Genomic DNA, 53,985 nt, shown 5'->3' with positions numbered 1-53,985 from the left:
CCCTTAATTTCTACTCCAGTCATACTCACAGTTGGTCATCTCAACACTTCTGAGACTTGTGGTTGGAAGAGCAAAGGCTGTGCAGGCCAATGGCTACTATAATAATGTGAACTGTATCCAAGAGTCAATTTCTTACAGAAATCTCTAATATTAATAATAATTAATAACTAAAAACTATAAGTTAAAATAGCTAGAATATTACAAAAATCCTCCCATCTTTTATAAGAATCAGAAGTACAATGAACCTTTAGAGCATATTTTTTTAATGTAGTTTCTGGTGGAGTCTGAGAGGTAAATCACTCAGATGCGTATCTGTATTCAAGAAAAAAGTTAAACCATATCAAGCTATAGTATAGTCTTGATTTCAATTACAGAACACAATTTCATATACTGATGTAAAAGGTTTCTGTATTATAGAAATCTGATTCCTGCTCCAAACTGAACACCATCACATATCCTGAAAAGAAACAAATAATGAACAATGTAAGTGATATATAAGGTAGTGATAAAATTAGAATTAATTCTCCCTACTCCCAAATTCTCAAGGTTTTCAATCTTTGGAAAGCTAAAAATCAAATTTTAGCTGGCAAAGGCTTTTTAAAATAAATGCTTTGCCCATCTGTCATACATATGGAGTATTTACATTTGCAAAATAAAGCCCATAATTTTCAAATTGCTATTATTCATTCACATGAATGACAAGTAGAAACATAATCCAACTCCTGTATAAAATATAGAGTATCTCACACAGTATTCACCAGCAAGAACAAGCCCCCTGAAGCTTTTTTATTGTGTACTATAATATTTCCTTGATATAGGATAATTGGTTGCTAACAAATTAATTTGTTCTCCTTTTCTCTTTGTCTATAGTTAAACTTGTTTTCATTTTCAAACAAAGGCATTAAACTCATTATTTATCCAACAATTTGGTTTTGGAAGGCTTAAGAAAATCCCATGAGGTGTTTAAGTGATCATTTCACCTAAAGAAATAAAACCTGCTACATAGCTATTCATACATTTCAACAGCTGATCTCAAGTTCAATGAACTTTGAAATTTGAGATACAAAGTCTTAAACCATGAAATAGTGTGAAATCAACATGAATATAGCAAGCTGAAAGAAGAACAACAAGTGCTGGAAAAAAAGCTAAACTGGTATAGAATAAACAAAATTAAAAGGTGGCAATTTTCGCTGCCAAAAGCAGATAGAAATACATTAACCTTTAAAACCAGTCCCCGTTGAAGAAATTGGTATAAAAAACCAACCTGTCACCAGACTGCACTCCCATGGGGAAACAGTAGTTAAGTTCTAATCTAGCAATGTTTCCAAGTCGGAGCACTATTCCGGCACCATAAGACCATCGGATATACTCTGCCAGCCTCTGCAGGTGAGCTCTGGGACCCTCACCTGAAAGCAAAAGAGCAAAAGAACAAGAACTAAAGTCAAGGTGGTCAAAGGTTGTCAAGGCTAACTGGATTTTCAGAGCTAGAAGACAGACTACTTGGAGATTGAACATTTATTTACTACCCACAGCTCCCCTAAACATCAACCAAGTATCTTGTACTCAAACTACAAACTTCTACAATTCTAGTTGGATTGCTGGTTGATGTTCGTTTCCCTCCACAGGGTACCTACTTATATGAACCTGGAAAAGAGTACTAAAGACCTAACAGAAAGTCTTTACTGGGCCTCTGTTAAATTTGATTCATCTGCTTTTCAGTTGTGCACAAAATGTTTCCCTCTCATATGAATGCCATCTCTCTTCCATCAAGAGAGGCAGACATCAAATATCACTACATCCCCAAATTCATTGAACTGGTAATGAAAAATTGTACAGTAATACTCTAAAATCTTGAAAAAAGTTGGGGATGGAACTAAAAAAAACAACCAACCAAACCAACAACAAAAACCAAACCACCAGTTACCACACCCTCATGATAACTTTTTATTTAATTCATCCCAGAATACACTACAATCCCACTAAAACATCATCTTCCAGCCTCCCTTTAGATTGGTGTATAGCAGGTGTAAATCAAATACCTCACTGGTCTGCAAACATCACAAATTCACAGATACTACTGTTACCATCCTAGCTCTCCTTCCTACAAATTGTGCTAGAATTTATGTAGATAGCTAGGCACCAAGATATACACAGTAAACAAACTGCTTCTGAGTAAACAGACACAAAACAGCTCTCTTCTTTTTGCCTTTATATATAGAGAGAAGCAGGTTTTGTTATATACCATAGTCAAGATTGCAGAGGTTTCCAGCGTTAAGGAAGAAATGTGTTCGGAAAAGGTCTCCAAACCCTCCCCGGCCTGGCCGAAAAGGGAGAGGGGTGTAGAGATGCAAGCCTCCAGCCCAGTAGGCTTCTCCTCCCAAGTAATCACCTATTTCGGGAAAATGTTGGAATAAAAGCATTTACTGTGGTATATATTAAAAGAACAAGAACACATCCTTAAATTGTTTTATATTGCACTGCTACCTCTTTTACAGCTCTTGCCACTTGCTCCTACCTCTCTCCAATCTCACCACTATCAAGTAAAAAATTAGCACCTACACAATTCTTTAAACCTTCCAAGTGAATTGCCCTTTTTCTTCATTCCCTCACCCAAACAGCCTGAGGCATGCACCTACTTGTGGTTCAGCAGAGACTACCCCGTGAACACCTCTGAAACACTTGTCTTAGTTTTAAAAATTAAACAATTAGCTTTAAAATATACTGAATACTGAATCCACTGATAACAGCAAGTCAGCAGCAGAGTAAGGAGTAGAACTGAGGAAGGTTCTGGCTCTCCAAATGCCTTTATTGATCAGATTACTTTTCCCCTCAGCTACCCGAACATGTGCTGTACCAAACAGAGATTTAATGTGACTGTTGTTGCTTACTAATTCAAGTGACATGCTGGAAGTATGCAAGTCTGAACACACACTGGGTTTACCAAAATAGCTTATGGCTTAAATATGAACCGCCAGGCTTCATTCCATTGTGAACTAACATACAGTAACAGATCAAAGACATAATGCTTCTCAAAGTGCAGAATGAGTGCAATTATTTTTAAGCTATGCAAAGCTTAACGACAGAATCTGATTCTTTGTTACAGACTGACATTTACAGTATTGTCAGAGGAGTAGGATTTAAAAGTTTCAGACCTTCACTCTGGGGTCCAATGCTGTACATACTGAATCCGCGCACACTTGTTGGTCCACCAAGGTAAAACCTAGTGAATACAGTCAAATTTAATTTAATGCTTCACTTCAAGGATATATTTGAAAATACTTAGCCATACTTCTAACACTGCATTCCAGAGTTACAGGTAACTTTGTAACAGGTTTATACAGCGTATTTAAAGAAATACAAGAAATTATATCTAAATCCTGATGTGTTTGGCAAAAATTCAAAACAAATGGAAGTATTAAAAAAACCCACAAACCACCCCAATCAGTCTTCTATCACTTACAAAGATCAAAATCAAAAGTTCCCAGCAGTTAAGAAGAATCAGAACAGTCTGATTCTGTCTGTTGCAATAATTTTGATAGAAATACTGTGGTTGACACTTGGTATTTATTGTAAATAAATTTAAGCCTAAATGGTTGCTGCTAGTGATCTTTAAACACAGGTCTTAGAGGGCAAAATTGCCTAAAAAGCCTAATAGTTACAATATGACTTCTAAAAATACCTACAGTGTTGCCTATGCCTGATAGAAAATTTTGCAGATGGTAAATACCATTTTGCAACCATAAATATTGGCAGGCAGAGCTACTATATAGCAAATTAAAAGTTTATACTACTCTAATATGAAAATCAAAAACAGGAGGCGTGGCTTGAGTACTAACATTCAATTAAACCTAACTGGAAACTTATTTGATTCTCCTCAGAACCAGAGCTACTACTACTTCTCTCTTCTACTACAGGATGTTCTTTATACATTACCTGGGCTGGCTGAAAAAAATTAAGAAACATTTAAAAAACTTGCCTATCAGCTATACTGGATGGCTTGTCTCCAATAGGTACTAGCATTCCACCCCAAAGTGACGCTGAAAAAACCTTTGGAGACAAAAAGAAGGTGTTTATTAATACATATTACTTAATTTCCCTAAAAACAGTGTTAGTAAGAATTCATCACTCAGTAACAAGCAGAGCTCTCCTTAGTTTGACATAAAGTTACAGGTTCTGACAGTGTATACTTGGATATCACACCATCAGTAATGGTATTTTCAAGAAACTTGATCATTGCTGCCCTCTTCAGTGCTACATCTTGAAAAAGTCAATACAGCACATTTGAACCAAGCGCCACTTTCACAATAGCCAAAGGGAACACTCATCCAGCTCCTATTTTCTTATGAATTTTCACGTTTTGAAATAAAAGAACACTGCTGACAGAAATTACTTCTGGCAATTTTAAACCCATAGGAGGCTAAGTCCAGAAAATAGCTACCAAAAATGCACAATTATTACCTGTCTGTAAATCAGCCTTATAATTGAATGAAACCACATTCTGCTACTCACTATATTGACATCAAATACACTTATATAATTACTGCTTATCTATATAGTAATTCTTGGGAGCCAAACCACTATAATAAATACATTTAATGATTTGCCTGCTGCTTGTGTACCAAGTACTACTGCCAGATGGTGAGATCTATTGCCAATACCAAGACCACAGGTGTTGGGTATTTTCTCTAATTTTACAGCACACTCCTGCTGCCTTCTGCCCTGAGAGTCCCCAGATGCCTCCCCTGCCATGATCAGATGTGAACTCATCACACACATAATATCTCATTACACAACACACAATGTGCAAAAGCCAGTTGTACACAAGCCTACCTACACTCACAAACAATGGATCACATAAAATTATGTGCACCACACAATGAGATATGCTTCACTTAAATTCCCAGTGGAGAAATACCAGCAGTCACAGGAAAGAGCAAAGTCCTCTTTGCAAAGCCATTAAATTACTTCACGCTGTCTTTCTCAGCTGAAGGTCAGTGCATCAATGTGAGATGACTAGAAGTGCACTCCTCAGACAATGCCTTTTCCTCCACCACACGGAAGGTGCAAATATAATGGTATAATAAGAACAGGGTATAGCAGATAGCCTTAAAAAGCCCTTCTGTGTTGGCCTCATTGGTCTAAGCCAAGAACTTCATTGCACCAAGTCACCTAAGAATCAAAGTATGAAACAGCAGAGTGACAGATTCTTACAGAATCAGTTAATTAGTATCTGCACTACAGAAGTAGCTTGGAACTTTTCAGTCGTACTGTTGGCATAATGCTAACAGTATTCCAGCCTCCCAGAATTTCTTCGTTATTCCAATACTTTTTAAAAAGCTTTCAAGTGGCAGAGATCTTCTCAACTCTTGGTTTGGTTTAGTATGTTGGGATACAAATTATTGTAACCTCTGATTTTTAATTCTTCATAATGGGAGTTGCTGTTTAATTCCCCATTGATCTATGATACAAGAACTTACTGCACAATCTCCATGTGGTAAAAGAATTTATTTCTAAATACAGACAGAAATATTTCTAGTATATAGTTAAATTTTTATTTCACTAAGCAGAAAACCACCTATTTCCACCTAATATTAACTCTATGCTGTTAAAAATGCCTGAAACTTAAGACCTCTATGTTCTCTTAAGAAGCTGGAGTACATTAAACATGGAGTTATCCAGTGTCATTTCCTCTGAAGGAAATATGGTGAGGATACACAAGAACTGCTCTGCCAACCAAACCAAGCGATGATGACATAGAAATTGGCTTCGAAACCACACACCCCAAACACCAAAGTACGAATGTAGACATCATGCCATAAAACAATGTGCTCTGCCTACAGGTTGGCCGTACTGGGGTCTCATAAACTTGTCACGCTACCATGTGTCTTTCTTAGTGGAACTTAAATTCTTCATTGTGCACAAATACGAAGAAGTTCAAAATGTTGCAGTGCAAGTTAAGTGTTGTAGTGAAATCAGCCTTCCCATTCTTGCTCAACAATTTTACACAGAAGAAGTAATCATATGCTATGATAACAAAATGAGTAATCATATATTCATCATTTACAATGACAAAAGAAAAATGGACCAAGATTAGGCAGAATGTTCAGAACTAGGTCAAAGAGACAGAACAAAGGCTGTAATAAGTTTTGGGAAAATCATTCTTAAGAAAGATCACAAAGGACAGGCCTAACATTAGTTCTGAAAAGAAAACTGTTTATATAGTTTAACCATCAAACAAGCCCTTCCTTCCAAAATGCCCACTTCTCAATTGATGGTACAAAGCAGGAACATCAGGTTAGAGTATTTACTTTCAAGATCTTACACCAGCCATCTTTCACTTCTGTGACCTGTTTCTAATCCATAGTGAACAACCATCATAAGACACAGATTCAATAACCTCATTTGATTACTCAGATCAATTACTAAAATATCTTTAAAACAATTACCGAATCCCAGATAAGTTGTTTATTCAACTGAAATTCAAAATCCTCTTTTAGAAAGCTCACATCTCCACCTGTATAGCCAGCCAGCTCCTGCAAAGACATAAGTTTATGAAAGTTGTAACAGATATTACATGTTTTATTCTCTCTAAAAGGTCATCATGTCTGCATCAGCAAAGCAGTATTCTCTGCACCAGAAATAAAAATGCACTGATATGGAGAGACAAGTGAATTTGGGATCAATGAAAAACCACACATGACCCTCAGGACAATAAGCTGCATTTTTCTCCTCCAAATATTAAACCAAGCTATCACTTTCAAAGCCATTTTGTAAATGACAGCTGGAAAATTTAGCATCTGAAATCAAAACTCTTACTGTATTTACCTAGACCTGAGAAGATTCCATATGTACTAAAGCAGGGCTGAAGAACCAAACAGCCAGTTGCTTTACACCAATTCTAGTTGAAAATAACAAGTGAAGTGACTGAATCAGTGTTAGAGGCAGCACCTAACAAACGATATGCTAACTAAACCCTGAATTGTATCCACCTTTCTCACTCAAAAACAGAATAGTTCACTGCTGCTAAGAACAGCAGCACTTCTAACTCCAATGGCACTTCAAAGCAACCTGCTTCTGAAGCACTGCAGAATTCAATGCTTCTGAAGCATTAACCCATACAGCAGAAAAGCCAGCTTTTCTAAAAACTCTGAAAGTAACTAAAGCGAAAACCATTTTCTGTGCCAAAATGCCATATGCCAGTCTTTCATTTTTAAGGCTTATAAACTTTGTAAACAGCAACAGGACCACAGTGTGGTAGTTCTGTGTCACAGTGTTAGAAAACAAGGACTAATACCTACTGTAAAGTTTAAATACTGTCAGGGATAATGTATCTCATCTAATAAACAATTTAATGCTAATGGCAAGATAAAATAGCTGTGCTGTTTGAACAATGGTATATAAATGAAAATTTGCCACCATAAAAAAGGTTTCATAGATTTAAAAGGCACACACTGTAAAGATAAAAAGTAAATACCGGTCATTACTGTATCCTAGTCAATTTACCATGAATTTCTAACTGTAGACATTTTTAACATGAACATAAATTAGATAAATTAACACTTAATTCAAACACACTTAAGATATAAAATTCAATAACAGTTTAAGTGATTTAATACTACCTGATTAATTTTCAGCAAAGCACCTCGTCTTGGCAAGATTGAGGAGTTACGGGAATCAATTACCATGGCATGCTGAAAAGAATCGAACAATTATTTTTAGGTTTCGTATCTGTGTAATACCACGGAGTGACACTATTCTTTTCTGTCAAAAATGGTGCAAACTGTGGAAAACAACCACAGTTCCAGCTAAGGCTAGCATAGCTTAGTGGATTTGGGAACATTATATCTACAAGACTAACTTAGTTTTGAAGGTTTAGTTTTAGAGGCCACATGAAATACATAAGTTAATATCTTTTGGCCACGGTATGCACCAGAAATACAGCAGCAATAATGACTCAGTCAGCCAATTTTGTGACAGTAACCAGCAAGGAGTTTATCTCCTACAATTTGTAAGCTACAAGTTAAAGATGACAAGTGATCAAAGACTGCTATAAGAAATAATATTTAGAAATGGCACAGCAACTGTAGGGTGAGGAATTACACTGATCCTGTCATCTACCAAACAAGACAATTCTGCTAAAAGAGATAGCATATGACATGGAGGGAGGCCCAGAAGAAAGAACAAACCAGACTATGCAACAGTCAGCCATGAAAATATGTTTTTTCTTTGGACATGCTGGATGACTCTGCGTGAATGACCAAACATGGCACAAGATGTCTGAAATAAAAGACACTACCTACTAAGACAAAAAGCTCCTTTGGTATCATTCAGAACTATTAGATTGCTCAAAATAATGTTTTAAAAAAAAATCAGGAAAAAGCCTTACAGAGAGAGAAGATTTAAGAGAATGTCCACTTTCTTCTCGAACAGAAAAGGACGCTGTTCTAGCGAGGCAGCCAAGCTCTCTCCACACACCTTCCCACTTCAGTGTGTGATTAGTCTTCCAGACTGGAAACTACAAATAAAGAATTGATTATGACATTAACAATTTTTGATACAAATTAAAGTAAACATTTCCCTGAAAAATCTCTCTCTCTAAAGTTTACTTAATCTAGAGTCTACACTTTTTCTTTCCAAACTTCTTGGACCAGAGAGAAACCCTTTTTCAAATCAGAGTAAGGCTAATTTGGCTCCAGTCAACAGAGTTTCACCAAGTAGGTGCACACTACTTAATCCATCCCAAACAAAAAATATCTGGAATTGGGCTGATACAGTGAGCTAGGCTGTCTCTCTGAAATGGTAATTAAAACATTAACAATCTGGAGAAAAACATATTGTTATTTTTATATAGACAAAATAAGATTGAATTATAAGAAAAAGACTAAGATTTATTACCTCAGTCATTTTAAAATTGTTGATCTCTTTCAAATAATGACAAGTTAGCCCTGTGCACAAGTGTTTCAATCATTAAAAAAGTAAAACAAATATTTGTGAAAGCCAGCTGTGACCTGAATTAAATGTAGATGAAGCACATGTTCCACAAAAGCTTGTGCTACACTTACATTGAGTTCTGTTGATATTCCTCTATCAGTTTCACGAAGAGAGCTCCAAGGGAACTGCCCAGTCACTTTATAGAGGTTAGCTGAAAAACTGAAATACAACATTACTGGTAGGTTTGAAAGTGAAACTATTTAAGTAGGTGGAATTTTGAATTATCACAAAAACTTAAGAAATCAGCTCTGCTACATTATTAACAGACCCTCAAAGGAATAAATATAATCATTACTCAATGAAAGATCTTACTAATTGTTTTATAAGCCTTCATTCAAAAAAACAAAAAAAAAAAGTACTCAAAAAGGCATCCCCTACTTTCTTTCAAAGTTTCCAGGCTGTGGCTTGAAGAATGACAGGCCATATGAAGTTTCCTTTGTTCCATAGGAGAACTGGAAGGTTACCTTTTCTGCACGTCCAAAGAGATTTGGGAACTTGAGCCCAAGTACCTATGGAAAATAATAAAAAACACATTGTCATATAGTTTGCTATCTTGCATCTTAATCATATTTTGAAGACAAGCATACCTTACCCGGAGAATGAGAAATGAAGATATTCAAAAATAGTTGTAATTAAATCTGGTTTTCTTGTAAGTTAAGCTTCTCTTTGCTCTGGCAGCAAAAGCCATCACAATAGCACAAGTTACAGTTTATCACCCAATTTCTAGTGCTGTGCAGTAGCTGCTGACTTAAACCTACTATAATTAGTACTGCTATTATTTCAAGCAAAATCTCCCAGCCAGTCTCAGAGAATTAAGTCTTCGGCATAATAAGCAACTGCTCTGCAAATGCAGATTTTCTAGCCAGGTAGGGTTGATTGGAACCACAGCAATAAGTCAATGGAAAATTATCAATACAGAGCTACTCCCTCGTATTTTTGTTTTGAGAAACAAAATAATTTTGCTATCAGTCCTGATGGCAGTACAACATACCATTACAATTCTCCAGAAAGGACAGTTAAACACTTCTGCCTGTTCTGACAAATACCTTGTGTCCCTTTGGCAGCAAGAAGCAGGCTTCCTCCAAGCGCAGACACTACCAGGACTGTTCTCCTGTTGTGTGTTCTATTTTAACAGAATGTTAAAAAGCTACCAAAACGTGATTGTCTTTGTCTAACAGGCACTGGAAGCAAATCAATCACCTGAACTTTGTGATGACAGCTAATATGCAATTATCCAACAAACCAGAAAGGGCTATTATTATGAAGTATTACATCTGTAGGCTTCAGATAAATTTAACGGATTAGAATAAATGTCAAATCTATTTAACTCTTAAAGAACCATGATCTCTGCTGCCTAGTTCAGTGTATACAAGTCATGCTTTCATATCACTCAAAAGTTTTACTTCTCTGTAAGAAATTAAAATCAAATAAAAGGGGAAGCTGAGTATAAAAAGAGAAACCCAAGTAACTTTCAGTCTGTTTCCAAATGCAGTAGAACAAATAAATAGGATTCTGCGCTGATTTCATTTAGGCCACGACACTCTGGACATTGCTCTCACCAGCAAGGCCACATAAGCAGTTCTGAGTTCCTGTTCTCCCTCAACTCGCAAAACACCATCACCTGAGTCATGCAGTATCTTATCCAGGTTAAAAATACTCCTAAGAAGAAAAAGATGAGTCCCTTGATCTGGCTTATCTACCAGCAGCACGCAGAGCTGTACTGTGCCCATGAGAAGGCAGAATGGGCACAGGAAACAGCACCTGAAAGCATCATCTACGTACACCAGCACTTCTGTTAAAAGTACGTTAACAGAACAGCACAGCTGTTACTTCTTGTGTCAACTGGTAAATATTTTTCACACAAGATTTTCATGTGATGCATTCTTAATTGAAACAAGTTCCCCAGTTTATATGGTTCTGGAAAACCTTGCATTTTGCAGCTCAGGATAACTGTTACAGCATTAAAACAGCGAAAACCAACAATTTCTAAGTCAAACATAAAGCATTTCAGCCAACAAGAAAATGACTTTAAATAGATCTCAGAGAAACTAAATGCCAAACTTACTAACCTCTCCAGTAGATAAAGAGCCTTAAATATTACCACAAAAAAAATTTAAGTAATTTTTAAGAATCTAAAAATGAACATACTTAGTTGGAAACTACACCATTCTTCCCTAGCTCAAAATAGGCTTTTGCTGAATGAAAGCCTGACTAATACAAAGACTCTTTAGAGACAAAGGTCTGGCAAAGCCTTAGTAAAGCTGGATCAAGAAAATACTTTGCCTTGGATCAAGTCCTCACTTACTTAATCACCAAATTCCTTGCTAGGTTTGGAACATGAAAGTAAGAGGAATATCAAAAGGTATTAATAATTATTTGAAATAATCCATACCATACTGCCTTCATTGTTGCCAACCATAGTGTTATAGCTTCCAGTTAGTCTTCTCAATTCTGTTACCTCAAAGATTACATCTAAACCATTTGGAAGGGCATCATCTCCTACATAAAAAAACATATGTTATCCCTAAAGAGCTATTTAAAAGAATGCAGACAGAAGATGACTTGAACTATTTGAAAACTGGTTTAATTAAATGATATGGTAGAAGTCTACATTACAAACTAAAATGGCTTGAAAAAGAGAAGTTGTTTGGATATGCATGCAGAATTTTGTTCAATCAAAGCGTGACTAGCTCTAATCAACAACACATTAGTTTAATTATGAACTAGTAACATTTGTTTGTTACCTACCCACTAAAAACAAAGATGTATGCAAATTCTTATATTAGAATTATTAGAAATTTAAGTGGTCCAGACACGGCAAGAAGAATGCCGTCCCTAGGGCAGAGCTCCCAGCACACTGCGGGCAAGTGTTGAACAACAAAAACCACTCAGTTCCTACAGGGCTCCCTCTGGCTACAGCAGCTGTTCCAAACCACAGCTGCTGCCAAGGGTGCCCAGTCTGCTCAAAGCAAATGGGCCAGCATCTCGGCACCAGCAACCTGTGGGACTGCACTGCGTTTCCTTCTCAATAACACAACTTTCCTCCGCTGAAGAGAACAGCAACAGGTTTGAACAGCAACCACAAGCCTGGGAATGCCGGCTGAGCCTTACTGTGAAACCTGCACACATTCAGCTGCCCCATATACACTATATGCCAATTTTTACTCATAAGCACTGATACAATAACTAGTATTTCCTTAGGTACCAAGGATGTGCTGATATAATGTCGGTTATGTGATGTGTAATACATGAAAGTACAGGACATGTTTTCAAGCTTTTCCTCAAGTGTTCCTCTGAACCTTTGGATTAAGGGATATGCACTGTAATTAACTTAGTGCTGGAAATTCACTCATTTTTGCATGTACACAAGTAATGCTTATATTCACATACACAGATATACGGACACATGCAAATGCATCTTCTTCATAAGGGTAATGAATGTAGACACATATTCATATAGATAACACACCTACACAAGCATCTAAAACATATAAAGGTATATGAGAGAGCAAGTTATATACACAAAAATGTCCAACCTATTACGTAGGGAAATAAACATCATGTTATGTCTATGTGTGTATGAGAAAAAAAGGCAAGGATTAATGAGGCAATACATACCTTGACAAGTATCAATCAGAACCTCTACCTGTCTAAAGATTCCTAGATGAAGCAACTTTTCACGAGCTTCATGCGATTTTCTCATCACCTACATGACAAGATAATTAGCTCAGTCTTTCAGGTTACCAAAAAATAACGAGGATCAAACAGCAGAAATGAAGCTAAGTCATACAACGTTCACAGATTTTTTTGTGCAAAGACACATATATGGGCCTTCAAAACACATCACAACCAATTTAACACTTATATCTGTAAAGAAAAAAATTAAACCAAATCCAGAGCATCCGTCTCAATTCCTGCCTTCTGTTAGTTTGCATGCTAATTGTTATAATACTTAAACCTACTATTCAAATAGGTTTCAGTCCTTAAAACTTATACACCTATTTAGAGAGCCCACGCTTTTGGCAAAAAACCGAAACACCCTAACCTGTTTAGACTGATTTACAAGCCTGTCAGCCCCACTCCAGAAGGAATCACCACCTAAAAGTGCAAGGACATACAGCCTAACTCACACTTTGATCCACACAGTATCTGCCTGTATTTGGCTCCTATAGCACAAGACCAGAATTGTCACAAAACTTTATGAAGTTGTTGCGTGTCTGAAGGGAGCAGCCCAAAGCAGGAAAAAGAGAGAAAGTTGTAACCCGAATTTTTAAACAGTAGGTCTGATATTCGCTGCAGTACTTACATCAATAAGATTTTTAGCCTTGAAAACATCAGCAACTTCATACATGATAATGTCATCTTTGGTCCTTCCGAGTCCATCAAAGTGCACATGCTGAACCACCACCTAAACAGAACAGACAATAAATACTGAATTTGCCTCTAATAATGACTATCAAAATCGCCAATGCAGAAAAAAATATCATTGTCCAAGTGAAAAACCCTGAAGATTCCTAGGGTAATTACTGCTAACCAACGCTACCAGAAATCAGTGTTATCTACAATTCCGGAAAATTGTTCCTTTACCATGAAAATTAAAGAAAAAGAACTCTTAATATGAAAGCTTATATTGATCATAACAGAAGCAGCAGTAATGGATTGTAGCTGCTGGGATTTTAGTTGTGTTGTATTGACAATTAAGTCACTGCAGAAATCACACCGAGATATTACATGTCAGACAAAACGCATAGTTAGTCATAGTTAGCTATTTCTTGTAACAGCTACACATAAGCAAAGTGTTAAAAGGAAAACCAAACCTAAAGCCATAAACATTTAACTATTAAAATTATTACTACCACTGGAGCATTGTAGCTTAAAATGCATATTAACGTCACTACAATTATGAGGCTTTATATTTCCTTAAAATCATTCCTCTTCTTATATAATTATCTGAGATAATTTTACCTTAAAAACCACAACACGCTCTAAGTTAGGTGGTACAAATGGACTACACTGATTGTATTTCCCTTACTTTTCCAACCTTTTCAGTGCATTATAATTTTAGGGGTAAGTGTAAAAAAAGTATATTTTCAGGTATTCGCATATAATAAAACAGCAGAATAAGAGCAACCAAGCATTACTGCAAATTGCTTCAAAAAAAGTATCACAATATATACATAATGAACTAAAAAAAACCCCAAATGTTGTTACCAAGCTTCTAGTTAGGATGACTCTCAATAGCATAAGGGAAAGGAAAACTAACAAAAACAAAGATAATGCACGATATCTCATCCCTCTACCATGCCTTAACATATTATGGGCCAAGACAGACAAGGTCTTGCATGTGAAATATGTATTTTTTAAAAGTTATCATCCTCTGCTGAAGTTAGTATTTCCCTTAGTGACATAAGTCACGTGGTAGCAGTTTACCCTAACCTGTCCAATACTATTCTCTAGCAGATTAAGGACAGTTGCTTGGTTTGCTCCTAAGCAGTGTTGCAGAAGCAGTAATCTCTTATGAGAGAGAAGGGAAAGTAGCATCCGGAAACTGGTCTGTTAACTTAAAGCTGAATTTTAATAACAGCTCCTGTGGTAGGAAAAAAAAAAACTAAAACTAGACAACATCAGATTGAATTCACTGTACTAAAATTAATTATTTCACATCTCAAGCCACAGTTTAGAAAGTTCCCTTAGGAAAAACAACCAAACAAGAGTGCCAACACATTTCTCTTAAGAAAAAAATCAGTACTATTGTTCAGGTACTTACATCTTTATTTTCGAGAATTTCCTGCTTGGCCTCAGGTTCAACTTCAACCAGTTCAGCTTCCTCTCCTAGGGCACCAAAATCTGGCCCACCCATTGGAAGAGGCTCCAAACTCTGAAAGCATACAAGAAAACAGCATTTAATATGGTACGCAGATTTGTGATTTATGCCTTTTGCAAAGGAAAAAAACCATGGTTCTTGACACTGTGCTTATCAGATCATAAGGAAGAAAAAACGAAAGAGAAGAACTAAAATTAGGTGAATTATCACCACACTTCTTACCTGCCCATTTGCTGAAATTTTTAATGAACCTGAATAGCTTCCATGTTGAATGATTTCTCAAAAATACTCTGCACTCTTTCCAAAAATAACCTTATTTTTAAGGCATGCTTCCTGTGTTAAAGAGAAATTCTACCTTCTTAAAAAAAAAAATCAGGGTGTCACTACTTTTTTTGGGGGGATGGAGAGGCGTGTGAATGCTGAACAACGAAAAAAATTGTGTTTTCAGTATGTTACTTTGCTTTGCATATATTTATATGCTTATATATATATTAGTATTTCTTTTAAAAGTATCCTTCTAGGTAATGCTCAAGAACCTCAGGCCCCACCCATTAGAGAAGAATATTTTAATCGAAACAGTTTCCAGCACAGCATGGCTTTATTTACTACACCTGAAAGAGTCCTAAAATAAGACTTATCAGAAGATAATGGATTCAAGGAGCAAATGGAGGGTTGCCTGCAAAAGCAGAGGTCAGGATTGGATAATTCAGTAAATCTACTTTTAGTCTTAAGTCACTAATACACTACTGGCTGCATTATTTAAGGCTGGCTGTTCTGCTGGAATCGTAAATTGCTGTTACGTATCAGAATCATGTTCAATGAAGACAGAATCCTCTCTCACTCCTGATAATTTTCAGGCAGACACAAAACACTCTGCACCCATGTAACATTGTATATCACTTTATACTCCAGAAGGATATAAATCCAAGAATACAAGAAAAAGAAATTACTCAGAAATTAAATTAGTCATGGTAATTAGATACTCTGGAGCCTTAACAGCCCCCTGCAGCAATATATTCCTCAGTTTAATTAAACACTATGTACAAGCCTGCTGGTTTTCAACAAGCCCATGGAAAAGAGGCAATTTGCCTGGGATCCTGAGGAATCATCCAGACCATTCTTAGCCCCCAAAGATGTCCGTCACTCATTAATCAGACCTGAATTGTCTACACCACAGTTTTAAACAACCCTATGCAGTCTCGCCATGGTTGTTATAAGGGGAAGATAGTTTAAGCCAAATTCACAAAGTATTTCACCAAATCGACTTAAGATTTGTTCTGTGATTCATTTGCTTTACAGTCAACGGTACCATTAACCTTCTCTACATTACACTGATATTCTTATAGCATGACTTTCTCATAACCTGTCACACACAGCTCTGCCCCCTTTCCATAAAGTAGAATACTCATGAGTGGACTGCTTATCTAAAATTATCCTGAGAGATGCCTCCCTAACAAAGCCTGGAAGCATGGAGAATTCAATGCCTTTCTAAAGCATTTCAGAGCCTGCCTATCCTTATTCTTTGAAATTATTTTCTGATGTTTAACAATCATTCTTTCTGTTGCCATTACAATCGCTACTTCTTGTCCTACTGCAACAAACACTTAAATCTTTACCTTCCTCTTTATGCAACGGCATACAGGTTTGGAGATTTACGCTTCTGTTCGTGAGGTTCTTAAAGTGCTTCAGGAACATGAGACACAGCCGTTCTCTTTAAGCAACACAGCTGTTTTCTGGAAAGTGCAAACCTACCACCTCCACTTTTTGCTGCCTGAGAGCTGCAGCTGGGGGTAGGTTCTCTTTGCTTCGTGCTTTGGATTTGTAATTTTGTTGTTGCTTTGGTTTTGTTGGGGTTTTTTGTTGTTTTTGTTTTACTGGTTGGTGGTTTTTTTGGTTGCTTTGTTTGGGGGTTTGTTTGTTTATTTTTTGGATAGCTGGTTTGGTTTTCTTCCTGTCTCCCCCTCAGCTGAAGAAGGACAGGGAACTACTTGAGAGAGTCCAGTGCAGAGCCACAAAGGTGATGGAGTGGAGCATCTCCCGTATGATGAAAGGCTTAGGGAGCTGGGTCTCTTTAGCTTGGAGGAGACTGAGGGGTGATCTCATTAATGTTTATAAATATGTAAAGGGTGAGTGTCACAAGAATGGAGCCACACTCTTCTTGTCAAAAACCACCGATAGGACAAGGGGCAATGGATACAAAATGGGAACACTGGAGGTTCCACTTAAATATGAAGAGAAACTTCTCTGCTTGGAGGGTGCCAGAGCACTGGAAAAGGCTGCCCTGGGAAGTTGTGAAGTCTCCTCTGGAGACATTCAAAACCCGTCTGGATGCCTTCCTGTGTAACCTCATCTAGGTGTTCCTGCTCTAGCAGGGGAATTGGATTAGATGATCTTTTGAGGGCCCTTCCACTCCCTGACATTCTGTGGTTCTGTGCTTTAGGCATCTTGGCCCTCACTAGCCCACCGTGGCAAGGTCAACCCTACTCGCCGCCAGGGAGGGAGGCAGGGCCCGGGAAGAAAAGACAAGACGCGTCCGAGCCCCGGGACGACGGCAGTTCAGCCGGGCCGGGCCCTTCCCCCCGGCCCGCCCCTGGTAGGACGTCGGTTACCGGCGAGGCTTCCCCCGGCGGCGCTGGGCACGAAGCCGCCGGGTGCCGCCGCCCGGGCCTGCACGGAGCGCCTCAGGCAAAGCAGGGCACGGCGGCCCAATCCAGGTCCCAGGGAGCCGCGCTGTAACCGGCGGAGGAACGCGACCGGTCTCCACTCCCGCCCTAGGCCAGGCCCGGCCCGAAGGTCGCCGAAGCGACCTCCGGGCCAGTCCCACGGCGAACACCGGCCGCAGCCGCCGAACCACCTTCCGCCCGGGCCCCTCCCCACTGCTCCGCGGCGCAGCGCTTACCCGGGCGTGCACGGTGCCCATGGCGGCGGCAGCAGGGCTCCGCGGGCAGGGGGCCTCTCCTGCTCAAGGCCTCGGCACGGGGGCAGCCATGACAGGCAGGCCCGCCCCGGCCCCCATTGGCCGGGAGAGCGGGAAGGGGCGGGGCGAAACTGCGCTTCCCGGATGCTGCCGCCGGGGACGCGCGCGTGCGCAGCTAGGAGGTGGGGGATGGGACCCGGCCTGGGGTGGGATCGCTGCGTGAGAATGGGAAACAAGCAATTTTCACCTGTATGTCTTCACAGGGGAACGCTAAACTCGAGGCTTTCTGCCTGTTGGAGGTGGGTGATCAAAACTAAGCGCCTCCCAGCCAAGCTCAACACGCGACAGGAAGTTTAATTGACGTTGCAGCAGGTGGAGCGGCCAGCGCTCACCGCAGCCCAGAGAACCGGACCCGTCCTCTCAAACCGACATTAAAGACGTCCTAAATTACTTTAAACTGTTGTTTAACGCTGTTACCCCCACGGGAATTTTTCTTCTTCCCGACCCAAGTATGAACTTTGTTTTTAATTGCCTTAGTTTACAAATAACTTTCTGTATTTAAAACGATTGCAAATATAGTAGGTTTAAAATAAACGCGATTTCCGGGTCCAGCTGGAGCAGGAACAAGCACGAACTTCATAGCATATCTACCTCGTAACCATTTAGTCTTTTGAGTCTTCAGTGAAATAAACACATTCTGTTTTAATTCACACTAGGTGAATTATACTAAAGAAAGCTTAGAAAACATTGTAACAGATTATCTTTTTATTTTAGAAAAAGGAGACAAAAATCAGAGCTATGCATAACAGATGTCATTAAGGTAGATTTAAATGTTGTTAATGGATCTATTCAAGTACACAGAATGGAAGAAAAAGTTGGCATTCCTGCTTAAATTCTAAAACAGACTGGTAAAACCAACATTTTGCAGAACTTTACAAAATTAAATTAGAAATTTTCAAGTTATAAATAAATATAAAAACATTTTATCTTGTAATTAGAGTAACATTTTGAATTCTCCTTGCAAATTTGAAGATACATACACAGAAGAAATGAACAGAGATGAAATAAAATGGCACCAGACTTCTGCAGTATGGTAATTGAGCTTGAAACCTTTTGCCCTGTCCCACACCACTCTAAAAATCAATTTTAATGTTTTAAATTTTGCACTTCAAGCTTGGAGAAGTCATGGAGAAACTGCTTAAAGGCTGGTCTAATTAGAAATGCTACATTTTGCTCTTTGACAGACTTCTGGACACCACAGTTCACAGTCCAAAGTTCCCTTTCCTAAGCATCACAATCTAATGGCTGCTGCTCCTTGTATCAATACAAGATACCCTCAGTAACCATCCGCAGTCTCTCCCTGGGTGTACGTGAGTTGCACAAATAAGAAACCCCCACATTTCACATGCCTGCCCAAAAACACATGCACAAACTCAACTTTAAAGCCACCATCATTTCCTTCTACTTTTAAAAAATTGCACAAGACACGGTAACAAAATTGAAATTATGCAGAACCTTTGTAGCCAAGGGTGTTTTAAAATGCTCATCGCTCAATACAGATGTGACTTGGTTAACCTTCAGCCCATTTTTTGAGACCTTTGCACAGCTCCCTGGGTATTGATACTTGCAGTAAGTCTTAGTATTTGCTTCTTCTAATGATCTGTCTTGGAAAACTTCCTTTGGGTTATCATACCTTATTGAGACAGGAGGGGCCCTGTTTTCCTTCCCTCTCCTATCAAGAGGGAAGTGAAAGGCGGCAAGAAAAATCTATCCTGTTGGAGGGGAAAATGAGAACAATAGGGCATCAATTCAAGACAAGACGTAAACATCAATCACAACTTGCCATAAGTTGATTTTTTTGTTAACATCTGTGAAGTTTAACACGCCTCCACAAATTAGTTTGCTACTAATTACAGTCACCATTTAACCTACTTTTCAACATCCAGTGAAGTATTAAGCTCTCGTGTACAAAAAAAAGTCATCTGAAATCACTGAAACTGTACCTGTTCACACTTCAGGGGAATGTGTCCTATTTCTTATGTCTTTTTCCCCTTGAAGTCTTTGAAAAGGGAAAGAGCCATAGAGGAGAAGAAATGTGAACTGTGGAATACATACAACCACCTAGAATCATACTGTTCCTACAGTATAGTGTGCAGCCAACTTTTCCATAAACACAATAGTATGTTTAAACATAAGGCAAAGGGACACTGGAGGCCACTAAAAGTCTGATTTGTGTATTTCCCTTTTGAAGTAAAAGTCTGATTTAAGTGCTATAAAAGTAATCCTAACACATAATATTTTTAATTATATTTTTAAAAAGCTTTTGTCAGCTGTGGTTGGTTGTTTACAGAATTTACATTTTTATGCTGAAAGTAGATTTTTTTTAAACATTTATTTCCAGAGACACACCATTTACTGCAAGTCTTACTACAGCTGATTGAGCTGGTGCTTCCAACAGAATTGCAGTCTGTTACATAGTATAGCAGCCACCATTTTTATAATCATTGAAACAGTAGAATTCCAAAGGCAGATTTGTCAGGAAGCTGTAAACAAGTGATGTTCAAAGACTTATTGGCAATAACCAAAGTGATCTTAGTCCTTAATGATTTAAATTCCTCTGCCAAATTGGAATTTTGGAAGCTGTGGAATCTACTTCCAAATTAATACTCTGGAGCAGTTTGGAAACTTGTATCTGAGGAAGAGTCCAAATCTATTTCCAACCGAGACTCATCAGAATTTGGCAGAAAATTCGGATAGAGGTTTAAGTCTGAATGCTCCTGTGTGTTAGCAGAAGCACTTTTCATAGCTGAGTGCACGAAGCGTGAAGATTCCCAGAGCCAGGTTTCAAGGTCTGCAGAAGAGTGAGGCATTTTAAGCTGGCAGTATGAAGAATGAAATTCCACAGTAGATGGGACAGTTTGACATTTTCTTAGTGATGCATAATTGTCTTTCCTGTTAAAAATAAAACAAAACAAAATTTAAAAGATTTAACATTTCAATTACATTTCTATTACTGTTCAGATGTCTGACAGGAAATCTTCATGTAAGGAGAAAACTAGAGGAAAATAGTTAATTCTAAATGCATGTAGTGAGTAAGGATACGGGACAGCAGGAAGAGGATACTGAAGTGATCATATCTAAAAGAAGGGCACTCTGCCATTATGTGTTGTCCTCAGAAGTAGGTATAAAATATTTACATTAAAAGTCACACTACTCTGATAAGCAGAGAGGGGTGGACCTAGTTTGTGCATTACCTCTTAAGCAGTACTCATCCCTCCCCAGCTATCCATTTGGAACATTTGGTGATTTACCAATCATAGCACTAACTGAACATTAACAAGAATAATACCAACATTTACAAGTTGAGTAGCAAATATATTTGTTCAGCTTCCCAAATGCCACCTCTGCATTCCACTTTACAACCAGCTAATTATCACCAACCTGATGACAGCTGGAACAGAACTTTCCTACCCTCTAAAAGAGCACCTGAATCACCAAGTTAAGTCCTTTGCACCCTGAGAAACAGGAAACTGAAGGTGTCACCAAGAATATAGTTTTTCCTTCAAAGTTTTCTCTCCTCCTTTGCAGTGCTTTTGGGGAAAAAACCCAAAACAACCCGCAATGCCTCTTCTCCCACACAAAAAACCCAACTCATGATACACGCACTTCAACACCCATTTCCCTACCTGAAGTTTAGGTGCGCTAAAAGATACCACCCACCACCTTAAGTTTTCTGAAGGGATTTTCAAACTGTAAACAGCACAAATTTTCATGAGACTTAAGTTCGATTCCAAAACAGAAGCTAGATCTTATTACATAAGGGGAAGAGCATAAAAAAAGAGGTGGTGGTGGGGATTAGTTTCTGCAAAAGCAGCAGTAGGTTCTTGGTGGATGCTGAAACAAAGTACAAGCCCACAAAGAGTCACCTGCCGAATACAATGCAGGAGCTAGTTGCCTGAAAAGGGAATCCACTTAAAGGAAGGCTTCAGAAAACTTACAAGTTTGACAGCGTGAACAGTTCAGTGGTAGCTGATCACCCTGAAGTTCTCTTAAAAAGCACACAGGAAAAGCTGCATAACCACTACCTTCTGTTTTAGAGCCAAGAGCTTTATGCCCTTTCCACAAGCAGAGAAGCAATGTTTCTGGTTAGTCATGACTCTGTGACCAAATAACCCCTCTGAGAAGGTAGATCAGATCTGAGACAGTCCTGTGATTTTCCAAATGTCCGTTTCCAATGAAGAGTCTCACAACTGGCAAGGCTGGAACAGGAGGACCAGCAAGAAGCTGCTAAATAAGGGTAAAAGCAGGAAGATGACTATATGCAAATTTATTGTGGAAAGGAGTTAAATATCATTAAGAAGGGAAAAAGGACACTGGATTTGATGTGGTATCAAATACCTGAAGAGGTGACAGTAAGATGATAGCAAATATATAGCAAGAACATTTGTGCTCAGAGAGATGGCTTCAAAAACCAATTAGTGTTACACAAAGAACAGCCTTTAACTGATTCAGAAAGGGAGAAGAGAGGCTATTTTGTCTACAGGAATTAAATGCTTCCAAATTCTCAATAAAACCAAATATTGTACAAAGAAAATATTTTTACAACTTAATATTAAAGCCACCATTTAATAATTCCAAAAGGGGGGAGAAACCCAGGCTTCAACCTCATGAAGTCTTCCATTAAGCCAGAACCTTTAGTAGTAAGTTTGACTACCCTCTGCTTTTAAGGGATGGAGCATATGAAGCAGATCTTTTACGACACTCTTGTAAGAAGCTTTGCCAGGTTCTAGATTGAAGTAGGATCACGCAGTTCTTCTCAGACATATCAAATCTGCATGTCAGGTTCTTCATTTCACAGCATTGTCAGGGCAAAAAAAGACCATCCTTGATATTCCTCCTTATCTAACTTTATTACTAAAAACAGGAAGACAAAAGCTGAAGAATTCTTGGCTCAAATGAAATGGATTTTTTTTTTGTTTTAATTTAAAAATACACGGTATTTAGAACACAGCCCTGCTCTAATTGAAGTACCTGCTGCAGTTAGGATTCTCCAGTGCTAAAGCTCTCTCTTGGAAGATTTTATGGAGCATTTAAGAATTCTGTTCAGTTCTAATAGCTTTTTGGACTAATTACCCTTTCTTCTACCTCCTACCCAGCAACTCTGGTTGAGACAATCATTAGAAAAAAATATTGTAAAATAGATGTGACTCACTCTGCTAGTCTGGATTTCTTCTTTTTCAAATAAAATCTTAAGAGATTTCATATTTATAAGCATTTGGACCTCTCAGAGAGCCTGTGGCTCTCTGCTCATAGCATTACTGACATGGCTGTGCAACTCACTGTTTCAGCAACAAGTCCACTTTTTAACACAAAAACCTAAACTGAATGGTTTTCATATTGTGAAAGTTTGCTGAGTTCCTTAGGCAAATACTACACTCCCCAGCTAAAGATGAAACAATATAGTATTCTCATATTCATAGTGAGGCAAGTTGTCACCGATTCCTCTATACATACAGTGCTACCAAGATTAACAGAATTAAGAAGTCTGAAAGGCTAATTGTCTCACCAGCTTGGTAACAGAAGCATAATGAACCTTGTTACAACCAGGTTCGAGTCCACGTTTATCTTCCACAGAACCAGAGGTTCATAAAAAAATTTCACATTTGGAATTAAAAAATGGTAAAAAAATTGTAAAAAAAAAATTAATTCTTCCCAGCTATCTTACAAGACGGCCCTTCATATTATTGTGCTTTTACTCTCAGAACCTCCTTTGTCCAGACTCCGGAAACTCTAGTCTTTCTCTCGATGTTTTCCAGTTCCTACCTGCCCAATCTGATTAAAAACATCTTGAGCAACCTGTTCCTCCTCCTTTCCTCCTGATTGATCCAGCTACCATGGAGCAGAGCAGAAACAAAGTCTCTCTTCTCAGTCCCGTGCCTGTTCCATAACCCTCCCAAAAGCATAAGCCTGCCCATAGGCAACATCTCATAATCTACAATAGGTAGCAGTCATTGACCAGTCACAAAAAAGAAGCTCCAGAAAAAATTCTTAAGAAACAAATCTAAGGATTAGAAGGGGCAAGAACCGTTTTGTGCTACCTTTGAGAAAATTATTAAATCATGTTTTAAGATAGAAAAACTTGAAGTTCTGCCAAAAGAGAAAATGTCTAAAAACACATCATTTGCACACAGCAGCGCTCTAGTTTACCTGGATGTACAGAACAGCTTGCTTTTAGCCTGGGAATAGACTGTACCAGCAATCTGACAAAGCTGTTCTTGCATCCATCGAATATCAGCAGGCATGTCAGGAAACCAGTTTACTAACCTACAATCAAAAACAAAATACACTTGTTTCGTAAGCAGTAGATCTAATCCACAATATATTTTTACATACCACATCCAACATAATAAATTTTCGTTCTCCCCAAGTTAACTCCCCCACCAAAGTCCCCAGTTCTTCCCAACCTCCCTGAATTCCCATCTAGCCCACTTACCTCTTTTCTACAAGCTAAGAAAAAGGGCAGCACAGACCACAGCATCTCTGATCTATGCTGAGTGGCTGACCAGTATGTGCATTCCACACCCTGTGACAAACTTTTAGGAAACCTGCAAAATACTCCTGTCTCTGAGACCTCTTCATATGTGGCAGGAATTTTGTGGTTAAAGTTAGGTGCAAGAGGAAGGAAGAACAAAAGAAAAAAGAAAACAATGGAAGAACAAATAGAAGAGAGCAATAGAACAATATCACAAATGTATTTTTTTCCTTATGATACTCATAGTAGAAGTCAATAACACTGGAGGGGGACAAGGGGGAAAAACCCCACATAAATTCTGTTGAAACTTGCTTCCTCCTCATCCACCACAAAATGTCACAGAAGTACCACATTTAGAGGCAGAAAACCAAAAAATATTTTACTGGACTCCTATGTGGTTCCGTTTACAGAACATTTGATTTTTCAAGTATTTTCTTAAGATAGCAATGACATCTGCTGCCCAAGGACTAGTTCATGGTGCATTCATTTAGCAGAAATTCTCCTTTACTGGAATTGTAACACTTTTAAAATTAAGCCCTGTTTCAAGAGTACAACTTGCAGTCAACCTAAACAACTCTGATAAGAAAATTTATGTGGTAGGTAAACACTGGATTTCACTCCTAACTTCAAAAAGAAGCTGAAGCACAAGAACTATCTGGATAGAGCTCAAATACCACTGCAGAATATAGTAACAAAGAATGTGCTCCTGGAAAATACAGTAAGTTTTTTCTTTTGAGCAATTACAAGACAGCTACTAGTAATAAGAGTAAATTGTTTAAGAATCTTCTTAATGTGTTTATTTCTCTATCTTTAAACTATAGAACAGGATGCATTATGTAGGTAGAAATATGGTCTTTGGACAGTTACCACTTGAATTCTAGAGTACCTGCAACACAGATTAAGCTCTCAATGAGTAAATTTCTAGAAGTATAGTCATTCTAAAATTGTTCATTAAACCTTCCTTACCGTAAAGCAACAGAGTAAGCAGACTCCACTGGTAGCGTATACGGAAGCATCAGATAGGATATCACCCGCATTGGGAAGAGTTTAGAGAACTGAGCGTAGAATCCATTCTGTTCTTTACAAGCTTCCTGTAGTGCTTAAGAATAATAATTTTTGAAAAAGATGTTAGACTACTTTAAAGGAGTTTACCAAACTTTGAGCAAATTATTTAATCTTCAGTCAAGTTTATCAAGAGTTACTGAATAAGGCTCAGATAGAAAATGAAAGCAGTAATCTCAAGGCACTCATACCATAAGCCTTCTTCATGCTATTTTAAAATATTTGAAACACAAGGACAAAAGGCATTAACCAGAACTTCCAAGTACTTTAAATGAATGTATTTACATTTAGTAAGTATTTAAAGAACTTTCTTGGGTTGAGCTAGTCTCTAATATCACATGCAGTTGTAAGTTCAAATAAAAAGCATCTTATGCAAATTATAATAATAAGCAGGAGGAAAAAATAAAGTTTGCCATTCAAAGTTACAGGAAACAGCCTGAAGAATGTACCTTTACGAAGTCTAGGAGGTAGACTCTCGAATATACTCATCTCCAAGGGCTGTGGATTTTGCTTCAGCTGGTCACTAAGCACTTCCACTTTCAAAGTTTCTACTCTATTATCTGTCAACTCTTTTTTCTTCATATGGTCAGTGGGTTGTGCAGCCTCATGAGGATTTCTTTTTGTGAAGGACAAGTGGATATAAATTGAGTCACTCACAATACCTGAAAGAATCAAGAGCTTCCACTTAGGCTTGATCCACATGTGTGTAGAGTACCCGTATGGTACCTGTAGTCTCTGTATCTGTACAAAGGCCTATCCTGAGGGAACATTATCTACTCAACAGCAAGTACAGTGATGAATCCTCTTTTGCAGGTTTAAGTCTAACTTTAAAACAGGTTCTAAAGAAAAGGGAAACACGAACAATTAACTGAAACGACACTGGAAAAATGCAGTCATTTACCAAAGCTGTTTTCCAGCAACAAAGCCAATGATTTAAAGGAGAAGAAGAGAATCAATGTAATATTTATTTGAAAGAAAACACCTAATGCAAATCAGACATTTGCAAAATTTAACATGGCAGGTATGAGTAATTTGAGGCAGTGCAACAACAGGGTGGAGAAGGAAATCAAGTTGAGTACAATATCTTAAGATATATCCAAAATACAGATCTAAATCAACATTGGTTGTCTTGCAAAACTAGTGCCAATTAAGAAATAGCACTGATAATTACCTTAGAAACAAGCACTAGATAATGAGCACAAAGTAAAAAACACAATAAGGGTGTTTATACTCGGTTTCCAGAAAATCGTTATGAAGTTATTAAATATAAATTACTACAAAATTTGACTAGGAACTACATATAACAGAATCTGCATCCTACTTACAATTACTCCTAAAAGACAAATATCAAAAGAATATACAGTGAATTTAGCAGAAATGTTATCTGAAGTGTTACAGATAGAAGGAAAAAATTAACTCCTACAGCTGAAATAACAAGAAAGGAGATGCAGGATGAAATGAGTTTGGAAAGGTTATAATTACTACTGATTAAGCTTGAAGCAAGACAAACCTGTGACAGGCTAAGAGCAAAGGTGATCACAAGGTCAGTAGTGTGAAAAAGGAAGGCAGTAGTGTGATATAGAGGAGATGTGGGGACAGGCACCAAGCCAGAGCTGGAAGGAATCTCAGATATTAGTGTCAGATGGAAACACACAGGAAACTTGTGAGTGCAGTACAGCAACAGAACCCATCTTAGCACTGACAACCACAAATAATAGGCTCTTTGTCTAGTTTGTGCTTTTAATCACCTGGTAACAGGTAGAAAGTAGGATGTTCTCATTAAATATTTAGTAATATTGCTAGAAAAATTAAACTCTTAAGCAGAACCATGACGGTCTTTAACAGTGAAGAAAATTGTTACAAGCAAACCTGAATATTTAATGCTTAGTTATAACAGAGTATAAGCAGTAAGCACATCGAGATAGTATCAGCTGCAGTATTGCAATGCTGCCATACCTGTAACAGTGCAAACATCCCATTTCAGTTTCCATTCCTCTAATCCAACCCAGTACCAATTTGCTTCTGCATCCAAAGATTACAGGTGCTATGCATTCAACACATGGTTAACTTCACACTATAGCAAGTTACTGTCTTTAACTTGTTTGTCTCAAAACGTGCAGAGCAATAACATTTATTCATATAAAACATGTTACTAGAATTCTAGGAGTAAAGCAGACCAACTTTCAATTCTTCTTCAACCTATCTGGGTCCCAACAACTGCTACATTACAAGTCATCTTCTAAAGTCTTTCACGATGATTCTATACAGACTAAGGATTTGTCTGTGACTGAGTTTATATTGTTGCTAGACAGCTCCCAGTTCTGGACTATAGGGCTTTACTTAGAAATTCAGTTGGATGATAGCAGAGATAAGATAAAGGTTTCACAGGATTGGGAAAAATAGCCTATTCCTATCCTTCACAATTACCACAAAAGAAACTAATATAATTTCCCCAGAACTGGAATTCTTTGGTAACATTCACTTCACACAAATTTGACAAAAATCTAGAAGTTCAGCTTCTGTGTGGCAGCGCAACTTAAGTCAGGTAAATAGTTACTACAACTACATGACTTCTAGGAGTACTAAACTTACCATGATCCCTTCAAAAACCTCAAAGACGTAGCCTGGTCTTAGCTACATAGAACCCCTTCGTATTTTGGGGGTTTTTTTTGCAAATTCCGATTAAGACCACATCATTAATAATTATCCACAAGTGTAACATACCATTCTCTTTCAAGAATTTAAGAGCATCTGAATATCCTTGCTCACAGATCTCTCCCAGTACCTGCAAGCATAAGGTAAATGAGTCAGACAAAAAAACCAAAACATAAGATCAACACTTTGCAGAATGAAAAGCCACTTTCATTCACCCTCAATTCTTGCAAGAAAAATTTACATTAGTAATTCAACTGATTCAGGCTAATATGCCTACTATGATGATGCAGACGTGACCATGCATACATGAACTTGTCTTACAGCTATTACGGATGCAGTGAATGGTTCACCTAAAAGGACAGCATTCTAACAGTTTGCAATTTCCTCCCCCGTCTTTCTTTGACTAGCCTTTCAGCAGATGCAAGCAACACCAAAAAAGGGTGGCTTGGAATATGCCAATTCCCCTCCTTCCCTCCCAGTGCTTCCCACTTCCCCCAACTATGAAAAGTCAACTGTGCAATTCTCATGCTCAAACTCAGACTGAGTCCTCCACATGAAAACATCTTTCATCAGATGCAACACCAGCTCACCTACACAGTAGTCCTAGACAAAAAAAAAAAAGAAAGAATTAAAGCCTACATAAGTAGAATTTAACATTTTTCTTCAAGTGGTCAAAAAGCTCTCAATTGGGAAAAAAAAAATCTATAGCAGTCAGGAACATTAGTTTTCCTCTGAAGTATATGCCAAGCCAATTGGCAAAGTCTGTTTTCATTTTTTCCAGCTACCATAAGAGCAATTCAAGAGCATTTCCTTCATCAGATCTACAATAAACACCACTTGGCAAGTTTAATGGCAACTTGTCCACATGAAGTGTTAATCGAGAACTTTACAAAATGAAGCTGTAGAACTGCTTCAAAATTCTGAAGCACCTGGTTAAGCAGCTAAACATGAAAGGACTACAAACTGACAGTTATTAATTTACCAGTGTTGATTGTATGATAGAATCCTGTGCTAACTCCCAAATAAATACTGAAAGCCTGTAACAGGACATGCATTTTTAGTCTGAAAGAAACTAAAAATAAAGAGAATGAAGACAAGCTATGAAAAAAATAGAAACAAGAAGAGAAATATCACCAGAAAAGTTTATGACTACGTGAAATGCTAAGATTACTGTAGCTTTCTGCAAAAGCAAGGCTTTTATATGGAAAGCTGTTTTAGTAACTACATGAAGGCAGCGAGTTACCTTAGGTTCTGGTGGAAAGAGCGCTTGCGTTAAACGATAAAGGTTCCCCAAACTAAGCTGAATGCTGGTGTTGGTCAAATTCATTTCATGGAAGTTCGCAGAATTCCCCTTTGGACAGATATCACACTCCCCAGCAAAAGGAGAAACTGTGATGGTATTCTTAGATTCATAGTGAGGTAAGTTGTCACTGATTCCTCCATCCACATAGCGCTACAAAAATTAACAGAAATAAGAAGTTGCAAAGGCCAAAAATCTGTAACTAGCTGATTTCCCATGCAAAAATTAAATTTAAAGAATTAAATCTAAGACTGTGGCAGAACAGTCTCTGCCGATGGCCCCAGGCTAAACATTTTGAGTAGTGTGTAGTATTGGGAATTTTTCTGTATGTTTAAGAAAGAGCAAGTCCATTTTAAAGATCATAATCTCAAACAACACGCAGAGAAAAAGCAGCACAGCTGTCATCTCTTCCTCAAAGGAGAGCACCCACCAAGGAGCTACCAGGGTACTTCTTTAGAAAGAATGTGAGTAAAATAAGAGCTCTACACTTCAAAGCTCCAGTTCCATCATACTAAACCATTCAGTTCGAAAAATTACTCTTACTAAATAGAATTTGATATAAAAGCATCAAAAATATTTGGACATAAACACAATGCAAGTAAAAATGGACAATGCTTCAGAAACCTTGCCAGTCATTTCTATTCTGCTTTAAGTGCAAGCTTAGAAGCTGTTCCAGGTTATGCTTTTTATCTCCTTTGTGTTCAGTTGCCCATTTCTGTAGTTCTAATGTGTCATCACCACACACATTTTAAGATCCAAGACCTGAAGAGTTCTATACTGGGGTAACTAATCTGTAGTGCAGCAGATGCTATGGCCCAAGACAGCTCCTCCCAGTCACAACAGCCAACCTTCCAGTGGCACCAATTGTAGCCAATTTGTTCTGGCAGCAGAAAACCACATTACAGCTTTGCCAGTCTAGTAGCTGCATTTTCCTTCTTCCTAGTTAGCCAACAGAAATAACCTATAAGCCCTTGTAAAATGTAAAGGTAACAGACCGGGTGTTTTAAGCAGGAGCAACCTGCATTACCAATTTCATCAGCCTTGGTACTCGCTCCTTGGCCATTCTGAGAAATAAATTAGGAACAGGATGGCTCAGAGCAATTTATCCAACATACTCTTCTAGAACAGCCTGCTCCTACCTGTTAGCTTCCTTGGCTACCTTAAACCCAGCAGCATGCAGCTCCTGACAAACTTCCTATAGGTGTATAACACAATCACTAAGATACCCGTGCAATCACCAAGTCTCTTGTGGAAGTAGTAAGAACAACATAACAGGTTTGGCAAAGGAGGAGCCATAGTATGCAGCCTTCTCGTGAGATCATTAAGAGGTGGACGGATGCCTCTGAGGCACTGTTCTACAGAGGTAAATGGTTTTAATTATTTGGAGTCTCTGCCTGTCAGTTCCCTCTAGTAATTTTTCTAATCTAAAACCATTGCTGTGTTGGAAAGGGGTAAAAACAACCAAACAAAACCCACCACACCCAAAAGCTTCACAACTGGCAATCAGATATACCTATTGAAAGTTATCCTTAAGTCTTTGTTTTAAAGTACACATGCACGAAGCACCAAGCCAGTAAACAGCAAGGTGCTACAAAGTTTACCTGCTTTACATTCTACTGTGTTTAAGCCCTGCAGGAGTCATGCCAAACAGATGCAACTGTGCTATTCTTACCAAGTTACATCAAAAATGCCTCCTAAGCATTAAAATACTACCAAAATAATCACAAAGATCAAAATGATACAATTCCTTCCTTCAAAATAGGACCAAATAAAGTATCACCTGTATGGTTTTGTACTCTGAACTAAGCCTTTTAAAATAACATTGTTGTCTGGTGACAAGAACTGAACAGCCAGATTAGCCTGGATCCACCTAAACCTTGGATTCAGTCCAACGTCCTGTTTTCATAACACCTTTAATCTGGGAGAGTTTAAGGAGACATAGAAGGTTTAGAAGTACAGATAGAGAAAAATCCCTCTGCAGTTCTAATCACTTTTGCTTAAATTTCAGCATGAAGAAAATGCATTTCATGTCTAACCTTAACCTTTTAGCAGTTCAAGATGATCTTTAGAACCATCTGTAATCAACTGCTGATGAAGATATTTTGAGTTTTCTTTCAGTATTCTTCCCCTTTCGTTGTGTAACAAGCATCAAAGTTGGAAGGAAAGCAAATGCAAGTTAATACAATACTATTAACATAAAGCCATGAATGTCACTGCCTTGATTTGAAGTGCATGTCTGCTTCCAGACTTGTTAATCAAAACACCTACAACAAACTACACTAACTTTTCTGCAGTTGTTGCCAATTTGATGAGGGATTTTAGAAAACCCAGTATAGCCACAAAGTATTAAGAGGTTTTGTAACCAGCAGTTCCTGTGAAGTAATAGAACAGACTAATATACTGACACTTTACCTTCAAAAAGCAACCTTTCTTACACTGAATACAAATGACAGAAGACATTAAAAAGCTTTATTTCTATCTATCTGAACATGTAACTTTAATCCAGTTTTAATGCAGATCTACCTACTGCAAGGACACAAAGATATACAATAAACTATCTTGCAACATTATAGCTGTTTGTTTACAAAAAAAAAAAAAAAAATGGGTGACACGTCCTATAAACCTGTGCAGGTGAATGAGCATCGCTTTATTCAATAAACATTCATCCTTAAGTTAATTATTTGCTAGCTTAGAGGGTACTCTTTTAATGACTGCAATAGCAAGCAAGAAGAGAGGGAGCACATGTGTTTTGCAGGGTGAAGAAGAAATATACATAATAGATCTTTCACACACTTAGTATTTCCTTGCTCTTTTGAAAAGCTGTAAGATACAGCTGCAGTACTAGACACTATGATTAAGGCATTTATTTTACAGTAGGATAACTGAAAAATCATATACATTGTCTCTTAATATTTTCAGAATAACTAAAACTATTTTTAGATCTTAATAGAGACTTACCACACCTCTAAATGATGGTGGAATTAGGCCACAATAAATAGGGACAAATGAACTACAGATTAAAGCCTGTAAGAAAATAAGACCATATTAATTAAATAGCAACTGTTCCATTATTGAAATGATCATTTATCATTATCTCTTTAGGTGTTAGCAAAAACAACTGAGCAAGCAACTGAAAAAATCTTCAGCAAGTACACCTGAATAAAAAGGCAGTAGTGGTGGTGGTGGGGAAACTACTATCAAGCATGATTTTAAACAGGATGAGAATATTCTACATTTCTTTTTTAGAATGTAACCACACTCCACCTAAAAAAATGGTAAGACTCATTAAAAGATCATTTCTAGAAATGCTAATTAGCAAGGAAAAGTTTATGATCATTCACTCAAGCTATAAATTTTCTAATTCTTGGATCATATTAAACTAGCTTTGTAACTTGTATTAAGCATTTTTAAAATAACTATTTTTGACTGTTTCTTGATCTTTGACTTGTTTCTTATAAGAATGACCTTAAAAAAAAAAAAAAACCTGTACTTCTTGAATAAGAATTCTTAGATACACTACACTTTACAGGCATTTATCCTTTTAAGATTGATTCTACGTACCTACTCATTAAAACAGTTTGCAGATGTATTGATGGGAAACTTAGTAAGTGAATTTAGCATAATGAAGCTTGAATTCGTCTTTAAAATACTGTCAAAGTCACAATATCATAAAATGTTTAAAAATGGAATCCAACAGATGGCATCAAATGGATTTAAGATTACAGAAACTTTTTAAAGTTGCCAAAAATAAACATACCTGGACAACTTCTTCCTTAGAGTTAAAATGAGATATCAATGTATTTTTACCATCTGATACTCTGGTTAGTGAAATACAGAGTCTCCCCGAAGACAACTGGTGAGTGTTTTCTGGAAGATTTCTCATGAGTCCATCTCTTATTATCTTTATTACATTAAAGGAAGGATGAAGAGGACCAAGATTCCGCTTTCTAGCTTCTTTGGCTAATGCCATAACATCTGCACAAGCTTGAACTGAAAATAAAACGCATTTTGTTTAATAACAGAAGATATGTCCAAAACCAAAAAACACACTTCCAGTAAAAAGCATGTCTAGAGATCCAACTTTTCTCTCTGATTGCTAGCATGAAAATTCAAAGGCCTTCTTACAGATAAAATAACTGCCCACTAGTGTTTAATGGGGTTTAGGAGTTTTCTGAGGAAAAAAGACACTTCAGACTCTCAAATAGAACTCTTTGTGAAGACCCAGCCACTAAGTTACTTATACGTTATTTATATGTAGACTGTAGGTGTAAGATACCCATATAAGATGCTTCCATTTGCAATTATTCATTCCAGAAACTTTCAGTAGAAACAAAGATGAGTGACTTTCCATAAGCATGTACACACAGACGTATTCCATATGCAACATCCATAAAAAGCCAGTGTACGATGCACAGATTTAAGGTCCGCACTATGTCTAGAATAACCAGAGCACCCAAGTTCATCACAGCTAGTAACGCTTGTTGGACTTTAACCAAACTAATTAACCAAACTAAAGGTTTCAGGGCACCATTTACCTTCATTTATATATAAACACAATAAATGGAACATTAAAGGTGAACATTAGAAGGGAAGTTTTTAAAGTAGTGGGTAAGGAACATGGAAGTGATCTGTAACACCTCTCACGTCTCCACTTAAATAGCTGCATTTTTACCAATATGCAACAGACCTAATTTTTTCTCCAATTAAATCAGCATTTTGGAACCAGACAAAACCACTACAGAAGACACAATTGTTCCCAAAGAACAGGAAAATAATTCTAGCAACCACATATCTAATCATAGGAAGAACAGCAGTTCATCCACCTGTAATGTTTTGTTAAAGTTTTTAATATAATGTTTCTCCAGGGCATACTTTCAAGAAACTGCCTGATAAATTCTTCAACTTGGTAGAGGAAAGGGGTTGGGGAGGAAGGTCAAAGTAACAGGTTGTTAGCCTGAGTGATATGCTACAAGGTCATCCAAAAATATTTTCAGAACTTGCATATTTTAACATACATAGACTCTTTCTAGAATAGATAGGATTCAAATTACAAAGTTAGATTGACCACTGCACTGGAAACAACTTTGCTTTAAGCCTTTGAATTCAAATTAATTTCCAAAAATATCATCTTTCTACAATGTTATTTCCTCCCCTCCTCCCCCCCAAATAGCAATACCTAAACCTTTCTAATTCTTCGCACAGTAAGCCAAGAGTCTATATTCAAAAAAGAATATACCTAAAAATAACTTATGTATCAGACATACTCCAACTCTTTTTTTTCAGTCCACCCTTGCAGAGTGAAGCTTGGACCATGAATCTGCTGATACCAGTGGGCTGACCCTGCCTCATGCCCCAGGAAACAGCAAACAATTTATTAGACACAGCTCACCATTCATGGTCATACACATGCTTATGTTAGCAAAACACATTTTACATGCAATTGAAAAAAAAAAGGCACAAGACATATTCTGGCAAGTGATGAAGTTATTTCCAAAAGTAGTTATGTAGACAGTTTTAGCAGTTCTACTTTTTAAGCACTCACATATAAATCACAAACCAATTTAGCAATGTTCAATCTTCTAAACCATCTAAAGAGTGATATCAGGCATGTTCAGGAGTTTTGAGATACTGAACTACCAGAACTCTGTCCAGGAACAGCAGTCTCCGTGCATGCATTACTTCCTTTTGCAAAATAAGTACATTTTTGAAAACTTATGCACCAAGCAAGTAAACTGCTTGTTCTAGAAAACAGACCAAGAGCATTGGGTATATAGATGCACAAGCAAACAAATACACACACTCTCACCTCTCTGCCAGGTCTTGACCCTGTTTTTCTACCTGGCATCCTGTCAAATTTAAGATCATGCTATAACTCAAGTTTGAAGCATGGCCATATGTTCACTCATTTGCACTGCAGGCCTGTTTCTGCAGAAGAATATGAAGTAAACCAGTGCACTCTACTAGCCTTGTGTTGCAAATATTTACCTCTCACTATAAAAAAAAAACATCAGGCAGGTATCACCCTACTTTACATACCCCATTAAAGGGCTGTGAAACTGATGACTTGAAACAGTTTAGATTTTTAACTCCTGTAACATCAGCTTCCTTTCAGAAAATAGCTAACCATCAAAATTAAATGTGATTTCACAGTTTCCCCATCTATTCTACATACAGGAATTTCTACATTTGAGGTAGTCCATACAGAAAAAAAAAAAGGCAAAAATAAAGTTTGCATATTTTATTTATTGTAACCTGTTTTAAATATAAGAAGGGCTTCTAAGCAGAAAAAGTAAAATGTTTTGTCTACCCAAGAGTATGTGATATTAAAACACTGACAATTTTAAAATACATTAATTACTAATTCAAGACTTCAAAGTATTCAAATTTCTTTTCCTTCTTCCTTCCATCCTCAACAGGAATAAAATGCAGTTACCTCCTAGGCTGGTGTATTCCCAAATGGGATCTTCTCTTTCCATGACAACAGAAAGGGACAGAGGGCTAGACCTCAGGTCACAGTGGGATTTTAGGCAGACCTTGGTACATCCATATTATTTATTTTATATGCAAGAGAGGTAAATAAATTAATGTTCCTATTAAAGGTGAACTGTTTCTAGTTACCTTTCTATATTCCTAGTTATGTTTCTATGCTTTTTTTTTTAATGGTTGAAAAACTATTGATTTGTTTCCCACAGAGGAAAACCAGACATTGTATTTACAGCCCACAACAAACTTCTGCTCTTTAGTGCCCCACTTGAATGGACGACCACATTGCCACTGAAATACCAGATCTCCAACACATCCATGGGGAACACCTAACAAGACTGCAGCTTAACAGTGACAATTTGGAGTAGTTTGGAGTAGCTTGGAATGCACTTCATCCTAAAAAGAACAGTCACATCTAAGCTTCTCCCTCTGCCTTCTTACTCAGTTTGGGAAATTACACTTTTTTTTTTTTTCATTCAATGGCTAATGTTTACAGTTATTCAAACTTGAAATTCTACAGACTCTCGGTTTGCCTATCCAACAGGTAACATGAAGCACAAAGAAAACCCTTTATTTAAAGCATCAGGCTACAAATGTGTAAGAGACAGGACGTGCATGTTAATTCCAGTCAAAAACCCCTGGTCATATGTACACATGCAAACGCAGTTTTCTGCCCACCAAGTGTAATAATTCAGGGCTGGGTCCAGTCAAGTCCTGAACACCACCAAGGATGGAGATCTTACAATCTGTCTGGGTACCTGTTCCAGTATTTTACCACCCTCAGGGTAATTTTCTTTTCTTTACATCTAACCAGAATTTGGCATGTTCCAGTTTCTGTCTGCTTTCTCTCCTCTTTCCACTGCACATCTCTGAGAAGAGTCTGGCTCCAACTTCTCAGTGAAATGCAACTGTGACAAGATGTGGGACTTAAAACCACAGCTGCAGAAATAACAAATACTGTGTGTTAAAGCATATCAATGTAAGGGAGGTATAGAACATAAACTAATAAAATGTATCAAATTATTATACCACATGGTGTTTCTTTACAGCTTATTTACAATCTTCTGTTTTCACACAAACTCACAAAAAAGTAACAGCTAAAAAGATATAGAATTAACACAGGAATAGCTTCTTAGTTTGATGAATCTACAATGATTCACGGATTTTAGAATGCCTTCCAACATTCTCAAGTGGCTTTTTTTTTTAAGTTTGCAGAATAAAATACACTTGACCATTAAATACGTGGGCAGTGACCACACACATACTATTCTATTAGTTAGAGAGAAGCAAAATCCCAGTTGGCAAATGAGAAGGGACAGACAAGGGAATCATTTGAAGTCTGCAAGTCTCAATTATTAAAATGCTATTTTTTTTTTAAACTGCTAATAACACATACTTTCAGGTAAACAATATACTTTCTTTGTGCTTAAAAGCGCTTCAAATAATTAGAGAAGCTTACTTCTTAAACCATGTACAATGACTTAAAACTGGATACACTCTAAAACAGTTATTGTGGATAAATATTTCTTTTAAAAGCTGACTTTAGGCTCATAATGACTCAAGCATGTTATATTAGGACATTACAGCAAAGTTAAATTAAAAAATTTAAGTAGCACAAGTTTATTGCTAAAGCTTTTAAGAAATTAAGCATATGTGATAGAGATCAGTGGCTAAGCAGCAGGGACAAGCATTTCACAGCATTACTGTCTTGCACATAGAGAGAACTTCTGTTCATTTTAGTGAATTGTTCCCTCAGAAAATTAAATGCAAAACCCAAACCTTCTCCAAATTCAAAATAATATCTCAGTTTTCCTCCTCTAAGTAAGATGAAATATGAATTTACAAAATCATCTAGTTCTACACCTGTTAAGGGTACCGCTAACAGAAATAATCAGTGTTGAGTCATGAACTAGACAAGCTTTTACTCAGTGGACCTCTTTGATTTAAAAGGAAAACCATTTTCAGATTTCCAGGCAGTTCCCTGAACACCTTCATATTTTATTTTTATCAAGCTGCTTTAATGTGCAGCATGTCTAATTTACTAGATAAATATATATTTGGGTTCTTATGAGCCCCAAATAGGTGAAAGTAAGGTACCCTCTTCTTACTGTTAGGAAGCGTTGGGTTCTTATGAGCCCAAAATAGGTGAAAGTAAGGTACCCTCTTCTTACTGTTAGGAAGCATTGACTTCAGAAGACTATTCAAGCAAGCTAACAGCTTTTTATCAGAAAATAGCCAGTACAAATACAAATCAGGATTAACTCTTATTAGTCAAATTGCAACTAAAATCAGTTATTTTAATCACGCCACTGCTTCTAACCGTATAGCTAAGTGACCTATGCAATATACATTGTGCGCAGATTAAAGAGGAAAAGCACATTAAAGCTAACCTAAGCCCTGACCTTAACTCTCTTAGCCTCACCCCAAGAAAGAAGAAGCTTTAGAGGAAGCAAGTTAAAGCTCGCTGAAACTTCATCTGCAAAGATAACTACAGAACAGATGTCCTTGCTATTTTCCAATAAACTGTTAATATCTCATTTCAAACTGATGACAGGGTTCGATTCTTTGCCCTGAAAGGTGTTATTCAGTGGCATCCCACTCTCCCAAGTTTTCAATTCCTCCGCTTTGCACCAAGGTAAAGAGCAGTTGTCACCAACGCGGTGTTTGCAACCCTGAGGCCAGGAGGCACAGGAGCTGCTCAGACAGACACACATACCTGTCCCTGGGGCTGTAAACTCCGACCAGCTGACTTACACAAGTGTTGAAATCGGATGAGGCACACGGCAAGATCGTTTCTTGTGCCCGGGAGGTTGCTAAATAACCACCCGAGGCGAAGAGGCGCTAACCTTACCGCCCGCTTCTTGCCCTACCCTCAAGGAAACATAGGATTTTAATGTATCTTACTCGGGATGGACGGAATGGGACGTAAGGAAACGAAAAAAAAAAAAAAAAAAAGCCATAGAACCTGCTCGGGTTTAACTCCAGAAGAGGGGTCGTGTTCCTCTTCGGGGGCAGAAAACGAGAAAAGGGAAAAGCGCCATCCCCGCCCCGCGGCTGTCCCTGGCGGAGGCTCTCCCCAGGCCCGCAGCCGCCCTCCCCCTCCTCCGCCGCAGCGGCAGCCGGCCCAACCCGCCACCCCTGCGCCCTCCCCGGTTCGGCTCTCCTCGCCCCGCTTCCCTCATCCCTCCAGCCCCCCACCGCGGCGGCAGAAGCGCGGAGCCGCTGACCCAGATTGCCGCCTCCGACGAGCACGGCGCCGGCGAGCGCCCCGGCGGAGGCGCCGTAGACGTGACGGGCGTCGCGGATGATGTGCGGGGCGCGCTCCTGCAGGCAGCTGGCGGCGCCGATGTGGTAGACACCCAGGAAGCCGCAGCCGGCGAAGGAGACGCTCCAGCCGCGCTCGCGGTCCAGCATCGTCACCGGCGGGCGCGGAGCGGCGCCAGGCGCCTCACAGAGAACCCAACTCTCCCGGCAGCGGCGGCCGCCGCTGCCCAGCGACTGAGGCACTACCTGCGGGGCCGCCCTGCGGCTTTACATGACGGCCACGCCCAGCGCCGCCGGCCGGCGCAGCGACCAATCCCGCGCTTCCGTTCACCTCCGCCCCGGTGGCCCAAGGCGCCCAAGCCAACCCGAGGGCAGATGCAAAGGAAGCCACGCCTCCTCGCTTTTGTCGTCACAGGGGAGGGCGCGCGGCGGGCAGTTGGAGCATTGCGTGACCGGTGCTTCCCGTGGCAGCGCCCCGGGATCCAGCCGCGGTCTCTTCGGCCCCTCCGGGGCTACACAGCCCCCCTTGTGCCCGGCTCCTCGCCCTGCGGGGCGGCTGGCTGCTCCCTGCGCTGGCGGGAGGCGGTCCTGCACACCCCGCCTGCGGCCGCGAGAGGGGGCCCGGGCAGCCGCGCTGCGGTGATACCGAAACGCCCCTTTGGGTCTTCAGATAGGGAATGGAGGCAGCGCTGGCATGTGCCGCTGCTCCCGGCTGTGGCGGGGTAGCGGGACGCGGCCCGACACCCACAGCGCGGGCAGGCGGCGGAAGGTGCGGGTTTAGCAGTTACCTTGGTTATCCAAGGCACAAGTAAAATATCATGCTAGCGTGTGCAATCATAGAATGCCCTGAGTTGCAAGGGACCCACAAGGACCATCGAGTCCAACTCCTGTCCCCATATAGGCCAACCCCCAAATTCATACCATCTCTCTGAGGGCGTTGTCCAGTCTCTTGAACACTGTCAGGCTTGGGGCTGTGACTGCAGTGCAGTCTCCTCTTCTTGTCCCACTCTGCACTGGTGAGGCCTCACCTGGAGCACTGGGTGCAGTTCTGGGCACCACAGGATGAAAAAGATACAAAGCTACAGGAGAGTGTCCAGAGGAGGCCATGAAGTTCGTGAAGGGTTTGGAGGGGAAGCTGTATGAGGAGCAGATAAAGTCACTGGGTTCGTTCAGCCTGGAGAAGAGGAGACTGAGGGGAGATCTCATGGCAGCTACAGCTTCCTCGCAAGGGGAGGAGGAGGGGCAGGTGCTGATCTCTCAGGCAACCAACAAAAGGACCCGAGGGAATGGCAGGAAGATGTGCCAGGGGAGGTTTAGGTTGGACATTAGGAAAAGGTTCTTCCCCCAGAGGGTGGTGGAGCACTGGAACAGGCTCCCCAGGGAGGTGTCACGGCCCCAAGCCTGACAGTGTTCAAGAAGAGACTGCACAACACCCTCAGACACATGGTGTGAACTGTGGGGTTGTCCTGTGCAGGGACAGGAGCTGGACTCTCTGATCCTTGTGGGTCCCTTCCAAGTCAGGACATTCTATGATTCTATTATAAGAATAATCTCTATTTTTTTCTGAGTATCTCAGACTGTTAACTGACACAATTCCATGTTCACGTTCTACCAACATTTAACAGACAAGTACAAGCATAACAGCTAAATGTCATCTGTAGTCTAGAACAGTGTCATCTAAGAGGTTTAATAGTACCTGGCTGACCCATCAAAAACAGATGTCAGGTCCTGATGGACTTTTGGAGGTCTCATAGTGGCATCTTTAAGTGCCTGAAGACCTCCAGAAAATCTGAAGGACACTGGTAGAGTGATTGGCACCAGCTGATCCCTTGCAAATGCCTTTACAGAACTGCTTCATGCAGTGCCACCTCATGATGTCTAACTTAGCTGCAAAGAGGGTCATATGTTTCCTAAAACACCGCTGTGGGAGATCTGTCTATTCGCTACATAATACGTCTGTACAAAGGTGCTGCATTGGTGTCAACCAACCCTAGCTCTTGTCTGTGTCAGTTTAGCAATACAATTATGCTTTCAGCTCTGCGACTATTTTCCTCACCATTAGTTCAGGTATTTCTGTGGAGTGCTGCATTGCAGGCCAGAGATGTCTCCTAAATGTTTCTCTGCTCAAGTCCTCTGGAATTCCTAAATGCATCTGAACATGTCCCGGCACAGTTTAGCTCCCTGTAAAAGGTGTTGGTTTCCTCCAAAACTTGTAAGAGGAACTGGCAGCTGTATGCGACTCCATCTCCACAAATCTGGGAGTACCATCACTCTCCTGCTGAAATACTGGTGGAGATGGAGCAGCTCAGAAGGGAATTCACAATTACTCTGCCCAGCAGGGAGCTCCCCAGAGCTGGACTATGAAAAAAACAGAGAACGGCACATCTGAAATCCTCTAAGATTTAATTGCCTCAGGGCTGCAGAAAACCTCTTTAGCTTCTTGCATGCACCATCATATCCTAACAATGCGATTTAAAAACATCACAAGAGTCCAAGAGGAGCTCATACTTTCCAAATACACCTGGGAAGCGTTGTGTTGAGTAATTTTTTGTTTATAGCAAGCACACTACCAGGAAGAGAGAGCAGGATTCAAGCTCTATTTCAGTCTGAGTGGGCTTGAAGCCATACTGAGCAATCATTAGACAGTGTTACTAGGGAGATTTTCGATAAGCCTCGGCAAACACTATGATGAGAAACTCAGGATTCTGCTCCAAGTGAGCACAACAAGCACTTGGCCATACTTCCACTTTTCCAACCTCTAACTTGGCTTTCTAGCCACCTCTGTCTTGTTGGGCCATGCATCTTCATTCATTGACTCATCATTTCAATGAGCAGAGAAGAGAGTGTCCTAATCCCAATCCTGCCTGTCATTTAAGCACTTCCCCTCATTTAGAGAACAGGGAGGTGCAACACTGAACCCATTTCAGTTCACAAGGAAGGAGGGAGCTGAAAAGCGAGAGGAAACTACATCCCCTTGCTTCCTCTCATGAGAAAGGTGATACAAATGCTACCCAATCCATACTGCAACAGATTGGGTTTCACTAGAGCCTCACACAGTCTTTGCTAGGGAAGCTGAATCACTGATTCTGATTGCTTATAATCATATTATAATCAGACAATAAATCCTGGTCCTTCCCCACCTCACCTTATATATTTCTTTTAAATGTGTTGCAGTTCCCCAGGACGCAACATCAAGTTTGTTCCTAACACTGAACTACCCTTCCTGCGTATGCCTACTCTTTTTCAGTATCTGTTTTTATCTCCTTGGGCTTCTCCCTAACAGGTCTTGCAGTTTCTTCACTACATCATCTCCATCTTAGCAAATAGCTTCTCATACAGAGAAAGAAAAAAAAGAAAAAAAAAAAATCAGCTGAGGTACACATAGAGAAAATGAATGCCATTTCCCTTCCTAGGAAAAGCAGCTGTGTCATCAAAAAGGTAGATTAGTTTGACACACTGAATGTCATCATCACTGGTTGTCTCATCTCCCTTTATCTCCAGGCCTATAAGGATAATTGTCCTTCTCCCCAAAACTTGTCCTAATTCCTTTTTTTCTTTCCTTTTTTTTTCCTTCAGATTTTCAGTTTATTCATTTAATTCCAATTACAGATTTAGCTGCCCTGCACATAGCTGTTTAGGATAAAGATCCTAGAGATAGCTCTAAAATCTAGGACATCTGAGAAAGCTGATGCTACCTCGTCACAAACACTGCCAACTAACCCTACTGCAGTTGTACAATATGCAGTTTCAAGATTGTCCCATTTATCTCAACTATGACTACATATACTGTGCTGCAATCTGTGTTGCAGACACATGCTAAATCCTTTACTGAATCCAGTCCATAATCATTTCCCCATAACTCCAGGAATATGAAGTAAGGCCTGAAAGGTCATGTGGTGAAAAACAAATATAGTTTTATGGGGGTAAAATCTATAAGGAAACCTGCATGCAGTTTACAAACTTTGGTAAACAGACACCAACCTAGCCCAATGTTTAGCATGTAAATTCAACAGGCATTCAATCTATCCAGCATTTAACCACCAAAAGCTTTTCCCTTAATCCTTTCCACTTAGCTACCACATTAATTATGATATCATCGTGCCATTTTCCTCAGATACAGATAAAATCAAATCTATCATAGAAGAAACTGATAGTGCACTCGCAAAGTGCCTTTAGCTCCTTAGAAGAAAGGTACCTTTTAAGTACTAGGTTAGATGGAGGCATATAATTGATAGCAAAAGGAACCACATAGGACAGAGCACCAGCACAAGGTAATGAGCACTACTGGACAGGTGGCAAGTCATCAGATCTGAGAACTTGGCCAGCCTTGAAAATCTGATGAGATTTTCTGTCATTGGAAAGGGAAGGATATGAGCTCCAAGAGATGATTGCCAAGCCCTTCTTGGAAACAGTGAATGTTTCCTGTTACCTTTTTGACTTCCAGGGATTCATTTGTAATCATTGATTTCTCACTTTTCATAAAGCATTGTAGAAGAGATTGCTATATCATGATAGCCATCTTCATGGGGGGAGGTGGTAAGGGATACCAGTAGTGAAGTTGAGCCAGTATCGCTCAGCAAGGACAGTTTCAAAGGTGGAGGAGAAGCGTGATTTAATGAGTGCTAAGCCAGATCAATAGTGTAGCACTTCTCCAGAAGGATGACAAAGTACCTACTAGAATTTCTGGAGCCCAAGAAAACTGCCTTAACTTGCTAATACAGTCTTTCACGAGTGTGACGTTATTCTGGCCTTATCAAGTGATAATCTTCCTAATCTAAAACCAGCAAGGCTTCATCTCTGCCTAACACCTTTTTGTGAATGCTTTACTGTGAAAACTTTCTGAAGAAACACAAAGTGTTTGTTGGCACAGTTTAGGTGCCTTTGGTGAAAAATGCAACCTTGTCTCATGATAGAAACCCATCTTCTCCTCTCCCTAAAAGGATCCAAAGAGCAAAACTTGCTTATACTCCCTTTGAGATCTCTCATATGCGATGCTGCAAGTTTACCCCTCTTGTTTCAATGCATGCAGGGGAGAAAGTATGAGCTATGTGGTCTTTCTTATTCTGGTAACTCCTGTTTGTGTTTCCCTGAAGAAGCCAATTTGTCCCAGAAATTATAACCAATTACAGAGATTAATTTTACTCCTTTTGTATGATCATCCTGTATCATTATTCTGCTTGGGCAGACTATAAGGGAAATCCTACCGAATCACTGGCCAGGAGACTGTTAAACAGCCTTTATTATTTAAAAAGCACAAGGAGCCACACGGCAGAAACAGAGAAGTGTTGAGTTACAGAGGGAGGTAAACTGAGGACAAATACTGATCATAACGTGGGTGAGGAATCCCATTGCACTCCTTGTGCCAACGCCCCACATGCACACTGCACCACTCTCTTCACCCACTTCTGCTGCAAGGCTGTACACTGGGGAGCAGGGACACAGAATTTTTCCTAGCCAGAATAAGTTTTCATAGTTTTTAATCTGCTTGCAGCACCAGCTGAAATACCCTCACTACACTCTACACTAACCTTCACAGAGAAAACACACTTGGCACAAGCATTGCTCTTGTTCTATTATTGGCTTCCAGCAAAGACATAGGCACTTTGTAAGGATGTTTTTCTCTTTGCATGTCATATCATGGCCCACAAAGCTTGTAAAGGTCTCAGGGTAACTACTCTCAGGTTTCTTCGGTGAGAGATGGAAAGTAGGTCATTTTAGTGAAAGCTGCTTTTCCCTTGGGCCTCATCTTCTAGCATTTGAGTAAGATTTTGGGGTTTGGGTTTCTAAGTGATCATTGTAGTGCATAGTAAAGCTGCAGAAGTTTAAGAGTAAGGTCTCAAAAGTTGGTAGATGCTGACAGTTTGAACAATTTTAGTGTAGCTTCCAAGCTTCAGAGCATAATCCTAATGACTGCTTTGAGCTAAGCTAAGAGGTCTGTTCTCTGAGTTTTAGTTGTGACTGTGAACTAACAGGCTCCAGTTTGGGCAAAGGGAAATCAGCTATGAAGACCTGGATGAAAAGAGCAATACAAAATCTAAAACCAGACAGATAAAGCAACCTCTGGAGTTTTCTATAGGCATCTGCTCTGATCTTCTTAAAAAGAAAAAAAAAAAAAATCAAGCATCTATTTCACATACTGTTTGCTAAGATCTAACACTAAGTCATTCTGTAGAGGCAGACTCCTATTTTCTCTGTAATATGGCTGAAGCATGGGGGCAGTAGGGCTAGCTTTTGAAAAAAAATCTCTTTATAGGCCCTGTTTCAAGCTGTATGTTCTTAAAAATCTGGGAACTTCATTTTGGAAGATTTATCGGAAGTATTTTCTCTTGTTACTCTGCCTGATATTGTGTAAACTATTTTGTAACTATTGATGAATCTCATAATATATAGGAGGTTCTCAGATTCAGGTCCATCTAGTGTCCTAAAATTTCTGTCTGTTGAAATCCTAATTCTGCTGCTAACCCTCACTTACTCCAAGTGATGTGGGAGGGAGAAATGTGGCAATCGAAATTTAGAAATGATAATACAAAACATGTGTTAACTAACAAAACATATTGAGTGCATTTGCCTTTGACCAGCTTGTTTGTAAACAGGTCTCTCTAAAGAACATAAAGTGTTTTAAGTGACAGCAGCGTTAGGGAATCGACTGCCTGAATTAGTTGAGCAGCAGGTTGAGAAGAGCACGGTGCAACAGACACATATGCATCACGCGCTTCGCAGTGCTGTGCAGCTGGCAAGGGTCTAGTTAATCCAAAGCGCCTGTAATCCACTCACCAATAATCAAAAGCTATCCACCCCATGCTAAAGGAATGAAAACAGTGACTGAGTACTGTGACCACAGTCTTGCTTTGTCAATTTATTTCTAAAAGCAGGAAAAATTATCTAGTGCTTAGCAAATATTCGTATTGGAGGGTGGCTGGAAAGCAGTGTAACTGGTTCTGGTAGGAGAAGCGCTGAGTTTTCATATCTTGAATTCCTTGGTGTGACCTGTGTTTTTCATTCTCAAAGTTAAACAGATAAATACTGAGAGTTAGAATTTGCTTCTCAGTCTGTTATCACAACCATTGCCTTTACTCTTCATGATTTCAAAAATATTTCTCAGAATAAATAGCATAATACTATTTCACATGAACATGGTCCATTTTTTTAATATTTTCACATTATTTTTGTTTCATAACTTTGTGGCCTGATATGTATGTGGCAACAGTTTATTGCAAAAGATCCCATACAGCTTTATATATCCTACAAATGAGAGAGAGCAATGACTGCACCCATGGCCAACTTGCAACTTTATTCGATTAGTTACTTTTGAAGGATTTGTTATTCTTTAAGACAGAAAACTAAGAAGAAAGAAGAAAGAATATGGGTAACAAACTGTGGGAGAAATTCAGATAGCCATCAGACTTAAATTTTTCAAATATTGTCTTGCAGAGCACAAGTTCATTTTTCTGTTTGTAATGGCACTATTGTTTTCTCTCATAAGCTGTGTCATTTCTGCGTTAACTATATAATTATTTTTAATTACAATTATGGATATTACTGTATCTGGTAACTGCTGGGTGACAAATGATGTTGCATCTTAAATATCTACTATCTTGTCATAAAAAGACCTAATAATTAGCACCTTAGAACAGCTGCTGAGACAGATTCTCAGCAAAGCCTCCTTCTTGGTCTTGATTTAAGAAAATATTTCAAACCTGTTGTTGCTCTAAAGACTAGACATCTGTCTTCCCAGCTTTTAAAACCAATAATATTTAGTGAATTATTTTAGAGATAGATATGTGTCAACTGCCTGAGGGACAGAGTGCCATCCAAGGGGCCTGGACAAGTTCATGAGGTTCAACAAGGCCAAGCGCAAGGTCCTGCACCTGGGTCAGGGCAGCCCCCAGTATCAATACAGGCTGGCGGATGAAGGGATCGAGAGCAGCCCTGCGAAGGAGGACTTGGGGGTACTGGTGGATGAAACATTGGACATGAGCCATCAATGTGCGCTTGCAGCCAAGAAGGCCAAACGTATCTTAGGCTGCACCAAAAGGAGCATGGCCAGCAGGTCAAGGGAATTGATTCTGCCCCTCTGCTCTGGTGGGACCCCACCTGGAGTCCTGTGTCCAGCTCTGAAGCCCTCAGTACAGGAAAAACATGGACCTGTTGGAGAGGGGCCAGAGGAGGCCACAAAAATGATCAGAGCTGTGAAGACAGGCTGAGAGAGCTAGGGTTGTTCAGCCTGGAGAAGAAAAGGTTCAGGGGAGACCTTATTGTGGCCTTTCAGTACTTAAAGGGGGCTTGTAAGAAAGATGGGGAAAAGGGGTAATGGTTTCAAACTAAAAGAGAAGAGATTCAGGCTACACATGAGGAATAATTTTTTTTACAAGAAGGGTGGTGAAACACTGGCCCAGGTTGCCCAGGAATGGTAGATGCCCCATCCCTGGAGACATTCAAGTCCAGGCTGGACGGGGCTCTGAGCAACCTGATCTAGTCGAAGATGTCCCTGCTCATTGCAGGGGCATGGACTAGATGACCTTTAAAGGTTCTTTCCAATCCAAACTATTCTATTATTCTATGTACAGAAAGAACCATTTATCTGGCAGAATATTTCACAAGAGTTATGATACATTTTGAATCTTGTACAGCAGCAGAACTATCCATCAGCTAGGAAATACACGTGAAGATTATTTTATATTCACCTACTTACAGCGGTTCTCATTCTGCAGAGAAACTGTGGACACAGAAACAGCTGATCCTTTATTCAGCACTCCTGAAACATAGAAACTCATGAGAACAGTGTGGCACTAATGTGTGTAATAAAAAGAAATTATTGTTTGTGGAAATAGTAACCAGTAAGCTGCTTAGTGTGTATTAGCTCCTTCTTAACATTTGAAACTGTTGTTAAATTCTGGAGAGGAGATTATGGAGCTGAACATAGATGAAGATGCTGTCAGCAGAGTGTGTGGGTGGGATATAAACATATGCACTCTGCTTAAATATAGGCCTTCGTTATAGTAGTCCTGGTTCCCTTGATTCTTTAAATACCCTGGATTTGAAATTCTCTGATTTTTTTCCTTCCAGTTCAAGAAGGGAAGAAAATTATACTGAACAGTTGCACCTTGTAGATGGCTAAGCCAAGCCAAGGGCTGGGTGACAGAACCACATAATGCCAGCACGAAAGGAGCAGGGACTTCACAAGTGCCACAGAAGTTTTCCCAAAGGAGTTCAGGCAGTTTGTCTTGCAAAACAAGAATTTCTAGTGAGCTTTTGGGCAACAATACCAACCCGAGCAGTCACTGCCAGCCTTCTGCCACCCTTGGCTGCGCTCACAGAAACATCCATGCACAGTGGACCAGCTGGAGGAAATACATTGCCAGGAAATAACTTTTTTTTCCCCGTGGGATGTCTCTCAAACCATTCTGCTGAACAGCTAAACACTTGTGGCCTCACCTTGGACAAGCTTCCTTGCTGTTTTTGTAAACCAGGTGACCTGGGGAAAGGCACTCACTGGCACCTAACAGAGGGCTAGGGGAGCTGAGAGGGGAAGCTGCCTACATGGGGGTGATGTAAACTGTATGCTGCACAGTGTTTAGGAACCTTGCTGTTCAAATCAGCTATACTGGAGATTTGAGAGACTTAATGAAAGTTATCCCTGTGTTGTGAAGACAACCAGACAGTGCTCGTTGTGGCCAGTCACAATTCTGTAGCCTGTAGGCTTCCTAAAAATGGGAGTAAAGAAAGAACATAGGGAATATGCCTTTTCCCAAAAGGTCTCTGAGGACCCTGTTTGTGGAGCTGGAAGTTTGGAACAGTTATTCCAGAACACAGCTAGAGAAGAGCGGCTGACAGCATCAGAGCTGGCTACAGCTGAACCTACAGGCCAACCAGCTATCTCACAGGAGCTGTCATAAGTGATCTTCCTCAGTCTGGACCTCTGTTTTTTTCATTGAATTATAGTGCAAGGAGGAGGACTTGGGGAAGGCTCTTCATCCTATAGCTCTGCTTTAACAGGAATAGAGAGCCTTTTCATTTCGTTTATAGAGGAAGGTTGTCATTTAAGGTCAGTGAGGAAGGCATTTTAGCTATGCATCTCTCATTGGCTTAAAATAAACATTCGTCCTCATCATCCTCCTGTCAGTTATTTTAGGCAGCCAACTGTGCAAGGCCCTGGCCATTGTGAATCCCATTTTTAATAATTCACTATTCTTCCCAGCTGTCACATAGGAAATTCAGGCATAGCCTTAACTCTGGGCTGTAAATTTTATCCCAGGGGATCTAGTGTTTCAAGAGAGCTGTTGACATGGAAATATAACAATACCTAATTAATTTTTTTGATCTAATTACCATTTCATTTTCATCTAGATGGCACTAGATATGATCTAATTGTTTAGTAGGCAAATAATCTATACAGCAGAAAATGAAAACCTGTTAAGTTGCAACCTACAGAAGTTCACAGTCAGCAAGAATATTACTGTAGACTTCCAGTGTCACCAGTTGCTTAAATGCCATTGTAAATCAACAACTCTCTATCCATTGGTATCAGGATTTGAAAGTAAATGCCAGGTCCAGATCTTCAATTGCTGCAAATAATTGTATTCACATTTCAAAACTGCTGGTGAATTTGCATTTAGGTTTAGAAACCGGTAAACTGCTCTGCTTGAGTAACACTTTTACTTTGAGTGGTCGCCCTTCTGTGATGCTTTTCAGTGAGAAAAAAATAGTATAAAATTTGTACCAGAAAGACAAAGTGCTGTTCTATACCCATAAAACAGGATGGCAGTGATTAACTGAAAGGAGACATGCCACCTATGCGATATGGCTGCCTGAACTTCAGGTGAAGAGCAGGGATAACTACAAGAGATGCTGCATGTACTCGTGGTGTGGTTTGAGGTGATCCTGAGCAAACATGCTACTCTGGGTGGTGAATGATGGGATGGTGACTGCTGCCATTCTCTTCTCCCACTAAAACATGTCCAGAGAAGGGGCTCTAGCTCTGACTTTAAATGAAGAAAGCAGCAAAGAGGAGGAACAAAGGTGGGATAGACAGTGAGAGCAGAACTTAAGCAAATCTATGAAGTCACATTAGTTGTCTTCTACAAGTACAATGCTGAGAAGTTTGCCAGTGTCCCTAGTCAATGATTAGTATGCTCAGACCATGGCAACTCTTCATCAATTTTGAAACAGTTATATGAATAGGAATTTCTCATAGTACACTCAAACTCACACTTCAGTCTTACAGTGATAAGTGAGGTCAGTGAAAGTCTTTCCTTTGACTAGAGACCCTGGAGTACATCCTTTAAGCATGACACAAGGCTTTGGAGAATTGAAGTCTGGGTTTCACACAATGACAGTGTAGGATGTGATAATGAAGGAACAGTTAAACAACCATCTGTTTACAAAGTAAGCACTTGTCAGGGCTTACCACTTCTCTCACTATTGTACAAAAAATCTTACAAGCAACTCAGCAGAACAAATTAATGAGGGATTTGAGAGCACATAAGATGACAACTGAAAGATGGATTCTCCTCCCCAGCCATTAATGTTTATAATTAAAATGTAACTAGGTTTACTTCTTCAGCTAGAGACAATTTGCATAACCAATAATAGCATCATGGTCTGCATCATTCAAGAAACTTCTATTGGCCTTCACAGGAAGAGCTTGAAGGCCTCATTTAAAACACTGTGGTGAACAAAGTTGTCCGAATTGCAGCCTCAAGTAGCTCATCCAAGAATTTGACATTGTATGTAGAGCAAGTTCATTTTAGAGTTATTTTTATAGGTCAGTGCTGACTGCCACAGAATTTTCTGTTGTTTCTCAAGAAGAAATTGAATGCATGTTCTCATTGTACGTTTGCTGGTTTTCTACTTCTGGCTCAGTCAGTTCAGTCAAATTCATACTACAGGACTCCTTGTCTACTGTTAAATGAATAGCCCATAGTAATACACATTTTATAATATAGATTTTAATTTGATAAGCATATACGTTCAGAATTTGTCACTGGAGAAATAAATTCATACAAAGAGTTTTGACTAAATGCTTGAAGACTGAAGCAGATTTCCCAAACAAGCACTGTCAGTTCATACATTGTGCTGATGCTCTGCTAAATTTTTGTTTCACTGCCTCATCTGATCTTCATTTAAATATTTGCTGGTTTGATATGAACCTTTTCCTAGCATGTTTTTCCTCTGACCTGGTAGTCATATCTGATAAATCCTACTCTTGTATCAGCAAAAAAGAAGTCGTAAAATGAGAACAGAATCAATACATCTTCTTGTAGCTGTTTTGGGTTCCATTTTTTACGATTTTACACCTTCCTTCCTCTGCGAAAGCCTAATATTTTCAACTATGATTGCATTCTGATTTAGAATTCAAACCAGATTATTTTTCTCTTGCTGTGAAGCAGAAAATAAACAATTGTTTGGACTATTTCAGTGTGAAATATCAAATATTTCCTTTAAATAAGTGGGTTTGATAATGTTAAAATATATGAACCAAATTAATATTAATATGGAGCTAAAACCAAATGAGTATAAATATTTTACCTTACTGGAAGTAAATTGGTTATTAAATACAAAAGCTGAAGCAATTATTTTGTTCTTTTATCACTGAAAACTGCTGAAACTGCCACATTCCTGTGATTTATTCTTTCCATAAGATTGAGTTTTCTGAAGGAAGAACCTGTTCTTTGTGGTTTGTCTATAATTTCGTTGGAACTGAAATATAACTTTATTTTTATCGGTCCTCTGGCCAAACTTTAAATCACAGAAGTTTGAATAATCCTCATCTTTGATCTTCACTTGTGGTTATATATAAGGTCAGTGATAATTAAACTGAGAGCCACATAAAGCACATGACAGCCTTTATTCACCTTAAACCAATGTCCTTTCCTCCCTCTAATAATAATAATTGGTATCTACAGATGGTCGCTGTTTCCACAACAGAAATATGTGAATGTATTCCTAGTACATAGGGGTGATCGCTTCTTGGCCCCTGTTTTGTAATAGTTTGTCCATTTACTCAATCAGATTTGCTCAAACCCCTCATGTAGAGGGACACCCTGGGACACTATTTTCTCATTATTTGTAAGATTTCTTGTTCTGAAATAAGGAATTATGCAGGTGTTTCTTTGGACCAGGAGTACTGACATCTTTCCCAGCTCTGCTCTACTGCAAGACCAAGGACTCTTCACTTCTTGATACTTCCATACTTCATCTCTTCACTCCTTGTCCCGCTCCCAAGTTCCCTGTTCCTTCCTCCTCTGTTTCTGTGTTTGTATGCTCCCCATCTTCATTTCCTTCTCCTGCCACTTCTCTGATCCTAGGCTTAGCCAATTCAATTAGCTAAATTCAGAAAGACTAGAGTGGGTGAGAAAGCTGCATTGGCTTGGCAAGGATCAGCTCAGCAAGTACCAGAGCCAAGTTTTTCCCTTTCTGGCAGGGGCCAACTGGTGTCCTGACTGCCTGTAGCATAACTTCACCTTAAGATTGGGGTCACGGCCATGAGGCCCTGGGCGCTGAGGCACATTTGTCATCGTCTCATCTTGCATCTCATGGGCAGTCCCTGCTTCCCTCACTCAGGAGAGGGCACAGCACAGTGCCAGCAAGAGCTGGGCAGTGGGTCAGACTGACCTTTACCTCCTCTGCCCTCTGCCATTCCCCAAAAACACATGCCATAGAAACCAGACTGCTGCTGTATCTGCCCTCAGTTCTTTCAGAAGCCTAGTCTTCTGCAGTTTCTGTCTCTGCTGTGAAAAAAGAATGACAAAAGGGTGGGGTTTTTTGGTCAGTGCCCCCTCACCTCCACATCTGCGCTCTATATACACCAGGCACGTATAGATGCCACTTGATGCACTTCTGGTGTGTGTGCCTGCTGAGAAATGCTGCAGTGTACCAAACTGTTTACATTTTTAACCATTTTAAGTTGTGTACAAACCAGTAATCATCACCTTCTCATGCCTTAAGTTCTTGTCCATATACTAGGAAGACACAAAATCCCTTTCTCCCTTTCCCTTTCCTAATCCATTCTAATTTATTAATCTAGGCCACTGTGTCACACCACCACCCCATACTCACCACTCCCCCTTCTTTCCCAGCTGCAGAATGTTGGTATGCTGTAGGGAATTTGGCTGTGGAATGACATATCAGTTATGTTGTGAAACAATCAGACTCTGATCTTAACTGCCAGCTGGCACATTCAGAGAAATTCTTAACTTCAACTTTACTCACAGTGATAGATCTGGCCCTGACTTGTCACACGGAATGAATTATATTATTCCAAAAATAGAATAAATACAATGATTGTCCTTTCCTGAACTAAATTTTTCCTACTGCAGCAAAAGTGTTCTGTCATTTCTGGGTGTTTCATGGAAGGGAGGAGATACTTCTAGCCTACCTCAGAAGAAACACCACTGCTTTTTTTCCCCTGGCCCAGGCATACAGCAGTATAAGTGAAGATTAACTGCGAGAATAGGAGGAAGAAAGAGTACAGGTAGTTAGGATAAGCAATCTTATCTTTAGATGACCTCTTTTAATCTCAATTGATGCCAAGATAAACACAACCACAAGCTCTGCATATTCAGAAAACAAAAAGACAACACACTTGGTAGCTTTAATCTCTATCTTGCATGAAATTTGCCAAACAGAAGTAGAAGCTTAGCATGATTTCATGGGGGTATTTCAAAGTTCAGCTAGATAATCATGCTTTATGCACAGGATTTTTCAGTGTGTCATCAGGGTAAGCTGTTTTTCTGGCATAATTTAACGCGCATATTTTGATCTCTCTGTACTCAGAGAAGACTTCTATGTGGCTTTGCCGACCTCCATTCCTCCATGAAAAATAATACATTTATCTACAGAACAAATAACAGCATAAGCAGTGAAATACAATTTTAGGTCTTTTGCTGCATCATAGGTTTATAAACTGAGGTGTTACTCTATTACAAACTATTAGCATAACTGGTTCAACTACATAA

General features: G+C 39.3%; 2 protein-coding genes across 2 annotated transcripts; both read right to left on the bottom strand.

The window, feature by feature from the left end:
- Window positions 1-246: 246 nt before the first annotated feature.
- SAMM50 (SAMM50 sorting and assembly machinery component) lies at window positions 247-17,863 on the bottom strand. Its single transcript, XM_065848884.2, has 15 exons — window positions 17,715-17,863; window positions 14,759-14,869; window positions 13,298-13,399; window positions 12,610-12,697; window positions 11,384-11,490; window positions 9,370-9,500; window positions 9,063-9,150; window positions 8,387-8,515; window positions 7,620-7,691; window positions 6,447-6,533; window positions 3,977-4,047; window positions 3,153-3,220; window positions 2,243-2,389; window positions 1,265-1,406; window positions 247-457 (listed from the first exon to the last, which is right to left on the bottom strand). Exons 1-15 carry the CDS (start codon window positions 17,733-17,735, stop codon window positions 412-414), a joined length of 1,410 nt encoding a protein of 469 aa, XP_065704956.1. The 5' UTR covers window positions 17,736-17,863; the 3' UTR covers window positions 247-411.
- Window positions 17,864-18,475: 612 nt separating this feature from the next.
- LOC136107059 (patatin-like phospholipase domain-containing protein 2) lies at window positions 18,476-39,365 on the bottom strand. The gene is made up of 9 exons (XM_065847877.2): window positions 38,992-39,365; window positions 33,039-33,271; window positions 32,240-32,305; window positions 29,225-29,434; window positions 28,051-28,111; window positions 25,776-25,988; window positions 25,231-25,363; window positions 23,940-24,056; window positions 18,476-20,684 (listed from the first exon to the last, which is right to left on the bottom strand). Exons 1-9 carry the CDS (start codon window positions 39,176-39,178, stop codon window positions 20,393-20,395), a joined length of 1,512 nt encoding a protein of 503 aa, XP_065703949.2. The 5' UTR covers window positions 39,179-39,365; the 3' UTR covers window positions 18,476-20,392.
- Between the last annotated feature and the right edge of the window lie 14,620 nt (window positions 39,366-53,985).

The sequence above is a fragment of the Patagioenas fasciata genome, chromosome 1, assembly GCF_037038585.1.
Source record: "Patagioenas fasciata isolate bPatFas1 chromosome 1, bPatFas1.hap1, whole genome shotgun sequence".
NCBI classification, from domain to species: domain Eukaryota; kingdom Metazoa; phylum Chordata; class Aves; order Columbiformes; family Columbidae; genus Patagioenas; species Patagioenas fasciata.
This window is presented reverse-complemented; position numbering and strand designations above follow the sequence as displayed.

What these genes read in the sequence shown, in the direction of transcription:
- SAMM50 (XM_065848884.2), bottom strand. Translation starts at nt 17,735, where the DNA reads ATGGGCACCGTGCACGCCCGG. An exon ending in AGGCTAAAAATCTTATTGAT is followed by an intron (nt 12,698 to 13,297) that starts GTAAGTACTGCA and finishes CTTGTCATGTAG; the next exon opens with GTGATGAGAAAATCGCATGA. An exon ending in CCTGGAAACTTTGAAAGAAA is followed by an intron (nt 9,151 to 9,369) that starts GTAGGGGATGCC and finishes GTTGTATTTCAG; the next exon opens with TTTTTCAGCTAACCTCTATA.
- LOC136107059 (XM_065847877.2), bottom strand. Translation starts at nt 39,178, where the DNA reads ATGCTGGACCGCGAGCGCGGCTGGAGCGTCTCCTTCGCCGGCTGCGGC. An exon ending in TAAATTCTTGAAAGAGAATG is followed by an intron (nt 25,989 to 28,050) that starts GTATGTTACACT and finishes TGATTCTTTCAG; the next exon opens with GTATTGTGAGTGACTCAATT. An exon ending in ACCTCCTAGACTTCGTAAAG is followed by an intron (nt 25,364 to 25,775) that starts GTACATTCTTCA and finishes ATTATTCTTAAG; the next exon opens with CACTACAGGAAGCTTGTAAA.